Source organism: Dendrobates tinctorius, unplaced genomic scaffold (assembly GCF_039654945.1).
Source record: "Dendrobates tinctorius isolate UK_male_01 unplaced genomic scaffold, ASM3965494v1 ptg000211l, whole genome shotgun sequence".
Classification (NCBI taxonomy): Eukaryota; Metazoa; Chordata; class Amphibia; order Anura; family Dendrobatidae; genus Dendrobates; species Dendrobates tinctorius.
In genome coordinates, this window is record NW_027361878.1 from 4195675 (window position 1) to 4267763 (window position 72089).

The 72089-nt window shown below is 45.9% G+C and overlaps 1 long non-coding RNA gene across 1 annotated transcript; it reads right to left on the reverse strand.

Moving 5' to 3' along the window:
• Window positions 1-14352: 14352 nt before the first annotated feature.
• On the reverse strand, window positions 14353-59289 carry LOC141058205 (uncharacterized). The gene is made up of 2 exons (XR_012222123.1): window positions 59222-59289; window positions 14353-15180 (listed from the first exon to the last, which is right to left on the reverse strand). It is a non-coding gene; the product is annotated as an uncharacterized lncRNA (long non-coding RNA).
• Between the last annotated feature and the right edge of the window lie 12800 nt (window positions 59290-72089).

A 72089-nucleotide genomic window follows, 5' to 3' on the forward strand; every position in this document is an offset into this window, starting at 1 on the left:
TTTATTCCACAGCACGGTGAGCAGCACTCGGGAGCCTGCACAATTGGACCCTTCTGAGGCGATCCCTGAGGAGACCGTCACCGAGGGACACTTCGACCGCCCCGGTACATCTGCACCTTCCCAGCCTTCCCACACATTCGACCCATCTGTCCCATCCACCAGCACAGGAGCATCGTGGCCGCCTACATTACATGAAGCTGCTGGTGAGGAGATCGCTTTCCCTTTACCCCACCCTTCTGCCCCTGCCACCTCTAGTACACCTGCGGGTACTGGGCGGCAGCGGCAGAGGGGTCAGGAAAAGACTTATGCGCCAGAGTTCTTGCATCTGAATGCATCTTTCCAGAACTGTCTAAAAGTCTTGTCAGAGCAAATCTCCGCAGGCTTTCAGCAGATCAACTCCAGCATTCTGGAGGTGAAGACACTTCTGCAAACCATGCATTCAGAAGCAAGATCTTCGCCAAACCACACCTTTTTCAGGTCTGTTGTGGAGCGCATGGCAACACTATCTCCTACCCAGCAGATGCATGTAATGCATTCATGCCACGGTGCTCTACAGCAGGTTACCTCCCAACCTCCACCTCCCACCACTGTAGTTCCTCCACCTGCACCCCCTCCAGCCACTTTCCATCCTCCCCCTCCTATTACATCTGCACCCCCTCCAGCCACTTTCCATCCTCCCCCTCCTATTACATCTGCACCCCCTCCAGCCACTTTCCATCCTCCCCCTCCTATTACATACCAGCAACCTCCCCAGTACCAGCAACCTCCCCAGTACCAGACATCTCCCCACTTCCAGCAACCTGCCCCGTACCAAACTCCTTCCTCATACCAAACTCCTTCCCCATACCAAACTCCTTCCCCATACAACTTTCCATCAACATCATCTGCTCCTACAGTCCCTGCCCAACCCTCCACTCCACCGCCCACCACCTCTTCTGCCTCCCACATGTCCACCTATTCTGTAGCTTTTTCCACACCATCACCTCTAACTGTTCCTTCCCCACCACGATCCCAGTCCTCTCTCCACACTCCCAGTGTCGAAGTGTCCCACAGCCCCTCCAGCAGTATTTCCACCCCACACTACACAGATTTGTAATGTGTGTTTTGTAATAAAAATGCCCAGTTTTTTTTCAAACCTTTATTAAAAAAGTTTTTTTAACTTTAAAAACAGTTTACAAAAAAACAATATTTTAAATAAAAGTTAAATTATTGTTTACACTGGTTGTCTGTCATTTCTTTCTGCGGCGAAATATGTTTAAAAAAAAAGGTTAAATACAGGGTACTTAAAAGGTAAAAAGGTATTCAAAACCAGGTATATAACTGTGGGTAAATTTTAGCTTTTTGCCACAGTTGTGTTCCTGGTTGTGTTTGAAGCAAAGTATTTCACCTAAAAAGTTGTGTTTATTGTTGGTGATTTCCTAACAATGTACACAACTTTTGTTAAAAGGTGAAATACTTTGCATAAAACACAACCAGGTACACACCTGTGGCCTAAAGCTAAAAATAGAGACCATGACAAGATAGCCAACTTTGGTTGGCAAAGGTATATACTGTTGGTACAGAAGGTACACAAGTTTGGTTGGGCACAAATCTTTCACACTCTGTCATCCTGCCAGTGTACTCTGCCTTGAGGTGACATAAAGTATAGTGCAAAATTGTCCCTCATTACTGAAACCGACACAGAACTTCTAGTGGTAATGTCATGGTAATCTTGCAAGGTGGTTTCTTCAGAGGTGTCCTCAATGGAAATGGGTTCCTTGCAGATAACAAAATTGTGGAGTACCACGCAAGCTTTGATCACCTCGTCAACAGTTTCTGTCTTGAGGTTGATCGCAGTCAATAGGACCCGCCATTTGGCTGTCAGAATACCAAAGGTACATTCAACCATTCTTCTTGCTCTTGTGAGGCGGTAATTAAAAATGCGTTTTGGTCTTGTCAATCCTCTGCTAGAGTACGGTTTCAAAAGGTGTTCTGACAGCTGGAAGGCTTCATCCCCTACACAGACAAATGGCATAAGTGGACCAGATGTTTGCGGCAGCGGTCTAGGTGGTGGGAACTGGAAGGTGTTTCCATACAGTTTACGCCCCATGGCAGACAGTTTGAAAACTTGAGAGTCATTGGAGCGGCCATAGGCCCCAATATCAACAGCAATAAATTTGTATTCCGCGTCAGCGATGGCCATGAGGACAATTGAAAAATATTTCTTGTAATTGAAATATTCCGATCCCGATCTGGCTGGCTTTACAATGCGGATATGTTTCCCGTCCACAGCGCCCAAGCAGTTGGGAAACTGACATATCTGTTGAAACTTGTCAGCAATTTCAATCCACCTCTCTGTTGTGGGCTCTGGTAAAAACTCTTCAGCTAAGGAGTCCCACAGTGCACGGCATGTGTACTTCACAATTCCAGATATGGTGGAAATCCCGAGTCTGTACTGGAAATGCAGTGACGAAAGGGATTCTCCAGTTGCAAGAAATCTGTGGGGAATTAAAAAACAATAAATTAGTTTTAAATCACAGCATTACATACCAAAACTCAGCTATAACACTTGGAGATACAAACTACCACCAACAAGATTGCAGTGAAAGTGTGCTCTGATGCGAGCATATCCAATAAATGTGGCTTACCTTAAAGTCACCATCAGACGCTCTGCGGGTGAAACAGAGAAGCGGCAATAGGTGTCCGCTTTTCTTATGAGGTGTGCAATGCGCTCCACCAATTAATCAAAATTCTCCATTTTCATCCGAACATATCCAAAAAATTTATCCGGGTTTCGTCGAAGGTCCATGCAGAGTGTAGAATAGACCCCACGCGTCATTCTCTTGGCTGTGATGGGGTGGATCCACAAACGTCGTCTACGATGCCTGATGCGCTGCTGTCTCGCTCTCTCCTTCTCCAGAACAATCACCCTCAAACGATTCGCCTCCGCTATAAAATCCGCCAAATTCTTCAAAATATTTCCAATCACAACATCCATCTTCGCCAGTAACTTGCTCTTCTCTCCAACCTGCACTTTCTCCTCTCCAACCTGTCAAAGAAGGGCTGTAGGAACACGCTATATATAGTTTTCCAGTAGCCAATCCCGTTCGGAAGGCCACAAGGATCAATTTTAAAAACCGGATCCGGCGTAATCCGTCGAAAAACGGATAGAAAAACGGATGAACCGGATGAGACGGATCCGTTTTTTTCTGTCAAGAACAAGACGGATCCGGCAGAAAAACGGATCCGGCACATCAGGTTTTACAAAACATTTGCCGGATCCGGCGTTCCGGCACGACGCTGGATCGCGCCTGACGCCGAAAACCTGATGTGTGAAAGTAGCCTTAGGAGCCTCCTTCTCGGTATCCGAGTTCCAGCAACGTCTGCTGGTCCTTGGTAGTGCTTTCTGGCACAGTTACCTCCTGCTTAGTAACCGGGTTCCAGTACCATCAGCTGGTCCTCGGTAGTGCCATTGGCTCTTGTTCCTTCTGCTGCCCCTCCGGGTTCCAGCACCGTCAGCTCATCCTCGGTAGTTCCATTGGCTCTTCTAGCTTCTGCTACCCATCTGGGTTCCAGCACTGTCAGCTGGTTCTCGGCAGTGCCTTTGGCTTAGGTGCCTCCTTTTCGGTATCCGAGTTCCAGCAACGTCTGCTGGTCCATGGTAGTGATTTCTAGCACAGGTACCTCCTGCTTAGGCTAGTTTCATACTAGCGCTTTTGAGCGCAGCGACGGCCTGCACATTGCCGCCGCTAAGCCCCGCCCCCTGCCGCGCCTCCACCGGTAGCTCCGCCTACCGGCGCATGATGCTGCATGCGTCCTGCGTCCCCTATCTTTATCACTGGGGGCGCAGGCCGTGCGCAGTATGCGTTTGGCGGCGCATGCGTCCTTTTGACGGTGCGCCGACCTGCGCCAAACACAACCTGCTGCAGTTTGGTTGCGCTCGGCGCACCATCAAAAAGGCACATGCGCCGCCAAACGCATACTGCGCATGGCCTGCTCCCCCAGTGATAAAGATAGGGGACGCAGGACGCATGCAGCGTCATGCGCAAGTAGGCGGAGCTACCGGCGGAGGCGCGACAGGGGGCGGGGCTTAGCGGCGGCCGTGCGCAGGCCGTCGCTGCGCTCAAAAGCGCTAGTGTGAAACTAGCCTTAGTAACCCGGTTCCAGTACCATCAGCTCTTCCTCGGTAGTGACATTGGCTCTTGTTCCTTCTGCTACCCATCCGGGTTCCAGTACCGTCAGCTGGTTCTCGGCAGTTCCTCAGCCTTCTTGTACCTTCTGCTACATTTCCAAGTTCAAGCTTTTTGAAATGGTTTTTGGTAATCACTCTGGATCTTCCTGGTGACCACCCTGAAGACGACGACCCTGAAGACCACCCCGAAGAAGACGATGACCCCGAAGACAATGACCCTGAAGACGACCCTGAAGACCACCCCGAAGAAGACCAAAAACATGACCCTGAAGAAGATGACCAAGAGGACAAAGAACATGAAGACAACCACCAAGATACAGAACAACAAGAGACAGAAGACCAAGAAGCAGAAGAACAAAAAGCAGAAGAACAAAAAGCAGAAGAACATTAAGCATAAGACTAAAAATCAGAGCAAAAGATATTATCTAAATTATAAGCAGAAGAAGACTAAGCAGTGTATGGGGGTGAATCCGTTCCTCCTCGTCGTGCCCCTGGAAAATGCTTGCTGCAGCAGGCCAAACTGAACGCGGAGAAATCCTGTTGTAAATCTTTTGTGAAAGGCAGAATGGAAGGTGTAATCTTCAAACTTTTATAGATAACAACTACAGGAATGCCTGTCACAAATAAGAATATGATGAAGAATAATAGGAAGAAGATGAAGAAGTGGAATATGAAGAAGAATAATAGTTGAATAAGAAGAATATGAAGAATGTAAAAAAAAAGAATAATAGGATAATAGGAAGAAGGTGAAGAAGAAGAAGATGAATAAGGTGAAGAAGAAGTTGATGAAAAAGATGCTGCTCCTGCTGAGGAACATGAAGGAGAAAGTGTTGGAGAAGTAAAAAAAGAAGGTGAAGCGCACGGAAGTAGTGAAACATACATATCTGACAAAATCTAAAAAAGATTAACATAGTCAATATCTTTGTAACTCCGAACATCTTAAAAAAAAAATTACTTCCTGCTATTCCATTTGATTGGGCTAAACCTCTATGCCTTTAATGTCTCCTCCACCTCCCCCAATACATTCTACATTATTCTTAGTTGTTTTCCTTCATGTAGAATTAACCTACAGGGAAAGAAAGGGTTTATTTTAATTCTGATATTTCTGTCCCATTGACTTGCATTGGTTTCTGGTATCGGAATCAGCGATATCCTATACTTTTTGGGTATCGGTCCGATCCAATCCTATCCGACATTTCCCGATATCGGAAGGTATCGCTCAACACTAGTGGTCAGCCAGCCCCGGCTGGGGCTGTGCTGAATTTCCATCCTTATGTTACTGCTTGTGCCAGTTTGTTTTTGTCCCTTATTACATTGGCCACTTTTTGCTCTGCTTTCAGAATATGCCAGAGTGCTGATATAGTGGGCGAAGTCTAGTGACTTCAGTATTTTTCTATCAGATGTGTTGGACATTTTTTGCAGGGTTTTTCACGTGATTGCAGACAGTGTCTTTCCTTTCCTGTCCTGTCTAGCTAGTGTGGGCCCCATCATTTGCTAAGCCTATTTTCCTACCTGTGTTTGTATTTTCATCTTGTCTCACCGACAATATATGTTTGGGGGCTATCTATTCCTTTGGGGTCTGCTCTGGGGCAGTTTAGATTTCCCTTTTCTTGCTTTAGGCTTATTTAGTTCTCCGGCTGTGTCGAGGCACCTAGAATCATTGTAGGTATGCTCCACGGCTACTGCTAGTTGTGTGGTTAGGATCTGGGGTCTGCAATCCACTTAGTTACCAACCTCTCTGGTTTTCTGTGGCTTTGCTTGGTCTTGCTTTCCTCCTTGGTGACCCAATCATAACACCCTACCTTACTGTGGAGGTTTGCACCCTATAAGAATGATTTTATGGCGCCCCCACTCAACGTAGGCTGTCCCTTGCTCCCCTATTACACCCTACCATACAGGTGGGAAAACAACATATAATAGGGCAGAGATGAAGAGAGTCTTTAAACTAAAAAGGTATCTATTAGGTCATATAAAAAAAAACTGGTCCATGGTATTCACTCCTTTCACAATACTCCAATGTTAAAAAAAGCCCCAAAACTGACCTGATTATAGTCATAACACAATAAATAAAGAGGCAGGTGTATCCAATCAAGGCAATCAAATAACCAATCTCATACTGCAAAGAGACCTATAACAATAGCACAATATTGAATGTTGGTTATCCAAGATTTTTAAGGCACAAATTACTGTGGCTCAAATTCCCCCAACACTAGATACAGCTATACACCATGCCCACAAAGCAGTAAACCCATCACGGGTGCATAAATAGTCTCACAATAGTAACTGCAACACTACTCAGTTCATACAAAACAGACATTGTACTGAAATCAATGCCATATTAGTTCTCAAAAAATTCCCATGGAGTAACTTCATGTGCATCCCAACGCGTTTCCCTGTCAATAGCACTGTTCATCAGGAGGTTACACAGATGTAGATGCTGGATGCCATTATGGATGATGACATTCAATTGAAGTCTTCAAATAGAGGCTGGACAGACATCTGTCTGCGATGATTTAGTGAATCCAGCTTTGAGCAGGGAGTTGGACCAGATGACCCAGGAGGTCCCTTCCAACTCTACCATTCTATGATTCTATGAGACAGGTATGATATGAGGGATGAAAAGTCAGTTTGCTTTGCTGTAGTGAGCAACTCTACTCCCTTTCATTAGCAGCTGTACAGCAGTACACTTTGTAGATGAGGGCCAGAAAGAACATTTGCTCCAGTAGATGGCAAGCGCTGTATCAAGTGGCCTCTGCTCCTCTTCTTCCACCTTAACATCACACACAGTACAGATCTCAGTGGTGGCACCCCAATTACCCTTTTTTACCCATATCACAACTCTTCAAAAGCCTAACTGACTTGGGAACCATAAATCGCTGAGCTTGCAGATCTCTTCACACATTGTATGCCATGGGCATAGAAAGTGTACTCTAAAGATTCACAGAGTAAAGAGGAGGAAAAGATCTGCACTGATGGCTAAATTTTCAGTTTGATCCATGGCCAGACTAAGTTGGGTCTGAGTATAAACCAAACCCTCATCAACAAATGTTAACCCCATTGGGTGAAGGTGATCTATTCATGACGAGACTCAGATACTTGAGGTGCCTGCATACTATACTGTGCTGTCAAGGCAGGAAGAGGAGGAGGGTCACTCTCAGGGGGAGGCGTGTGGGAGAACAGAAAGGATGGTGATGAGGTAGTAGATCACACTTGGTGTAAACCCAGAGGCATGCAGCTGAGTAGCTCAGCAGAGGAGGAGGAAGATGAAGTTACATAGACAGAGTAATGCAACTACGACAACCTATGCATCCTGACCCTCAACTCTGGCAATGGACAGCAGCGTTCACGCTTCTGCCTTTGCCGATCTTGGGTCTTTTTTTCAGACCAGCAAAAACCTGAAAAATCACGTTAGCTGTTAACTTTTTTAAAAAAGACCTAGTAGAGTAAAAAAAATGAAAGAATTTCAGTACTACATGCATGAACTGGCACATGCGCAATCAAAATGCGTTAATTTGGGAATGTCGTTGTGCTAAAATGCAGACTAGCTGGCCTCGCCAACCACCGTCCACCCCATCAAACGCATCTTCTGATTCTTCCTCCTCCTTCACCGCTGCAAGTGTTGTCACACAGGTATCCGGCCGAAGAACCTCCACTTGTTTAAAGTCCAGATCAGGGGTGTTATCGTCTTTGTGTGTCTCAAGGTTGTGAGAGGCCACAATAATAGGCTAGAGATAGAAGCTGGGATGCAGTTGGGGAGGTGGTGCTGTTAAAGTCTCCCAGGACAAGGGTTGTCAATTCTGAGGACATGAAGTGTGGCAGCAATGCATAAAAGTGGTGAAGGAAGTGGGTGGGTGAGCCTGGGGGCGGTATATGACTGAGGGAGAGGGGATGGAACACCCAGATGGTGTGAACCTCAAAAGAAGAATGGCATCCAATCGGCTTGTATTTATTTATTGGGTTAAAAACAGGATTGCTGTTGGCAGCGAGGAGTGTAGGGTTATCGTGGAGTTAGCAGTGATCGTACGGCGGGATATACACATATTCCATGTGTTCTAATCTGGATATAGATAAGCCATATGCTCACTATTACTTTTCTGAGAACTAATTATTGTGAACAGCATGCGGCCTCCTCGGATGATTCGTCACCCAATCATGTCATTGTCTGGAGGATAGGGGCCAACTGAGAGCTATTTGCTACAAAGATCACAGCGCTTTTTTCTGTATGGCCTATGGCCAGTGATCTCTGTGATTATTGCATGGCCATTTCAATCTGTTGGCCACAGAAATGCAGCCTTTCCGCCTTGTGATACAGTTTCCAAAAGCTGATGGCCGTCGCAGTCCCCCAGTACCAGTTGCCCAGTCACCATTACATCTCTAAGAAAGATATGCCTGTGCTACAGCAACAAGTCACAGACAACATCAGCCGTTCCCTGAAAAATTTTATGTCTGCCAGGGTGCATTTCAACAATGACACCTGGACGAGCAAGCATGGACAGGGGAGTTACATCTCGATAACTGGGCACTGGATGACTCTGTGTAGTTGGGGAAGGGGCTGCTCCACAAGTCTTGCAATTTCCAAGGCTTGCACGGCGGTTGGGGATGGAGAAATAAACATAAGATGGATAACTAAACTACTAGACAACAGGGGTTGGAGAACTAAACTACTAAACAGCTAGGGTTGTAGAACTAAACCACAACACACAATACGATGGATAACTAAACTAATAAACTTCAGGGGTTGGAGAACTAAACTATTAAACAGCCATGATTGCAGAACAAAACAAATTAACACCAGAACATGGAGAACTAAACTAATAAACAACAGGCGTTGGATAACTAAACTGCTAAACATCTATGAATGCGGAAGGAAAGCAATACACACCAAATCATGGAGAACTAAATTAATAGATAACAGGGGGTGGAGAACTAAACTAATAAACAGCTTGGGTTGGAGAACTAAACTAGTACACACCAGGGGATGGAGAACTAAAGCAGTAGTGTCACTAGACACTAAGTCTTGGAATCCCCAGGGCTTATGGAACAAACCTCTGTATGTAACAGTTCCTGCAGTGCTTCTACCTCCTCCACCTCCTCTTGGGCCTCCATCTGTACCCTCATCCCCTGCCTTAATTAGACACACGTTCCAACACTGCAGAATGAATCACTCCCCCACCTCTGTACTGTGCAGCTGAGGCTCACCGTAATCAGGCAGTGTTTACATTAATATGCCTTGGAGATCGCAGTCATATAGATCAACAGTTGAGGACAGCTATCCATGCTGAGTTTGAGCAATGGCTGTCTACACTCAACCTGGAGCCATGGAAGGCCATGTGTGATAATGGTGCAAACTTGGTGGCGGCCCTACGCCGGGCCAACCTTACACATGTGCCGTGCATGGCTTGCATCCTTAACCTGATAGTATCGCAATTCCTCTGCCAATGTCCAAGCCTGGCTGAGCTGTTGCAGAAACCACTGTCATGCTGACTTCCACCATTCCACTTCAGTTGGTATAGAGATCTTTCGGACTACTGGTTAACTGGTTGATATACGATATGACCACACCATGGAATTAAACTCTGCACATGTTGCAGCGACTTTGGCAACAGCACAGAGACCTGGTGCAGTATGACACTTTTCATAGCCAGGCACAATGCAGTACAGACGTGGTGCAATTCACACTTGCGTAGTGGATACAGATGAAGGACCTCTGCACTCTTCTGCACATTTTCTTAATGGCTACCAAGATGGTTAGCAGAGATGATGCCGTCATCAGCACCCCTATTACTGTCATCTACATGCAGGAGCACACTTTAAATAGTGTGGGTGAAGAGGTGGTGGTAGTCCTTGGGGAAAGAGGAGGAAGCAGAGGAGGATACTTTTAGGGTTAACAATATCTATAAGTTCAGGTCTGTCATCTCACATACCATTGCCATGGGAGGAACAAATGGAGAAGGTCCATGAAAAGGATGAGAAGGAAAAGGTGATGGACGCACAACAGTTAGGAGATGAAGATGATAATGATTCCCTCTTTGTTGTCCGTGGTTGCGAGGAGGGGATGGAGGAAGAAAGCTTGTGTGTTATCCCACCACCAACACTTTGTGGAGTTAAACCTCATGAAAGAGATCAACTCATGAACGCCTTCCAGCAGCACTCTCTGCAACATTATTGTTACTTGTATAATTATGACTCCAAATAGTGCTGACTACTGGATTGCCAGTGTGTTCTATCCACATTAAAAAGTAAATTTTTCCAGTTGCTTCCTCCCTGGAAAGGAACGAACCCATGCTGCAATATCAAAACATGCTGGAAGACAATCTTGACAGTGGTTTTTCCCAAGGCAGCAGGAAGGCACACAGTTTGCATTGCAGAGATAGTCTTCCAACCACAGAAACATTCAGTTGTCAATGCAAAAACATTAGCACACTTACAGAGATTGTATGTTCTACCCGTGTTTGTGAGGGTTTACTCCCAGTAATTATTTTTCTACCCACGCTACAAAGACATACAGATAGTAAATTTAAATTGTGATCCCAATGGCGACAGTAATCTCTGTAAATGTCTGTAAAGCGAATGTTGAATTATTGGTGCTACATAAGTGATAAAACCCAAAATATAAATTGAACGTGATGCACAGCCACACTCAGGTGGGACACATATCAGTTTTGTAGATTACTATTGTCAGAAAAATGTAAGGATAGTAACACGGTAGTTGACTCGAAGACGCTGGAGGACTGCCGATATCGAGGCCTACTGCTACAGGCAACACACATGAAGGAGACCCAACGAGGAATTTACAAATTTACAAAAATTTATTTGCACACACCAACAAAGTTACATCAACTTCACCACAGTAGAAATAGTCTAATATGGACTGACAGGTCTTCCACTACACTCAACTCAGCAGAAGTAACGGATAGTAGGGATGGTTAGCACTCGACTACAAGGTGTGGATGTACGGTGCTAGTGAAAAGGGAACTGCTAGTCCCATCAGCATAAGTTCAATATAGAGTCACTGCACACGTAAATTTTTGATTGAAGTGAAATACTAATTTTATTTGACGGTGAAGAAGCGACAGCTTTTTGACGTTTCGGCCTCATAACGGCCTTTATCATATAGTCGCTGAAAAAATAAAAATAAAAAAGTTGTCTTTGGATAGGACGTCACATTAGTGGTTCACTAGTGCTTTCAGAAACATTAACACCTCCCCCACATACACCTCGAACACCAAGTCTAATCCCCCTACCACCACTATCTTGCTTTTTTCCAGACATGTTGCTTAGATATTGTGCTAGGAGCACACTATTAGCAACAAAAAATTGGATTTTTTAATCTGCTCAACCTCTGCACACAGCTGAATTCAGCAGCACAAATTTAGAATGTGAAATATGGCTTGATGAATCATGTTACTCACAGAAGAAAGAATTGTTTCTGTGTGGATGAAGCCTATATGACAAATAAGATCTGCTCCAAAAAATTTCAAAGTGAGATGTCCCTTACTGTATGTCATTAGTAACAGATTTTTTCTGTTTGCACACGAGATGTCCAATTACTGTATTACGTTAATAACAAAATATTTTTTAAGCCTGTTGATGAGGCCTATTTAACATAGACTAGATTCTCAAAACAATTTCAAACTGAGATCTCCCCTTCTGAATCACGTTAGTAAGCTAAAAAATATACTTTTAGTGTGGATGAGGTCTGTATAATCTAGAAGGTTGTCCGTGGCATCGGAATGCCCTCTTTCCTACAGTTTCTGCTGGTAAGGTGCAGGTTTGCTGCAGAAATATGGCCGACGTGTCGTTACATGAACTGATCAGTAAAAGGGCCATGACGACGGCAGGAATGGGATTAACAACAGGATCAATAACAGGGTGGCTATAGGAGGTACGAGATCCAGGATCCAGCCTACAACGTTAACTCATTTACCCAACACCAATTACCAGAGAGCGTGATGCTCATCAGAAGATAGGTGTAACAGATGCGCGTCTCAAGCTAAGCATAAAAGATGGCCATGAAAAATTAGATGCCAAAGATGCACATAATCTGGAAGATAGGTTCAAAACAATTTCAAACTGAGATCTCCCCTTCTGTATCACGCTATTAACATAAAACAATATATTTTTAGTGTGGACGAGAGCTGTATAATCTAGAAGATTGTCGGTGGCATTGGAACACCCTCTTTCTTACAGTTGCTGCTGGTAAGGTGCACGTTTGCTGTAGAAATATGGCTAACATGTTATATGTTATATGTACTGATCAGGAAAAGGGCCATGATGATGGCTGTATTGGGATCGGACAGCAAGATCAATAACAGGGTGGCTATAGGAGGTACGAGATCCGGGATCCAGCCTACAATGATTACTCATTTGACCAACACCAATTACCAGAGAGTGTTTGATGCTCTTCAGAAGATAGGTGTAACAGACGCGCATCTCTAGCTAGGCATAAAAGATTTAGCGTGTTACGTGTTCAGATAGGTTCATATCACCACCACAAAATGACAACGTGGGATACGGTGGGCTGTAGTACATTCAGCTACAAAAAAAATTATAATTTTTTTTATGTGCGTTAGGTCTGCAGGCAGCTTGATCCACCACAAAATGACAACGTGGGATGCGGCGGGCTGTATCACATTCAGCAACAGAATTTTTTTTTTAATGTGCATTTGGTCTGCAAACAGGTTCATATCACCACCACAAAATGAAACCTGGGATACAACGGGCTGTATGACATTTAGCAACAGAAAAAAATGATATTTTTTTTTAATGTTCATGAGCTATGTACACTGTTGTATTTCACCGCCACTAAATTACAAGGTGAGATATGTCATTGTGAATCATGCTAGCAACTGCCCCCAAAAAGTATTTCTTCATGCACAACAGTTCAAATCACAGAACAATGTCACCACAGCACTAAATGACAAAGTGGGATATGGCATGCTGTTTCACATTTAGCTAGTGAAAAAATAAGACTTAGAACACTATGCTTATGCAAGAAGGACAATAGAAGCAGTGCACAGCACACTTGTAGGACATGTGCCCTGCTGGCTTTGTTTGTGGACCTCAATAATGGCAAAAAAAATGCTGGAAGGTAAATTTAACAGCCACACTGGACACTAGCTAGCTACACTATCTGACTGATATACAACTGCCTAGCTTACTAGCTAAAATCTTGCTGCTAACAATGCCAACATCAGGAGCAGCCTCTCTGCGCCGTTATGGTGTCAAAATGGCGCTAAAACAAGATGTCCGCTATTTATATGGAGAGGGACATATGATTTCACCAGCTAATGACCCAAGCTGTTGTGTCAGGACATTGTGGATGTTTCCTGTGCCCTGATTGTCTAGCCGCAAAGTGCACACATAAAGTTAGGGAAAAAAAAAAAAATTACTGTTTACAAGAACACCGCACCGCTGAGCTCTGTGAACTCCCTCCCCTCATCAAACATGTGCCCAACACTCATGATACTCCACTATTATCATTGCTACAGTGCAGAAAATACTTTTGTGGCACTATATTTTCCCCGCACTTTTAACCGAATATTACCGATTTTTTCAGATTTTATAAATTTTTGCTTGTGTTTCCGTTCACAAATCCGAATGTGCCATATTCATGCCAAATTTATGTTTGATGATTGTTTTCCTAACATTCACTCATCGCTAATTATGTCAAGTGCCTCACATAGAATGTACATCATGCAGTTTAAAGACCTTTGCTGGCTGACATTTGTTGGGTACAGGCAAAATTGAAAAAACATCTCCGCTGTGTTGTCACTCAATTACAAGCTTCTAATATACTAAGACATTGCAGGGACGAAATTTATGGCACAAACTTTTAAACAGGAAATCTTATTGGATGTTTGTACTGAGAACATGTCATCCGGATGGTTTAAATATTAGACAAGAATTGTTGAATTCAAATTTTTTCTTTCTTTTTTATTATATTCATTTATCATACATAGCTGTTTGAATTAATTGATGAATTATCAGTTGAAATCCTCTAAAGTACCCGGTTAATAAATAGTTAATGCAAATTTTAATTGAGAACGTCAATTGTAATTGCTTTCTTTGATTGTGTTACTATTTCAATGATGTACATATGGGGACAAACTTGTTTATACCTTCTAGTAAAGTAAGAAAAATCGACAACGGTCACTGAAATAATGTGAAATGGATAAAAGTGATTTCCAATGCAAATTTACTGAATACTAACTTGAAAAATCAGACATGGATTTTGAATTGTGGTTCAACAGAGAATTAAAAAAATAAGAATAGTGTGGACAAAAATGATGGTTCCTAAACTTAAATATTTTTACACAGCCTTTTAAAACAATTACTGCAAATAAACGATTTCTTTAACTCTCAGTGAGATTTCTGTAATCTGTAGGTATTTTGGCCCACTCCTCATGAGCTGCTCCTTGTACCTTCTCAAAACTGCAGGTTTCAACTCCTTCCATAGGTGTTCCATAGGATTTAGATAAGGGCTCATAGAAGCTACTTCAGAATAATTCAATGCTTTGCTCTTAGCCATTCTTATCTGTGTTTTTGATCATTACCCTGTTGAAGTACCCATGACCTGTAACTCAGACCAAGTTTTCTGATACATGGCAGCACATTGGGCTCCAGAAAGGCTTGACAGTCTTAAGATTTCATTGTACCCTGCACATATTCAAGACATTTTTTGACAGATGTAGCAAAGCAGCACCAAAACATAATCAAGCTTCCTCCATGTTTCCCAGTAGGTAAAATGTTCTTTTCTATGTATGCTTCATTTTTGTGTCTATAAACATAGAGCTGATGTGTCTTGCCAAAAAGCTCCAATTTTGCCTGATCTGTTCATAGGACATTATCCCTGAAGGTTCGTGACGTGACTTGTCAGTATGAATTTTGGCAAATTTCAGGCTAGCTTTCTAATGATTTGCTTTCAACAGTGTTTTCCTCCTCAGTCATCTTCCATGAAGTTCACTTGTATTTTCAGCTATTCGTAAGATGACTAAGGCGAGACAGACCTGAAACACATAATAAGATGGCTTTTTGTCCTCTTCTGTCTTTTATGGCCCATGTTTTTTTAGAAGATTCAATAAAGCATCAAGTAATTTTTTTACATTTTGAATGCTGGTAAATTTTTTGTTTTTGGTGTAAGCATACCAGATTTACCACACTATTTTACTTCTTTCCGACATCCAGATGTACAGCAGATGTCATCTGCACGTGTGTGGAGTGGGCTCAGGACACCATGCCTGGTGCATACTGCTAGTGTAATACAGCTAGCTTAGATTGCTACTGTCAAACCACGTAAAGGCTGCTGTCAATCTCTGAAAGCAGAATTTACGTGGTTAAATTTGGGATAGGGGACTGTTTTGATGCCTATTGTCCCCCTATGATAAAATTGCAAGCTGCTCATGGGGTGCCGTGACAGCTGGGGGTCTTCTGAAGGACCTATTTGCAGCCATATTTGTAATCCTAAGAAACCACAAGGCAAGTCTGGAATTTCAGTACATAATGCAGTGCTGATGTTTTGCAGTATTAAGTACAAAAGATCAAATAATTTTAGGTTCTCGTTCCTTAGGGGAACTAACAAAGGTAAAAAGCAATAACAAAAGTTTTTTTAATAAAACATGGCACACTTCAAATAAAGCATGTGTTCAAATATCTTCTCCCCACACTTTTCCTAATACATAAATGAAGAAATAAAAAAATGAAAATGAATATACTGGTATGTCAAGGACCAACAAAAATGTGATCTATCATATTTGGTCCTCTCGCCTTTGTCAAAAATGTAAGAAAAAGGAGCTAAACATTGTGTGTACCCTCAAAGTTGGACCAATAAAAAAAATCAGATTTCAGAATATGACGACACAAACCAAAGTTTTTGAAGTTCTGAATTTATTTTTTAACCAACAAAATATATGAAAAAAATCACTACAGATTTGGTATTTAACTATTCATGGTGACCTGAAGAATTATGTAAGTCATTTTTATCATAACACTTAAATTATTACATTTATTTAACATTGGATGCAAAAAAGGCAAAAAAAAGTAACATAGTGTGGCTATATTTCAAGGTTGCGTTTCTCTTCATCCTGTTATATGATGACTAAAAGTCTTTGTATCAATTACTTGCTGTGATTGTACTGGAACTATAGCAAGCTGCTGAGCAAGTGATACATTGCTGGAATAAGGGTATCAGCACCTACATCATGTTTCTCTCAGATAAACAGCAAAAACCTGAAGACAGGTTCCCTTTAATTTGAAGCATTGCGTTATTACCACATGCAAACTTACTCAGGGTTGTTACAGCTGAAGGAAGTGTATGTTTGTAGATATTAACTTGTAATTATATTCCTTCCTCTTTACCCGTACCTTCATCTTTCACTGCTAAAGTGTTTCCTCTTCATTTCTACTTAATTAATCTTAGCACTAGTGCTGTCACTAAGATTATTGTGCTGTCCAGCTGAAGGATGAAGTACAAGGTGGAGGTTGTTTGAGAAGTTGCCTCATATTTCAAAAACCTTTGTTTAAGTGCTAATGTGAAACCAAAGAAATGAACTGGAGTATAAGTTGGTATACCTGCAGTGAATAGGAGCATGTTCACACTTTGGCCATTTATCAGGCAAAACCCAAGAAAAAAAAACAAAATGAGCATACATCCTGAATTAAGTAATAAGTACAATATTTTGCAGATTATACGATGCACCCCAAATTTTGGGGAGGAAAACTGGTGGCAGCGTATTTGCAGTTGAGATCTCTGGAGACAAGATCCCGGGAAACAAGACTTCGGCGCCAAGATCTCAATATATGCATACACCACCTCTGGCGGCCACTTTCCCGGAGTCCACCGCATTTGAAAAGCATGGAAAGTGCGGAGGCTCCGGGCTTTCACAAAATGTTGACAGAACATCAGTACTGCCGAACACCCTTTCCTACCAGCCTGGGACCTGCAGCATTACCCCACTCCTGCCACAGAAACTTCCTGCAGCAGCAACACTGGGACCCCAATCCACCTCAGCTGGTCAGCAACATTCGGATCATAAGATGCACCCCCAATGTCCCTTAAAATTTTGAGGAAAAAATGCATCTTAATATCTGAAAAATACAGTAAATCGTAATAGTACAAGTAATAACAGAGGGCACTTGGTTAACAGTAGTTTAAGTACAGAAGCGTTAAAGCCATCACACCACGACAAGGTGTACCCAATCAGGATAGTCTTATCTCTAGCATTAACACTTCACCTTGTGTCAACTAACCTCAATATAGATAATGGCAGTGCATAACAGGGGCCCAACTGTTCAGACATCAATCCATGGAAAGCTATATAGATGAAATGTCTAGCTCAGAAAGATGGAGGCACACCCAAGTTTGTACAAAGTACAAAAAACTACAGCAAAACCAAAGAAATTAGCCTGAGAATAAAATGAGCATAAGTAAAATGCAATTGTTCATATAATAGCATAGGGTACTTACAAGTGCTTCTGACTAAATTAGAATATCATCAAAATGTTAATTTATTCTAAAAAAAAAAGTGTCAAAGGGCTCACAGAAATTGCTTATTCCACTTCCACCACTGCTGCTGCTGCTAATGTTTTGGCATTGACGAATTGACTTGCTGGAGGTTAGAAGTCTAGAGATGCGATGCGAACTGTGTGCTTCACTGCTGTCTTGGGGAAGAGCTCTCTTAAGGTTGCGTAAAAGCATGTTTCAATAGTCCAGCATTTGGGGGTTCCCTTCCAGGGTGGGAAGCATCTGGAAAAATTTGGTTTTATAACGTTGTTCTAAGAGAGTAGCAACCCAGTAGTCAGCAATATTCCTAATCATAACTATACGGGGATCATGTTGCAGATAATGCAGCAAGAAGGCACTCACATTTTGGGATCTACCATGAGGTCCAAGCTCATGCTGTGTTGATGACTGGGTAACAATGAGGCTCGTTTCCTCTGTCCCCTCCCACCAACCACGAAGAAAAGAGAGGGAAGGATTATCCTCTTTATCTGACAGTTGCTTGCCCATCACCTTTTTTTCCCTCCATTTGTTCCACAGATCTTGCATTTTTGATAACAGTTTGTCTGTTATCACCAGCCCGCCTCGATCACAGTAATCCACCCTCCCTTGGCAACCACCTGTGTGACAACAGTCTTGAACTTACAGACAATGTTATCGCTTCCTCATCCTCCTCTTCTTCTGGGACCAACACCTCCTCCCGCCGGTTACTGAAAGTCTGCTCCAGCATATAGATGACTGGAATAGTGATGCTGATGATGGGGTCGTCAGCGATAACCATCTTAGTAGCCATTTCGATATTGTGCAGAAGGGTGCAGAGGTCCTTAATCTGTGCCCAATATGTAAACGTTATATGCCCCACGTCTATACTGCATTGGCCAAGGCAATACAACATGACATACAGCATCAGGGCTCATTGATGCTGCCACAGTAGCTGCAACATGAGCAGATTGGAATTCCACCATGTCGGCACATCGCATATCAATCTGTTAACCGACATGGACAAAGACCTCTGCAAATAGCAGAAATGAGCACGCAGCTTATGTGCTTTCTGGAGCAGCTCACCCAGGCCAGGAGAGTGGCAGAAAAAACACTGTACCACCAGGTTGAGGATGTGAGTCATGCAATGCACGTGTGTTAGCTTGCCTCGCCGTTGGGCCACCACCAGGCTCGCACCATTATCGAACACAGCCTTCCCTGAATGCAAGTTCAGTGAAGACACCCATTGATCAAACTCAACCTGGAGAGCTGTCCACAACTCTTCAGCTGTATGACTGCAATCTCCAAGGAATATTAACTTTAATACTGCCTCATTGCGGTGAGCCCTGGCTGCACAGTACGGACGTGGTGGGGATTCACTCTGCACAGTTGTAACGCGTGTCTTGTTAAGACAGAAATTGAGAGTGCAGATGGAGGCCCTAAATGAGCTATAGGAGGAGGCATAAGTGGTGAAGGATGTGTTAAATGTAGAGGTTTGTCCTGCAAGTCTTGGGGATTCCATTACAGCTGATGGCGGGCTCTCAGTCAGCATGACTGGAGCGGGTAAAGAACCCGAGGTTCTGCGGTTGAAGACTTTCATCCCAATAGTTGACACGGTAACAGAGGAGGAGGAAGAAGCAGCAGATGCGATTCATGGGGCAGCTGATGGTGGTTGAGGTCCACTGGTCCGCATTTTTGTGCAGTGGGATTCCCACAGTAAAGCATGTGAAGGTTCATACATGTAGTAGTCAAATTATTGCACTTTTTTACCTCGACTCAGTTTTTTTTGCAAAGTTGGCAGATTACTTGAGCTGACTCATCCTTTGCAGTGTCAAAAAAGGCCCAGGCTAGGCAACCCTCTCCACCCCTGCGAGCTTCAGACCCGCGGACGCTGCTGGTTACAGGCACAGTTGTGGCTGAGGATGCATTGCTCGTCGTGGCTGCATCACTACGTGTCTGCTGCGTATGGTGCAACGTAACATCCTCTTCTTCCTCCTCAGATGACCTACTCAGCTGTGTACCTCTATGTTCATGCCAACTGGGATCTAACACCACATCACAGACATTTCCTGTGTTATCACATTCCTTACCCTTGGTGTCACCCTCCTCCTATTCCTGCCTTCACAACACAGTACAGTCTGCGTGAGCCTCAAATATCTGAATCTCATCAGGATCACCTCCCCCATCTGATGATGAGGGTCAGGATGCTGTTTGGACCCTACTTCATCCTGCCCCAGATCCAAACTAACAAAAAATTTGGGTATCGGTGCAGATTTCCTCCTGTTGACTCTGTGAAGCTTTTGAGTTCACTTCTGATGATCATGACATAGAATGTGTGAACAGCTCTTCAGACTCCCCCATCTGTGGTTCCGTACAGTCAGTTGTATGGTTGGAGAGTTGGGACGAGGGGGAAAGCAAGGGGAATTTGGGTGCCACCTCTGTGGACTGTACTGGCTGTGATGTTGAGGTGGAGGAAGAGGAGGAGAGGCCACTTGAAGCTATGCTTGCCATCCAATCGAGCACATACTCTTTCTGGGCATCATCAACAAGGCTTACCGCTGTGCATCTGCCAAAGAAAGGTAGTGGAGCAGCCAGTCCAGTAGCAGAAGTTGTCAGGTATCTTTGCATAGGATGTGACGTTGGTTCACTAGTGTTTTCACAAACATTACCACCTATCCCACGTACACCTTGAACATCAAGCCTAATTCTGCTTCCACCACCGCCTCGCTTTTTCCCAGTCATGTTGCTCTGATAGTGTGGTGGGAGCACAATATTAGCAACATAAAATTAGATTTTAAACTGCACCACTTCTGCAAACAGCTGAATTTCAGCAACAGTTAATTCCAAGTTGATATATGGCATGTCGTATCGTCACAGAAAAAAGAATTGTTTGAGTGTGGATGAGGCCTGTATGACAAAGAAGATATGCTACAGAACAGAAGAGTTTTTTGTGGGTTCTGTATCAGGCCTCTAACACACTAGGAACAGAAGGATTTTCTGACGGCCTATGGATCAGTCCCACAAGCTCGCTGCCTCGGGATAATCCTTGACGCTGATCTCTCCTTCAAACCACATATCCAAGCCCTTTCCACTTCCTGCCGACTTCAACTCAAAAATATTTCAAGAATCCGTTCATTCCTCAACCAATAATCTGCAAAAACCCTAGTCCATGCCCTCATCATCTCTCGCCTTGACTACTGCAACCTCCTGCTCAGTGGCCTCCCCTCAAACACTCTCGCACCCCTCCAATCTATTCTAAACTCTGCTGCCCGACTAATCCACCTGTCCCCCCGCTATTCCCCAGCTTCTCCCCTCTGTTAATCCCTTCACTGGCTCCCCATTGCCCAGAGACTCCAGTACAAAACCCTAACCATGACATACAAAGCCATCCACAACCTGTCTCCTCCATACATCTGTGACCTCGTCTCCCTGTACTTTCCTGCACGCAACCTCCGATCCTCACAAGATCTCCTTCTCTACTCCCCTCTTATCTCCTCTTTCCAGAATCGCATGCAAGATTTCTCTCGCGCATCACCCCTACTCTGGAACTCTCTACTACAACATATCAGACTCTCACCTACCATCGAAACCTTCAAAAAGAGCCTGAAGACCCACCTCTTCCGACAAGCCTATAACCTGCAGTAACCACCGATCGACCAAACCGCTGCATGACCAGCTCTACCCTCGCTTACTGTATTCTCACCCATCTCTTGTAGATTGTGAGCCTTCACGGGCAGGGTCCTCTCTCCTCCTGTACCAGTTATGACTTGTATTGTTTAACATTATTGTACTTTATTTTATTATGTATACCCCTCCTTACATGTAAAGCGCCATGGAATAAATGGCGCTATAACAATAAATAATAATAATAATAATCAGGCCTCTATAACACACTAGATGCTACAAACTATCTGAAAGTCATGTCTCCTACTGTATGACACTAGGAACAGAAGAATTTTTTGTAGCCGCTGTATCAGGCCTCTATAACACACTAAATGCTACAAAGTATTTGAATGTGAAATGTCCCTTACTTTATGACACTAGGAACAGAAGGATCTATGGTTGCCTCTGTATCAGGCCTTTGTAACACACTAGATGCTACAAACTATTTGAAAGTCATATCCCCTATACTATGATACTAGGAACATAAGAATTTTTTGTGGCCTATGTATCAGGCCTCTATAACACACTAGATGAAACAAACTATTTGAATTTGAGATGTCCCCTACTGTATGACACTAGGAACAGAAGAATTTTTGTGGCCTCTGTATCAGGCCTCTATGATACACTAGATGCTACAAACTATTTGAAAGTCATATTCCCTACTGTATAACACTATGTACAGAAGTATTTTTGCGGCCCCTGTATCAGGCCTCTATAACAAAATATATGCCACAAACTATTTGAAAGTCAGGTCCCCCTACTGTATGACATTAAGAAAAGAAAATTTTTTTGTGGCCTATGGATTAGGTCTCTATAACACGCTAGATGCTGCAAACTATCTGAATGTGAGATGTCCCCTACTGTAGGACAATAGGAACAGAAGAATTTTTCTGGCCTCTGTATCAGGTCTCTATAACACACTAGATACTACAAACTATTTGAAAGTCATGTTATAAGAGGGTCAGGGCCGAGCCCTGTAGATATTGTTACTACTGTTTGCTTTTATGATTGACATGTTTATATGTACTGACCTGTGCTTTATATGTAAGTGTGTATATATGTTTACTGTTATAAGGTGTTATATAGGTAGACTTTGTAGAGAGAGTGTAGTTAGTGTAAATGGACACAAGATGGGGGCACTGAGCACATTCATATTGGAGCCCCTAGGAGGACACTACAGGGTTAACTAGGGGGACATTAGAGGAGTGGTTAACCAGGAATTAAGTGGAGATAAATTTCCTGGTTTGAGTAAGTTCAGAGGGGGGGGGAGCCTCTGGTACTAGTCTGAAGGCAGAGGTCCTGACAAGCCTAACTGACACACAAGGTGTGAAGCAGAGTCCCTCAGCCATCCTTAGTAGTGAAGAATAGTGCATTGCCTACAGCAGCAGCCAATGGGAGAGCCACTGGAGAGACGTCAGCCTGTGACTGGAAGCTGATGAGATAGTGAAGCCAGTGGACGAGTCACTGTGGAAAACAAGGTTGAACTGTTAAGTTTATTCCAGCCTCTGTCTCCAGTCCTTTGAACAACAGGAGGAGTGAGCTAAGTACCAGGAATGAAGCAGCCTCCAGCACAGTGAGTACTGGAGCAGCTGATGGGGTTACCCCCTGGCTACCGTGTTCTTACAAGTGGCGTAGTTGGCAGGATCTCGCTAACCCCTATGGTGGTGAAACTGCAGCGGAGATGAAGTACATGGGAAGAGTAAAATTGAATGTAGTGACCCGTAATGCACAGACTGAAGAATGTGACGGAAGATACTAAAAATTGGACATGGCTAAAGTACCGGATTTTACTAATACAGAACTGGAAAGTGACCCTGTGGACCCCAAGATGGCGACCGCCAAGACAGAGAACTGTGGTGCCAGGAAGGACTGTCCTTGTCAACAAGGAGCACTCTGTGGCCGTGACAACATCTGGACGGCACCAAACGAGAACTGCCAGCAATGTCAGGTGGACATGCGCCCCTTTCCTCTAAATGTTGAAAAATGGGTGGAGAGGCTGGCGAGAACCCTGTCCTGGAATGGGAGTGGCCCTGCAGAATGTGCTGAGTGCGGCTGTCTGGCATCAGTAGGACTCGGGACATCGGCAGCGACGAATCGGTGCGACTGCAAGGGTATCGGACATAAGGAGTGGCGGTGGCGACAGGAGGAAGAGGCCAGGCATGTCACCCGTAGTTAGGAGCAAATGCAGGAGCACCAAGCTCTCACTTGTACCGAAGACCCGCAGCAGGAAATGGGGCCCCCGACACCTGGACCTACTGCACCAGAGCCAGACCACAAATGGGAGATGCATCAACGCTCACCACAGGCCACGCCAGAAACAATGTGGGATAAAGAACCCGCCCTTCACCCTTAGGAACCAAAAGACCCGGAAGCTATTTCTGCCAGACAGCAGGAAGAAGGACCCCGGGGCCCCCCAGAAGTCAATCCTATCAGCGACATTGACATGGTGGAGTCCACCCACCAGGAGGAGGCCGCGGAGCCGGAAGAGGCCCTGGTCACCTGCTGGCATCAATTTCTGGAGGAGCTGAGGGCCTGACTGAGCAGAGCCACGAAACCAAAGGAGGTGAGTGCATCTCGATCTCAGCTGGTGGTGGACCACGTAACCTCAACGCTGTTCCACTGTGGGGACATGAGGCCCAAGGTCCGCATCACCGAGCACCCGTGCTCCCACCAGGCATCCTCTGAAACTGCGAAGCAACTGCGCTCGAGTCAGCCCTCCCCTGAAACCACTGGGCCCCTGCCGCCTGCGTACCCGTCCATCTGGATAACGGACATAATTGCCAAAAAGAAGGCCAAGGAGTGGGAGATATGGAAGCTCCTCTACCAGAAGGCAGAAGCTGCAATGTCCGCTTGACGTACCTACGGCCAGTTGGTATACACCAATGTTCAGTGGGGCTATGGCTTTATCCAGAAGGAGGGCACCCGCAATAAAATTTAAGTAAATGCCGCCTCTGTTAAGCACGGAAGGGCCCTGCAGGTGGCAGACTGAGTCTCCTTTTACATAGAATACTGCCCCCATGGCTACTATGCAGTAGTGGTCATCTTGTGCCCGAAGGAAGATGAGTGCTCCGGAAATGGACCGGATCCTCTTGCAGGAGCCATTGGAGGTGCTTCTGCCCCTGATGCATTTCCTCGGCTCGGTGACTCTGCGGCTGCAGTCCCCTATGGTCCCTGCTAGGACCCGGGCTGCAAGTGACGGTACCACGCCAGAGGCATACCGCTTAACTCCCTTGGCCCTTTTCCCTTAAGTTCCTGTTGCAGCAATTGGGACTGTTCCACGTCCCCTCAGGGTAAGGGAACCCTGCAACGCTCCCACAGAGAGCTGAATATGGTCCACTGGACCTGTTGAGTAAGCTGTTTTTGTTTTGTAGTTTTCTCTCTGCCCCTGGAGTAAAGCTGCTAGCACTCTGACTTGTTCCTGTCTTTGAAAAGTGTGGACTTACCAGTGCTTCCCTCATAGGAAGAGGGGAGGGCACCTTTTGTTTTCTTTTTGAAAAGAAGCTGTTTCATATGTGTGGACATTATTGTTTTTCTTGTGTGAAATGTCTTTGTAGATTAAAGAAAAATGTACAGTATATTTATCTTTGCTAGTAAAATGTTAATGCTGTTTTTACATTGCTGGGGACGGCAATGGTTTTAGGAAGGGGGTATGTAAGAGGGTCAGGGCCTAGCCCTGTAGACATTGTTGCTACTGTTTGCTTTTATGATTGACATGGTTATATGTACTGACCTGTGCATTAAATGTAAGTGTGTATATATGTTTACTGCCATAAGGTGTTATGTAGGAAGACTTTGTAGAGGCAGTGTAGTTAGTGTAAATGGACACAAGATGGGGGTACTGAGCACATTCATATTGGAGCCACTAGGAGGACACTAGAGGGTTAACTAGGGGGACAATAGAGGAGTGGTTAGCCAGGAATTAAGTGGAGATAGATTTCCTAGTTTGAGTTAGTTCAGTCGGGGGGGGGAGCTTCTGGTACTAGTCTGAAGGCAGAGGTCCTGACAAGCCTAGCTTCACATATATTACACACATCACTTATACACAGGATAAATACTGCATGTCCCACTCACACACTGGATATGTTCAACCTAAATCATTCACACATTGGCTATAATGGAACACACCATACACAGGCTACACACAGGGCTGGTTTTAGGCAATGTGAGGCCCTAGGCAAATTTTAAAATGGGGCCCCAAATTCGAACATATTGCATATCACACAAAAGCATTTTGGTTGTAGTTACATGCACTGAGTTCAGGCCGAGTGTGATCGACAATATTGAAATCATTCAACGCTTGTTTCCCGGCCTCTTTCCACCATCTGAGAAAGAATGATGGGGACAGAACAATCACTAATGGATCAATCTGTCCCCATACAGTATCATGTTACCAGCAGCACATCTACAGTTTACACAGGGTGATGTGCTGCTGAGAACAATGATTTTTGTTCCGCCATAAACAATCCAATCACTCGATGAATATGCAGCATTTTGCCTGTTTAGTATAATACACCCCATAGTCCACCATATATTATAATGTGCAACACAGTCCTCCATATTGTAAAATGCACACCCCATAGTCCTCCATATAATATAATGTTCCCCATTATTATTATTATTATTATTATTTATTTATAAAGCACCATTGGTTCCATGGTGCTGTACATGAGAAGGGGTTACATACAAATTACAGATATCACTTACAGTAAACAAGCTAACAATCACAGACTGATATAGAGTGGAGAGAAGACCCTGCCCTTTCGGGCTTACATGCTACAGGATCGTGGGGAAGGAGACAGTAGGTTGGGGGGTTGCAGCAGCTCCAGTGATTGTGAGGTGGTAGCTCCAGTAGTGGTGAGGAGGCAGCGGGGATCATTGCAGGCTGTAGGCTTTCCTGAAGAGGTGGGTTTTCAAGTTCCGTATGAAGGATCCGAGTGTGGTTGATAGCCGGACGTGTTGGGGCAGGGAATTCCAGAGGATGGGGGCTATTCGGGAGAAGTCTTGGAGGCGGTTGGGTGAGGAGCGAATAAGTGTGGAGGAGAAAAGGAGGTCTTGGGAGGACCGGAGATTACGTGAGGGAAGGTATCGGGAGATTAGTTCAGAGATGTATGGAGGAGACAGGTTGTAGATCGCCTTGTAGGTCAGTATTAGTAGTTTGAATTGGATATGCTGAGGGAATGGGAGCCAGTGAAGAGATTTGCAGAGGGGAGAAGCGGAAGAGTACCAAGGAGAGAGATGAATTAGTCGGGCGGCAGAGTTGAGGATGGACTGGAGAGGTGCAAGGGTGTAAGCAGGGAGGCCACAGAAAAGGATGTTGCAATAATCGAGGCGGGAGATGATGAGGGCATGCACAAGCATTTTAGTAGATTGAGGGTTGAGGAAGGGACGGATTCTGGAAATATTTTTGAGCTGGAGGCGACAGGAGGTGGAGAGAGCTTGGATGTGCGGTTTGAAGGACAGGGCAGAGTCAAGGGTTACTCCGAGGCAGCGGACCTCCAGTATGGGGGAAAACGTGATGTTGTCAATTGAAATCATTCAATTGTTATAGAAAGGTTGGGTAAGATCTGTGAGATGGGGGAAAGATGATCAGTTCATATTTGTCCACATTGAGTTTGAGGAAGCGAGAGGAGAAGAAGGAGGATATGGCTGATAGACACTCTGGGATTCTGGAGAACAGAGAGGTGATGTCTCGGCCAGAGAGGTAGATCTGAGTATCATCGGCATAAAGATGGTACTGGAATCCATAGGACTTTATGAGTCGCCCCAGGCCAAGTGTGTAGATTGAGAAGAGTAGGGGTCCTAGAACAGAGCCTTGGGGGACTCCAACAGAGAGAGGGTGAGATGAGGAGGTAGTGTGGGAGTGGTAGATGCTGAATGTGTGGTTGGAAAGGTATGAGGAGATCCAGGATAGGGAGAGGTCTTTGATGCCAAAGGAGGAGAGGATCTGTAGTAGGAGGCAGTGGTCAACTGTGTCGAAAGCAGAGGACAGGTCTAGAAGCAGGAGTATAGAGTATTGTCCGCTAGCTTTGGCTGTATGTAGGTCGTTGGTAATTTTGGTCAGGGCTGTCTCAGTGGAATGATGGGGGAGGAAGCCAGATTGTAGATTGTCAAAGAGCAAGTTAGATGAGAGGTGGGAGGAAAGTTCAGTGTGGACATGCTGCTCCAGGAGTTTAGAAGGGAATGGGAGCAGCGATATTGGGCAATAGCTGGACGTGGATGTTGGATCAAGGGTTGGCTTTTTAAGGATAGGCGTGATTGTGGCATGTTTGAAAGCAGAAGGGAAGGTACCAGAAGTTAGTGATAGGTTGAAGAGGTGAGTTAGGCATGGGATAAGAGTGGTGGTGATGTTGGGGAGGAGGTGGGATGGGGTAGGGTTAAGTGCACAAGTGGTGAGGTGTGATTTGGAGATAAGATGAGCAAGCTCACCTTCAGTGATGTTAGATAAGGAGGTTATGGGGTTTGGGCATTGGTCTGGTATACAAAGGGGTTGTGGTGGTTGAGCAAGAAAGACTTGCCGTGTTTGGTCTATCTTGTTTTTGAAGTGTGCGACAAAGTCCTCGGCAGAGATTAGGGAAGCCCCATAGACCTCCATATAGTATAATACACTCCTCATAGTCCTCCATATATTAAAATACACTGCTCAGTCCTCCATATAGTGTAATACACTCCTCATAGTGCTCCATATAGTATAATGCACCGCCATAGTCATCCATGTAGTACAATTCACTTCCCATAGTATAATGCACCCCATAGTTCTTCATATAATGTATTCCCCATAGTCCTCGATACAGTATAATGCAGACCATATATAGTATAATGCAACCACCCCACAGAGTATAATGTAGCCCCCATAGAATATAATGTAGCCCCCTCATATAGTATAATGTAGCCCCCTGATAGAGTATGATGCAATCACACCTCATAGAATATAATAAAAATAATACAGCCTCCTATAGAATATAATGTAGCCCTGGACAGAACATAATACAGCCCACCTCACTATAGAATATAATGTAGCCCCCCATAGAATATAATGTAGCCCCCCATAGTATATAATGCAGCCACAGTATATAACACAGACAGCCTCCCCCATAGAATATAATATACTCCCCATAGTATGTAACACAGCCTCCTCCACAGAATATAATATACCCCCAATAGTATATAACACAGCCTACATAGTATATAACACAGCCACATAGTGTATAACACAGCCACATAGTATATAGGACAGCCACATAGTATATAGCACAGCCACATAGTATATAACACAGCCCTCATAGTATATAACGCAGACACATAGTATATAGCACAGCCACGTAGTATATAGCACAGCCCACATAGTATATAACACAGGCACAAAGTATATAACACAGCCCACATAGTAGTAGTATATTGCACAGTCTCCACTGTATATAGCACAACCCTCATAGTATATAACACAGCCCACATATAGTATATAGCACAGCCACATAGTATATAACACAGCCCACATATAGTATATAGCACAGCCCTCATAGTATATTGCACAGCCTCTATAGAATATAGCACAGCCCTCATATTATATAACACAGCCCACATATAGTATATAGCACAGCCCTCATAGTATATAGCACAGCCCACATAGTATATAGCAGAGCCCACATAGTATATTGCACAGCCTCCATAGTATATAGCACAGCCCACATATAGTATATATCATAGCCCTCATAATATATAGCACAGGCTCCATAGTATATAACACAGCCCACATAGTATATAGCACAGCCCATATAGTGTATATCACATCCCACATAGTATATAGCACAGCCACATAGTATATAGCACAGCCCTCATAGTATATAGCACAGCCCTCATAGTATATAACACAGCCCACATAGTATATAGCACAGCCTCACAGTATATAGCACAGCCCTCATAGTATATAGCACAGCCTCCATAGTATATAGCACAGCCCTCATAGTATATAACACAGCCCATATATAGTATATAGCACAGCCCTCATAGTATATTGCACAGCCTCCATAGTATATAGCACAGTCCTCATTGTATATAACACAGCCCACATATAGTACATAGCACAGTCCTCATAGTACATTGCACAGGCTCCATAGTATATAGCACAGCCCTCATAGTATATAACACAACCCACATATAGTATATAGCACAGCCCACATAGTATATAGCACAGCCCTCATAGTATATAACACAGCCCATATCTCCCTCCCCCCCCCCCCCGAGTATGGCCCCACCGTCCAGTACTCACTGTTATATTAAAAATAAAAACCACACTCCTCACCTCTCCTTGTGCCTGCGCTGCTCCCGGCTCCTGTCTCAGCGGCTGCACTGTCTGGCACACAGTGAGTGCGCGATGATGTCATCGTGCACCCGCGTGTCAGAGGCAGAGCGGGGAATGATGGGAGAGGGAGCGTCAGCTGATGCTCTCTCCTCCATCATTGCTTTGAACTGAACCGGCAGATGCCGGTATAGTTCAATGATGCGGTGGCGGGTGTAGTCAACGCTGGGGGCAGGCGGGCCCCCCTGCCTCACGGGCCCCATAGTGGCTGCGTGATGTGCCGCTAGCTGGGGGCCCCTGGGGGGAGCGGGGGCCCTTAGCAGCTGCCTGGTCTGCCTGCCCCTAACACCAGCCCTGGCTACACAAACTGTATACTGCTCACACCACTCACTCCCACTGCTCACACACTGGATGCACACACTTCTCCTACAACTGACAAATTGGACATATACTGTATACACAACTCATACATTAGACAAATAGCATACCCGCCAAATAACACACTATTATTATTATTTATTATCATTATAGCGCCATTTAATCCATGGCACTTTACATATGAAAATAGCTATACATAATAAGAAAAAAAAACAAGTACAATAATCTTGAACAAAGCAAGTCACTGACTGGTACAGGAGGAGAGAGGACCCTGCCCATGAGGGCTCACAATCTATATGGGATGGGTGAGGATACAGCTGGTTGTGAAGCGATATGTTGGATGGAGGGTTGCTGAAAGTTGAACTCTTGTTGGAAGAGTTGTTTAGGTTCCTTTTTAAAGTTTCCATGGTAGGGGAAAGTCTGATATGTTGCGGTAGAGAGTTCTAGGGTAGGGAGGATGCACAGAAAAAGTCTTGTATGCAATTGTAGGAAGAGGAGATAATAGGGGAGTAGAGAAGGAGATCTCGTGAGGATCGGAGACTGCATGCAAGTAAGTACCCGGATAGAGACTGAATGCAAGTAAGTACCCAGATAGGGCAGCACGGTGGCTCAGTTGATAGCACTGCAGCCTTGCAGTGCTGGGGTCCTGGGTTCAAATCCCACCAAAGACAACATCTGCAAGGAGCTTGTATGTTCTCCCCTTGTATGTGTGGGGTTTCTCCCACACTCCATAAACATACTGATAGGGAATCTAGATTGTGAGCCCCATCGGGGACAGTGATGATAATGTGTGTAAAGTGTTGCAGAATATGCTAGTGCTATATAAAGATTATTGTTATGTCACCAATGTATGGAGGAAATAGCTTGTAGATGGCTTTGTATGCCATGGTTAGGGTTTTGAACTGGAGTCTCTGCGCAAAGGGGAGCCAGAGATGGAATTGACAGAGAGAAGAGGCCAGGGAATATCGGGGAGACAGGTGGATTAGTCAGGCAGCAGAGTTTAGGATATATTGGGGAGTGCGAGAGTGTTAGAGGGGAGGCCACAAAGAAGGAGGTTGCAGTAATCAAGGAAGAAGATGATAAGGGTATGCACTAGTGTTTTTGCAGATTCTTTAGATTAGATTAGATTAGATTAGATAAACTTTATTGATCCCGGAGGAAATTACAGTATTACAGCAGCAGAACAAAGATCAAGAACATTACAAGAACAATACACACTTTACAAAATAAGTCTATATGGACAGCAGATGCGGATAGACTGGTACTTGTAACTCACCAATTCCCCCCCATACACTTTGAACTTCATTTAGTCTTGGGATGCTTTACACTTATACATTTGTTAAACATCCCCACAGCTGTCGGAACAAACGATTTTCTATATCTTTCCTTTTTACACATTAGTTGGAGTAGACGCTTGCTGAATGTGCTCTTTTGCTTCGCAAACAGTTCATAGAGCGGGTGTGTATTGTTGCTCATTATAGCCTTGCATTTCTTAGTAATTCTATCCTCTAATACCTCCTCGAAAGTCCTGAGTTGTAGACCCACCGCCGCACTAGCCTTCTTGATAAGTTTATTCAGCTTATTCGCGTCAGCTGTGCGCACACTACTACCCCAGCATATAATTGCATCAAAGATTGCACTCGCCACAATGGATTGGTAGAACATTTCAAGCATTTTGCTACACACATTAAACGACCTTAACTTCCTTAGGAAGTAAAGTCTACTCATCCCTTTCTTGCAAACCTTCTCCATATGGCACCTCCAATCAAGCTTGCTGTCCAGGTGAACCCCCAAATATTTGAAATTCTCCACCATCTCCACATCCTGACCATCAATAGTGATAGGTAAGCAATCCTTCATGCACCTTCCATAACTCAACACCAGCTCCCTGGTTTTCTTTACGTTGAGTTCTAAATGGTTAGCCTGGCACCAGTCAACAAAGTCCAAAACCACCCTTCTGTATTCCTCCTCCCCCCGGTCTCTCTCAATACCTCCGACTATCACTGAGTCATCAGAGTACTTCTGAAGGTGACAAAGGTCTGATTTATACTGAAAATCAGCTGTGTATAACGTAAAAAGGAATGGCGACAGCACCGTTCCCTGAGGGGCTCCAACACTACTCCGCACACTATCCGATACGGCCGCCCCCAACCTCACAAACTGTGGCCTGTCCGACAGATAATCAATGATCCAATTCACTAGTCCCTCATCAACCGCCATTTCAACCAGCTTTTTACGTAATAATAGTGGCTGTAAGGTGTTGAATGCACTGGAGAAATCGAAGAACATGGCACGCACAGTGGTTCTATCATTGTCCAAAAAGGAATGTACTGTTTGTAGTAGATACGCTACAGCATCGTCCACCCCCAGACTCTGCCGATACGCAAACTGAAGGGGGTCCGTAAAAGCAGACACCCTCGGACACAAGTAGGCAAGTACAATTCTCTCCAAGGACTTCATCACATGCGATGTTAAGGCCACCGGTCTATAGTCATTATGGGAGCTCGGGAAGGTAGTCTTGGGAACCGGCACCAGGCAAGAAGTCTTCCATAGAACTGGTACTCTCTGTGATTGTAAGCTCCAGTTAAACAGGTGCTGGAAGACAGTGCACAACTGATTCGCACACACTCTGAGGACACGTGGACAGATACCATCAGGCCCTGCTGCTTTACCCATGACCAGCTTACTAAACTGTTCCCTCACATCATTTTCGGAGATCAAGAAAGACTCCGACTTCCTCCCCCCAGTTGATATTGCTCGTCTCTCCCCGGCCCTCTCCTCTGTTGACATGGCACATTTATTGTTGAATCTGTTGAAAAAAACATTCATTTCATTAGCCATGATCAGCCCCCCACCCCCCTGATCTGACCTTGCCTTAAACCCAGTCAAAAGCTTCATTCCAGCCCACACTTCTCTGGAGTTGTTATGTGACAATTTATTTTCCAATTTAATTCTGAATGCTTCACGGGCAATCCTAATTTTCCCCTTTAAGTCTCTCTGAACAATTTTCATTTCCTCCTTGTCCTTCCTTTCAAAAGCTTTTTTTTTCCTGTTTAGTAGATGTTTCAATTCTTTTGTAATCCAAGGCTTATTGTTTGCAAAACACCGAACCTCATGAATAGGTACAATATTGTCAGTACAAAAGTTGATGTAATCAGTAACTCTCCTGGTAACCTCATTAACATCATCATTAGGTTCCCTGGCACATAACACCTCCCAGTCTGTGCATTCAAAGCAGTCTTGTAAAGTCTTTTCAGCTGCCGGAGACCATTTCCTTATCCGTTTAATTGTCGCTGGTTGTTTGCAGACAACTGGTTGATAAGCTGGAGACAATAGTATGAGATTGTGGTCAGATTTCCCCAGGGGGGGCAATGCAGATGATGAGTAAGCATCCTTAACACTGGCATAGAGGAGATCCAATATATAATTGTCCCTTGTAGAACATTTGACATATTGATAGAATTTAGGTAATGAGATCTTGGCTCTATTAAAATCCCCAGAAATGACAGTTAGAGAGTTAGGGTGTTTCGTCTGAAGCCGGGCAATCACCCCAGACAGTACATCCCCAGCTGCCTCTGGATTTGCAGATGGTGGTATATACGACACCACTGCAATAACAAGAGAGAATTCTCTAGGCAGATAGTAAGGCCTGAGGCCCACTGCTAATAGTTCAATGTTTGGGCAACAATGTCTCTCCTTTACTGTTACATGCCCCTGATTACACCATCTGTTGTTAATGTACAGTATCACTCCTCCACCCTTCTTCTTACCGCACTTCACTCTGTCCCTGTCAGCCCGAACCATTTGAAACCCCGGTACCGATATACTTGAATCCGGGACGTCCTCATGCAACCAGGTTTCTGTAAAGCACATGAGACTGCATTCCCTGAACTCCTTCTGGGTCTTACTCAGAGCCAGCAGTTCATCCGACTTGTTACCAAGCGATCGTACATTACCCATGATGATGGATGGGACTGCAGGTTTAAACCTTCTCCTCCAGGACTTGGTCTTCTTGCCTGCTCTGCAACCTCTGAAAGGTCTCCTCATTTCCCGTGGAACATGTGGTATTGCAACTGCTGGAGAAGACTTTATTGAGGAATGTGTGAACCAGGGAGATATTTTTGAGTTGTAGGTGGCAGGAAGTGGAAAAAGCTTGGATTTGTGGTTTGAGAGATCAGAATCCTGTCACTGTCGGCAGTCTCCCATTCCTCTCCAGCTGCAGTGGAGCCTGCTCAGCAGACTCGTCAATCCCAGCGCTCTGCTCACACCAGCATTGTAGGTTTGGTTGCTGCTGCCACCTCTGGTCCAGCTATAGCAATGCATGTTGGTCAGCAGCGAACTACTCCAGGGATTAAGTCCTCCTGTCAGTCCACTGAGCATGCCCGTGGGATGATCTCTCATTGGAGATCGGAGGTCACATGCTCAGGTCCTTCTTCAGCTTGGATTGGACCATCAGGAAGGTTCCGGAAGGACGCTGCTATAAAAGGTTTGCATGGCCAATCGGCCATGCGCTAAGATAGACTTTTGTTGAGACTTGTGTGAGTGATGATGGATGCATGTAACTGGTGACTGACTCATTAAATAACCCCTTCCTTTGATACATATGTGTTAGGGTTAGTTCAGCCTGAGTTAGCGCCTCATGGTGGCAAAGCATGTGCCACAGTGCTCCAGTCCAGCACAAAGGTTAGCGAAATAGTGTCGCCATATGTCTCGTGCCTCTGGGCTGTGCGAGTCTATCCGCTGCACCCTGTGACAGCTAACAGGGCACAGCATTTTCATAGCATCACTCTCTAGTGTTGCTACTCTCTGCAGCGGCTCTGTGCGCAAGTGGGTCTAGAAGGACTCTGACTCCATGCCTCTGGGCAGAGTTCTGTGACCACATCGCTTGCGCTCACATTATATTAGTGCGACCTTGTGAAGCAACAGGGTTCGCCTCGCACACTCTGGGTGAGGTAACCCGAGCATGCTACTATCTGCCGTTGTCTAGCAGCAGTTTCCATCGCTGCACGGTGGACCCCAGGCTTTGAACGCACCTCGTTAACATCTTTATTATTTGGTGCTTTCCACCAGCCTAACATTATCTTAGCGCCAGGGTCTGGCTAGCAATGATGGATGAGCATTGTCTGCAGAGATATGTTCAGCACCTGGAGGGCAGGTTGTCAGCTCTCGAGTGGTCAGCCTCAGCTGCAGATGTCACTACGGTCGCTGTTCAGGCAGCTGTCGAAGCTGTCTCCCGCGCCTCCACGTCCATACCTGCCCCGACTTTGTCCCGTCTCCCGCTGCCCAACAAGTTTTCTGGTGACCGCGCCTCCTGCAGAGGTTTCGTAAGCCAGTGCTCTATCCAGCTTGAGCTGTTGGCCACATGATTCCCCTCAGAAAGGGCTAAGGTGGGATTCATCATCTCCCTCCTGTTTGGCAGGGCTCTGGAATGGGCCACCCCACTGTGAGAGCGTGGTGACCCAGTGGTACAGAGTGCTTCCCAGTTCCTGGTCTCCCTGAAACAGGTTTTTCTGGGGCCACAGGTCACACATGACACCGCGCTGCTGTTGTTAGCATTGACACAGGGTTCCTTTTCGGTCAGCCACTACGCCGTCCAGTTCCGGACACTGGCTTCCGAACTGGAATGGCCTGACAAGGTGCTCATTCCGGTGTTCTGGAGGTGTCTTGCATGGGCTCCAAGTCCCGCTCGGTGCATACTTCCATCCTCTGCTTCCAGTTTCGACAGCCTGGTCACCTGGCCAAAAGGTGACCACAGCGGTCGGGAAACGCCCACGTCTAGTGGTAATTGGAGGAGGCCTACTAGACACTGGAGCTTTCTCCTCCAAGCTGTCCTTTAAAGGGATGCTAGAGAGTGGAGCGTCCACCTTGGAGGTAGAGGTCTGCATGGACTCCGGGGCGGAAGGCAATTTTATGTTTTCTGCCTTCACCCAAAGCCACGCAGTTCCTTTGGTGCTACTACCTCATCCTGTTACCATCAGGGTGGTAAACGGCTCGACTCTGCCCTCCCAAATTACACACCAGACTGCTCCCCTTAGGCTATCACTGTCGCCGTCTCACTACGAGACCTTGTCCCTCCTCATTATGCCCGAGGGCATCGATCAGGTTCTCCTAGGAGTTCCCTGGTTATGTTGCCATTCTCCTCACATAGAGTGGTCCTCGGGGAGAATACTTGGGTGGAACAAGTCCTGCGAGGGTAGATGCATGAGGGAATGCATTCAGGTAGCCTCTACTGAGGTCCCCGCGAATCTTTCCACGCTTCCAAGGCACTACCAACAGTACGCGGACGTATTCTCTGAAAAGGCGGCAAAGACCCTTCCGCCCCATCGCCCCTATGACTTTCCTATAGATCTGTTGCAAGGTGCGGAGCCTCCTCGAGGTCGCGTGTATCCCCTGTCTCTCCCGGAGATGAAGGCGAACCTGGCAAGAGGGTTTATTAGGAAGTCGGTGTCACCAGCGGGGGCGGGATTCTTCTTTATGCAGAAGAAGAGTGGAGAGCTGAATCCTTGTATCGATTACAGGGGTCTTAACGCTATAACCGTTAAGAACAAATACCCTCTGCCCCTAATACCTGAGTTGTTCGACAGGTTGCGTGGGGCGAGGATCTTCTCCAAGCTAGATCTACATGGGGCTTACAACCTGATACGTATTCGTGAAGGATACAAATGGAAGACGGCCTTTAACACCAGAGATGGCCACTATGAATATTTGGTCATGCCCTTCGGCCTCTGTAATGCCCCAGCCATCTTCCAAGAGTTTGTGAATGATGTCTTCCGGGACATGCTCTCCACCTCAGTGGTGGTCTATCTGGATGACAGTCTTATCTTTTCTCCAGCTTTGGCCTCCCACCAGAGAAACATTTGCAAGGTCTTCGACCGCCTGCGAGCGAACACTCTCTACGTCAAGTTGGAGAAGTGTCAGTTTGAGCAGGAATCCCTGCCATTCCTGGGCTATCTCATCTCGGCCCAGGGTTTGGCTATGGATCCTGCCAAATTGCAGGCGGTAATGGACTGGCAAGAACCCCACTCCCTTAAGGCGGTGCAGCGCTTTTTGGGTTCGTTATATACTACCACCAGTTCCTCCCCCACTTCTCCACCTTGGTGGTTCCCTTGGTCGCCCTCACCAAAAAGGGAGCCAATCCCAAGGTATGGTCGGAACAAGTCTCCAAGGCCTTCTCCGCCATCTAGACCCACTTTGTTGGTGCTCCTATCCTCCACCGTCCCGATGTGGATAAACCCTTAATCCTAGAGGTAGATGCCTCGTCTGTCGGTGCTGGAGCAGTCCTTTTTCAGAAGGATGCTCAAGGTCGGAAGCATCCCTGCTTCTTCTTCTCCAGGACCTTTTCACCGGCGGAGAGAAACTACTCCATCAGGGACAGGGAGCTGCTGGCAATGAAGTTGGCCTTCTCTGTGGAGACATCTCCTGGAGGGAGCTCGGATCCCCTTTCAGGTGTACACCGACCATAAAAATCTGGTGTACTTGCAAACGGCCTAGCGCCTGAACTCTCGCCTGGACAGATGGTCACTTTTCTTCTCCCATTTCCGTTTCACCCTGCATTTTCTGTCCGGCGAGAAGAACATCCGGGCAGATGCCCTCTCTCGCTCCGTGGTGTCAGCGGAGGAGGGGGAGGCCGAGCCTCGGCTAATTTTCCCCTCTGAGAGTCTGAGGACCATGGCTCCAGTTGCTCTCGAGTCAGTGCTGCCGGGCAAGACTTTTTTCCCTCCCCGCCTGCGGCAAGAGGTCCTTTCGTGGGCTCACGTCTCTAGGGTGGGAGGTCACTTTGGGATGAAGCGGACCACGGAACTCCTGGCAAGGACATATTGGTGGCCGCATATGGCTTGGGATGTGGGAAGGTACATTCGGGCATGCGTCTCCTGCGCCCAGAACAGGTCCTCTAGGCAGAGACCGGCCCGACTACTTTACCCCCAACCGGTGGCGGACAGACCTTGGGAGATGGTTGGCATGGTTTTCGTGGTCGATCTGCCCAAGTCCAGTGGCAGCACGGTCATCTGAGTGGTCACTGATCATTTTTCTAAAATGATGCACCAGGTGCCACTCTCGCGGCTGCCTTCTGCCCGAGGTCTGGCGGCGTTGTTCATAAAACATGTGTTTTGCTTGCACGGTATGCCAGACAAGATAGTTAGTGACCGGGATCCCCAGTTTGCATCCTTGTTTTGGAGGGAGCTCTGCAGTCTGCTCAGTATTGAGCTAAATTTGTCTTCTGCCTATCACCCCGAGACGAACGGGATGGTTGAGAGAGCTTACCAAACCTTGGTCACATACCTGCGACATTTTTTATCAGCCAGGCAGGATGACTGGGCATCCTTACTACTGTGGGCAGAATTTGCCCTGAACAACGCTGTAGCCGATTCCACTGGCCAGACCCCGTTCCTCCTTAACTGCGGCCAGCATCCGCGTGTCCCTGTCCCGATGCCAGTGTTGTCCACTGATTCCAGGGTGGCAGACTGGGCAGTGGAGGCTCGGGACATTTGGGACTGCACTCACGATTCCATCCAGGCCTCTAAGGAGAGAATGAGGGCATCCGCCAACACGCATCTGCCTCCCGCTCTGACTTTTGCCCCTGGCAACTTAGTGTGGCTCTCTGCCCATAATATCAGGCTGCGGGTCGTGTCCACTAAGTTTGCGCCACGCTACATTGGCCCCTTCAAGGTCTTTGAGCAGATCAATCCAGTGGTCTACCGCCTGGCCCTTCCACCACACTTGGCTACCTCCTCCTATCAGTCCATTGAGCATGCACTTGGGACGATCTCTCATTGGAGATCGGAGGTCACATGCTCAGGTCCTTCTCCTGCTCAGATCGGACCATCAGGAAGGTCAGGAATGTCCCAGAAGGACGCTGCTATATAAGGTTCGCATGGCCGCTCGGCCATACTCTAAGTTGGACTTTTGTTGAGACTTGTGTTAGCGCCATACTGCCGCTATATCTCCCGTGCCTCTGGGCAGTACGAGTGTTTCCGCTGTGCCCTGTGACAGCTAACAGGACACAGCACTTTGCTAGCGTCACTCTCTAGCGCCGCTGCAGCGGCTCTGTGCGCAAGTGGGTCTAGAAGGACTCTGACTCCATGTCTCTGGGCAGAGTTCTGTGACCACATCGCTTGCGCTCACATTATATTAGTGTGACCTTGTGAAGTAACAGGGTTCGCCTCGCACACTCCAGGTGAGGTAACCCGAGCTTGCTACTATTCGCCATGGTCTAGCAGCAGTTTCCATCACTGCACGGTGGACCCCAGGCTGCGAACGCACCTCGTTAACATCTATGTTATTTGTTGCATTCTGCCAGCCTAACAATGAGCTTGCGGGACTGGGGAGAGTGGGAAGCCATTGACTTTGATGAATAGGTCTGTTGGGGAAAATTGAGTGAGATGATTGAAAGATGATGAATTCTGTTTTATCCATGTTAAGTTTTAGAAATCTAGCAGAGAAGAAAGATGAAATAGCAGGCAGACATTGTGGGATTTTGGTTAGTAAGGAAATTATATCGGGTCCAGAGAGGTAAATGTGTGTGTCTTCAGCAAAGACATGATACTAAAAGCCATGGGACTATATGAGTTTTAGGCCAAAGATGTAAATGAAGAAGAGCGGGGGTCTTAGAACTGAACACTTTGGGAGACACCGACCATATCCATTCACTCAAAAGATCATTCAAGGAGTCTCATGTGTAACATAAAATATATATTTATGGCATTTTAGTTCTATAATTTTTTAAAAGAAAGACAAATGAAAACAGCACATTTAACAGGAAACAAAATTCAACAAAGTACATAAGACAAAACAAAATACCGGCAAAAATTAATCTTATTTTCAGTTATCTTATTTTGGGTTAATCCAGCGGATTCCTCAATCCCAGAGGGTCTTTCACCTTCACCATCCAGATAAGTTTAACATGCAAACAGAGTTTTTTTTATTTCAGTAGCCCTCTCAAATTGGCTGGGAATCCATGCTATGGAATTTTTACAAGAACTAACAAACTTCAATTACATCTAAGGAGCTTCGCAACTTGCAGGAGCTTACAACCCCAATTGTGTTTGACAACTTCCAACTTATTGGAGTCTATAAACTCCAATTGCAAATGTTCACAATTACAGTCTCCAAATCAATTCCTAGAATACCATTAATACTAGATTAACAAAGTAACCAAATAGAATAAAAATGATTATAATTAAATTGTCTTACCCGTATTCAGATATTCACTACCGTTCAAAAGTTTGGGGTCACCCAGACAATATTGTGTTTTCCATGAAAACTCATACTTATATTAATCAAATGAGTTGCGAAATGAATTTAAAATGTAGTCCAGACATTGACAAGGTTCGAAAAAAGATTTTTATTTGAAATAATAATTTTCTCCTTCAAACTTTGCTTTCATCAAAGAATGCTCCCTTTGCATCAATTACAGCATTGTAGACCTTTGGCATTCTAGCAGTTAATTTTCTGAGGTAATCTGGAGAAATTTCACCCCATGCTTCCAGAAGCCCCTCCCACAATTTGGTTTGGCTTGATGGGCACTTTTTGCATACCATATGGTCAAGCTGCTCCCACACAAGCTCAATGGGGTTGAGATCTGGTGACTGTGCTGACCACTCCATTACAGATAGAATGCCTGTTGCCTACTTCTTCCCTAAATAGTTTTTCCATAATTTGGAGGTGTGCTTTGGGTCATTGTCCTGTTGTAGGATGAAATTGGCTCCAATCAAGTGCTGTCCACAGGGTATGGCATGGCGTTGGAAAATGGCGTGATAGCTTTCCTTATTCAAAATCCCTTTTACCTTGTACAAATCTCCCACTTTACCAGCACCAAAGCAACTCCAGACCATCACATTACCTCCACCATGCTTGACAGATGACATCAGGCACTCTTTCCAGCATCTTTTTAGGTGTTCTGCTTTTTCTTTGCCACTCTGCCCTGAAGGCCAGCATCCCAGAGCTGCCTCTTCACTGTAGATGTTGACACTAGTGTTTTGCATGTGCTATTTAATGAAGCTGCCAATTGAGGACCTGTGAGGAGTCGATTTCTCAAACTACAGACTCTAATGTACTTGTCTTGTTGCTCAGTTGTGCATCGGGGCTTCCCACTTCTCTTTCTACTCTGGTTAGAGCCTGTTTGTGCTCTCCTCTGAAGGGAGTAGTACACACCGTTGTAGGAAATCTTCAGTTTCTTGGCTGATTCTCGCATGGAATAGCCTTCAATTCTAAGAACAAGAATAGACTGTCGAGTTTCACATGAAAGTTCTTTGTTTTCTGGCCATTTTGAGAGTTTAATGGAACCAACAAATGTAATGCTCCAGATTCTCAACTAGCTCAAAGGAAATTCAGGTTTATAGTGTGATGGTTACATGTGACTGGACACACCGCCTCCAGCAGGGCGAATTTCTCTGACACACGTGACCCTGGATACACCGCCTCCAACAGGCGAATTTCAGTATTACACATGAATCTGGATACCCCGCCTCCAGCAGGGCGAATTTAAATAATAAAGGGAAACACCAGGGAAACCAATACAATGGAGGGCCCTGCGATAGGGAACAGGGACGTGGAGACCTCCTGCATGCCCCTGAGTCAGTGTCTCTACACTCCTGACAGTCCCTATGCAGGTTCCGCACCTGGCACCGAGCAGGATTCCTAAAAGCCCTGGCTTGCCCTGCACCTAGCCCTTTCTAGTGAAATGGACGGTGCAGAAACTAATCCCACCACTGCACTGAAACACACAAAAGGAAAGGTACAAACAGGGATAACACCACTTAGCTTTGCTCTGTTGCTCTTGCTCCAAGCAACAGAGTCCAGCACCAGAATGCAGCTTTCCTTCTGAATAGCTGCTACTTCACCAAGCTTTGTCAGAGCTGCAAGGAACTCCTCTCTCTGGCTCCTTCCACACCAGTACTCTGACTAAGCTGCAAGGAACACTCTCTAGATCCTTCCTCCACCAAGGATGGTTGAAATGACCAATATCACCAACAGTGAGTGAGACCATCTGACACTCCTTTATAGACAAGAGCCAGAGTAATCACACCTGCTAGTGATTCCCGTGTAATAATGCTAACCACCACCAGGGGCAAACTAGAACAAAAGACACCACTGTGTAATGACTAATGGTCACCGAGGGCAAAACTAACTTTAAGCAACCAGCTTAAAGAAAAAAAGGTTACAAGTGCTTTTATCTGTCACAATCCAGCATGGATCATGACATATAGCTTCTTAAATCAGCCAAACTGTTTTCAGCTGGGCTAACATACTTGCACAAGGGTATTCTAACCATTCATTAGCCTTCTTCCACAGTTAGCAAACACAAAGTACCATAAGAGCACTGGAGTGATGGTTGTTGGAAATGGGCCTCTATACACCTATGAAGATATTACATTACAAACCAGACGTTTGCAGCTTGAATAGACATTTACCACATTAATAATGTATATAGTGTATTTCTGAATCATTTAATGTTAGCATCATTGGAAAAAACTGTGGTTTTCTTTCAAAAATAAGGAAATTTCTAAGTGGATAAATGAAATAACAATCGGCGCTGCGTTTTATACCACCTAAAGCAGCAAGCTTTTTTCCCTTTTGGTAAATTTCTAAGTGGCCCTAAACTTTTGAACGGTAGTGTAGATGACCAGACTGAAAGATCGATGTACTATATGTGAATCCTTCACTCTCCCTTAGTCCAGGATAATTGATAATGCCTCTGTTGACACCTACTTTTATGATGGAGGACTTACTTAAGGAGTTCCAGACTCCTCTGTTTACTGTTTGCAGTCATCTCCGGTGAGGGAAAGAAGTTGGATTTACTGACCAATGCACCAAATGTCAGTGAAGTTTAGTCTTTTTCCAATCGTCCAGACCTGAATTTGTAAGATAATTTGTTATTTATTGATCATGCTAGCATGGAGACAGAATGACAGTTGACCGATGATGTCTGCACAATCTCCTGTCTGCCCCAATACAACTTTTTCAAGTATAAATAAATAAAGGTATAGGTGTGTCTTAACTATACCTTTAGCTTGGAAAGTACAGAGGTGCAAAAATAGTAATGTAATAGCACATATGTTGGTCATACAGCTTGATCATAAGCATTCTGTTATCTATGAGGCTAGTTTCACACTTGCTTTTTTTTGCAGCGCGTTTTTCCCGCAAAAAAACGCATTGGAAAAACGCATACAAAAGCATACAACTGCTGCGTTTTTTTCAAGCATTTTTATGAGCATGCATGAAAAAAACGCAGCGTTTTTAAGCGTTTGTATGCGTTTTTAGTGCGTTTTTACCGCGTTTGCGTTTTTTTCCAACATTTTTAGGTGGCCCCTCACACTACCCAAACCATGACTTTACTAACCCTAACCCTGACCCTAACCCTAACCCTAACCCTGACCCTAACCCTTAACCAAATCATACTTAACCCTAACCCAAACCCTAAACCCTAACTAACCCTAACCCTAACCCTGACCCTAACCCTAACCCTAACCCTGACCCTAACCCTGACCCTAACCCTAACCCTAACCCTGACCCTAACCCTTAACAAAACCATACTTAACCCTAATCCTGACCCTAACCCTGACCCTAACCCTTAACAAAACCATACTTAACCCTAACCCTGACCCTAACCCTAACCCTGACCCTAACCCTGACCCTAACCCTAACCCTAACCCTGACCCTAACCCTTAACAAAACCATACTTAACCCTAATCCTGACCCTAACCCTGACCCTAACCCTTAACAAAACCATACTTAACCCTAACCCTGACCCTAACCCTAACCCTGACCCTAACCCTAACCCTAACCCTGACCCTAACCCTAACCCTTAACCAAACCATACTTAACCCTAATCCTGACCCTAACCCTGACCCTAATCCTTAACAAAACCATACTTAACCCTAACCCTGACCCTAACCCTAACCCTGACCCTGACCCTAACCCTAACCCTGACCCTAACCCTAACCCTAACCCTGACCCTAACCCTTAACAAAACCATACTTAACCCTAATCCTGACCCTAACCCTGACCCTAACCCTTAACCAAACCATACTTAACCCTAACCCTGACCCAAAACCCAACCCTAACCCTGACCCTGACCCTAACCCTAACCCTAAACCCCTTTAACTAACCCTAACTCTAACCCAAACCCCTAAATTCCATGGTTTAAAAAAAAAAACGCTTATGCAAAAAAACGCATACATGAGCATGCCAGTGCGCACATATGCGCATCCATAGGCTATAATGGCCATTTTTAGCGCAAAACGTGCGCATATGTGCGCATGCGCTTTTTTGCAGGGCCAAAAAATGCAACATGCTGCGTCTGGAAAATCCAATCGCACACCCCAAAAAAACGCAGCGCATGAAAATCGCATACATGCGCTTACAAGCGCGCAGGTATGCGCACCCATGTTAAATATAGGGGAAAAAACGCATGCGCACATGTGCGTTTTTTTCCAGCGCTAAAAAACGCAAATGTGAAACCAGCCTGATACCAAGAAAGTCAAAACAAAGTCACCTTTGTTTGTACATTAGGTAAGGGAAGCTAGCTAAAAACCACAAAAGTTAACACACATATCTGGTTTACACAATATTTCAACTGAATATTGTTCTAAGTCTAGGAGGTTAAATGGCATACTATACTTAATACATGCAATATCATATATGAGAGAAAGGACATTATTACAATTATTATGACATACTCGATGGTATCCAGCGTATCTATTATTAAATTTGGGTTGTTTCCCTCATATTAAGTATTGGGTGTACTGTAGTTGTCATACAATTCCACTTTAGCAGCTACTGAGGGAGCTGAGTGCAGAAGACCTCTTGATTATGCCAGCGCACTCAGTGCTGGGCTCCTACAGCAACTAATAAGATAATATGTTATGAAAACTACTGCAAGACATGTAGTTAATGACCAAGTGTTAAAATCAGGGTCTCTCTGTCAATTTTATACTGCACACAGATCAAGTGACATTATCCTAAGAAAAGATAATATATTTTAATTTGATATTAGTGAGTGTTTGCTTTTTGAATCCCTATACAGTGTGAGTCATATGAACAAGGAAATGCTGAAGAAGTTTATAGCTGCAATCTGACAAAGTTAAAATCTTTCCAAGACTGCCCTGTAGTGGAAACTTCATGTATTGCTAATGATACCATATATTGAGCATATCACTACAAATATTTAAAATCTCATCCTTTAAGATAGACCTTGGCAAAGTGTGGCTAAAGGGTTGAAACAGTGGCCCACAGGCTGCACAGTGCTCTCCCCCGCCCGTCATCCATCCACCGCTGTTCGCTGTCACCGTTCTGCACATCCTTTGGATTCTAACATCTTGCACCAATCAGCGTGGCTCCATCTTCCACCAGTCAGCGTGTGAGCCAGCAGTCGTGATGACGTCATTTAATTTACATTGTGACATGCCTTCAGATATTTGTAGACAGCTATTAAGTCTCTTTTTAGCCTTGTTTTTTGCAAGCTAAACATCTCTAGATCCTTTAACCGTTCCTCATAGGACACACTTTGCAGTCCGCTTAGCATCCTGTTAGCTCTACTCTGAACTTGCTGCAGTTTTTCAATGTCTTTTTTTAAAATGTGGTATCCAGAACTGGACACAGTATTCCTTTTTAGGCCTGACCAAGAAGGAATACAGGGGGATAATTACTTCACGTGATTTAGACTTTATATGCTTTTCTTAATACATCCTAGAACTGTCTTTGCCTTTTTTGCTGCTGCATCACACAGTTGACTCATATGCAGTCTGTGATCTATTAGTATACCCAAGTCTTTTTCATATGTGCTGTTGCTTAGTTCTATTCCTCCCAATTCTATAGATGTAATTTTAATTTTTCTTGTCCAGATGTAGACTCTTGCATTTCTCCCTGTTAAATATCATTCTATTAGTTTCTGACCATTGTTCATGCTTATTTAGATCTTTCTGAATCATTTCTCTGTCTTCCCTAGTTCTGCTATCCCTCCTAGCTTTTCAGTGTCTGAAAATTTGATTAGTTTACCTTCAGTTTCCATATCTAGATCATTTATAAAAATGTTGAACAATGGGACCAGGACAGAGTCTTATGGTACCCCACTTGAAACACTTCTCCAATTGGATGTGCAACTATTTATTATCACTCTTTGAGTACGATCACTGAGCCAGTTATGAATCCACCTAACATAGCGTTGTGAATACCATACTCTGTCATTTTTTCAATAAGGATAGTATGAGATGCTTTATAAAATACTTTGTTGAAGTAGATATACTCTCTTTGTTGAAGTAGATATACTCTATCTACCGCATTTCCCTGATCCACCCAGTCAGTGATTCCATCATAGAAAGAAATTAGATTAGTCTGACATGATGCATTCCTGCACTCACCGCTCTAACCATCCAGGTAACCTTCCCTACACAGTCATTCATTGCATGTGCCTGCATATCTATGTGCCTGCAACTTTGCTCCCATCTGTGTTACCGTATTTTCATTGAGCTCCACAGGCAGCCATTTCAAACAAGCAATTCTCATTCCTGTATCTTTTCTGCACTTTACCCAAGTGCAGTGTGTGTCTGATTCTACTGTACTGTATTTTACCACCTGTGGGCACCATCACACCGCTATTTCTTATACTATATACTATTTAAACTTCATATTACCTGTTTAATTATTGTCTGATAGCTGATTACCCCATGTGCCCATGGCCCTGTTATCCCCACTACCCATCCCAAACCCCTCCTCTTTTCCACACTGCACTTCCATTCTAACTGCAGTTTCATCAACATTAGATAATTATTTTTATATATGCACACTCTGTACATTAACCTTTGATGGACTATTGATTTTGCCTCTCAGCCATATACATATATACCTTGGACATGTACATATACACACCTCAATCTGACATATCTATGTACTCTGACTGTGTTTTATATGTATATGTACAGTGGGGAAAAAAACATATTTAGTTAGCCCCCAATTGTGCAAATTCTCCCGCTTAAAAATATGAGAGAGGCCTATAATTGAAATTGACCACAACTATGAGAGTCAAAATGAGAAAACAAATCCAGAAAATCACCTTGTCTGATTTGGCAAGGTTTATTTTCCAAATGATGGTGAAAAATTAGTATTTGGTCATTAACCAAAGTTTATCTCAATATTTTGCTATATATCCTTTGTTGGCAATGACAGAGGTCAAACATTTTCTGTAAGTCTTCACAAGGTTGGCACACACTGTTGGTGGTATGTTGGCCCATTCCTCCATGCAGATCTCCTCTAGAGCAGTGATGTTTTGAGCCTGTCGCTGGGCAACACAGATTTTCAAATCCCTCCAAAGATTTTCTATGGGGTTGAGATCTGGAGACTGGCTAGACCACTCCTGGACCTTCATATGCTTCTTATGAAGCCACTCCTTCGTTGCCCTGGTGGTGTGCTTGGGATCATTATCATGCTGAAAGACCCATCCACATTTCATCTTCAATGCCCTTGCTGATGGAAGGAAGTTTGCACTCAAAATCTCATGATACATGGCCCCATTCTTTCTTTCATATACATGGATCAGATGTCCTCGGCCCTTTTCAGAGAAACAGCCCCAAAGCATGATGTTGCCACCCCCATGCTTCACAGTAGGTATGGTGTTCTTTGGATGCAAACAGGTAGCTTCACCAGCGACAGGAGGGTAACAAGTGACGCATGTCGCTTAGTTACCCACTGTGTACCTTAGTTACCAGTGCGCTGGTGCAGGGAACTGGTAACCAAGGTACACATCAGGTTTCTAAGCGGCGCACGGTACATAGAAATCTGATGTGTACCTTGGTTACCAGCTCCCTGCACCAGCGTGCTGGTAACTAAGGTACACATTGGGTTTCTAAGCGCTGCGCGCCGCTTAGAAACCTGACGTTTACCTTAGTTACCAGCTCCTGATCGCTGGTCTCCCGCCTGTCATACGCAGCGATGCGTGCTGGCCAGCGGGAGACCAGTGATCAAAAAAATATCCTGGCCATTCCAGGACGATCAGCGTTAACCGGCAGGGGCCCGGTCGCTGGTCAGTGTCACACACAGTGAACTTGCTGGTGAGATCGCTGTTGCATCACAAAACTTGTGACTCAGCAGCGATCTAGCTCGCTATATCGCTGTGTGACGGGGGCTTAACTGCCAGGTAATCCAGGAGACATCTCCTAACGTCTAGGGTGTGTAGTTTCCTTTCCTTTTAGTTCACAGGATTAGGGAGGAAGGATCGAAGGACTATTTCCTGCGTTCTATGGAAGCTGGAAGCTACCTTAGGCAAGTATGCTGGATCAGGTGTAAGTATTACCCTATCATCCCTGAATTTTAAGTAAGGAGGAAGTCTAGATAACGCTTGGATGTCACTTACTCTACGGGCTGACATCAGTGCTACCAGAAAAGCCACTTTAAGAGACAGATTTTTTGTAGAGGCTGATGAAATAGGTTCAAATGGGGCCTTTGTCATGGCCGTGAGGACTAGGTTTAGATCCCACAGCATAAACCTATCTTTCACTACCGGTCTGGACCTGCCTGCTGCTTTAATAAATCTACTGATCCAGTAGTTACCGGCGATGTTGCAGTTAAAAAGCGCCCCTAAGGCTGACACTTGTACTTTAAGGGTACTGGTGGAAAGCCCCATGTCCAGACCTCTTTGTAAGAACTCTAGGATCTGCGCTATCGGTGTTCACTGTCCAGTTACTACCCCTGAGTTCTGAAGGAATATTTTTCAGATTCTAATGTAGATTTTGGTTGTGATCGGCTTTCTGCTCTTAAGCAGGGTGTTAATCAAGGCTGGGGAGAAACCTTTCTCTTTTAGCAGTGACCGTTTAAAATCCACGCCATCAGATGTAGGCCAGCAAACTGGGCCCTGGGATAGGAGATCCGGGATGTTCGGTAGGACCCATGGGTCGGACAATGACATGGTCCTGAGGAATGAAAACCATGCCCTCCTGGGCCAAAACGGGGCAATCACTATAATCTTTGCCTTGTCCTTCCTGACTTTCCTCATCACCAGGGGTACTAGAGACAGGAGAGGGAAGGCGTATGCTAGCCTGAAGTCCCACTTTATCAGAAGAGCATCTACCGCCATAGGGCCTTCTCTGGGATTTAAAGAGCAAAACTGAGGCACTTTCCTGTTCTCCCTGGTGGCGAAAAGGTCCACTTCTGGCTGCCCCCATTTTTGTACAATCAGGTAGAAGATGGAGGTTTTTAAGGACCATTCCCCTTATTTTATAAGGTTGTGGTATAAGAAGTCTGCCGTGGTGTTTTCTCTTCCTTTTATATGCATATATATGTTAAAGACAGAAAATGCTGCTCTGCCAATTGGAACAGACGCTCTGCTGCAGGGGTCTGGAACGAGTCCCACCTTGGTTATTGATATAAGCCATGGTGACCTGATTGTCGGAGAATATTCGAACATGATGACCCTGTAGATACACAAGGAGACTTTTAACCGCCTGCTGTACTGCTGTTAGTGCTTTCAGGTTAGAGGACATTTCTACCTGATGATGCTCCCATAGGCCCTGGACTAAGACCTCCCCCATGTGAGCCCCCCAGCCGGTAGGGCTTGCGTCCGTGGTGACTACACGGGTTATGTAACATTCCTAAGGCACCCCTCTGGCTAGATTGTTTTCCTCTAGCCAACAACCAGGGGATTTTATAGTATTTTGGGACAAAGTCAACTGGCCTTCTAGGTAACCCCCAAGGATTTTTTGATGTAGTAAAACCTTGCCCTGTAGTACCCTTGTGTGGAATTGGTCCCACCGGACTGTGGGTATGCAGGACGAGAGGGAAGCTAGGAGAGACATGACTTTCCTGAGGGACATGGTGGGGTTATTGGAGGAGTTCAGGACCTGATGACTTAGGTGAATCAATTTTTCGGGCAGTAGACGGCACTCCTGATTCTGCAAATCTAGGATTAAGCCCAAAAACTGCTGAATTCTCATGGGCTGTAGTCGGGATTTTTTAATGTTTAGCAGCCACCTTAACTGTTCCAGGGCCGACTTTGCTTTTTGGAATTGATCCAGACAATGGTCTGCTGTTTTGCCTACAATAAGGAAGTCATCCAGGTAGGCGCCCCCCTCCTCCAAACATAAACCCGGTACCTTTCCTTCTCTTATCTTCCCATCTGCTCGATCTCTGGACGACCTTCTACGGAAAAATCTCTTCCCAGTGAAGGGACATCTATAGAAAGGAGTCAGCAGACAAGGGAATTTCTTTTTATCATCCCCAGCTTTCTCCAAAAGTTCATCTAGAACTGGACCGCAGAGATATTCCCCCTCACACGGGATAGAGCAAAGATGGGATCTGGCCTGGATATCCCCGGGCCAGCACTTCAACCATATAGCCCTTTGAGCTGCATTTGATAGGCCTGCGTCCTTGCCGAATCTGCCAAAGCATCGGCTAAAAAGGTGGCAGCATTTTGGATTATAGGAAGGGTCTTCAGGATAGACTCTCTCGAGGCTCCATCTTCTAACTGTGACTCAAGCTGGTCCAGCCAGAACATCATAGATCTGGCTGTGCAAGTAGCTGATACCGCCGGTCTTAGGGCGCCAGCTGACATTTCCCATGTCACTTTTAGAAAGGAATCTGCCTTTTTGTCCAGTGGATCTTTCAAGGAGGCCATGTCATCAAAGAGAATAGCAGATTATTTGGATGCTTTAGCCACCACTGTGTCGAGTTTTGGGGCTTTATCCCATCTGTTCACCAAGGGGTCCTCAAAGGGATATCGTCGCTTAAAGGCCGGTGGTAGGGAGCCGTTTTTTTCTGGTTTCTTCCATTCCCTATTGATCAGGTTCTGGACCTTGTCGTTCAATGGGAAAGATTTGCGTTTCCTGGGGTCTAAGCCGCCGAACATCAGGTCTTGTGCTGACCATTCTGGTTTTGTGTCTGCTACCCCCATGGTGGCCCTTACTGTCTTGACTAACTTGTCCACTTGTTCTAGGCTTAAGCAGAAACGATTGGAGTCTTCATCTGAAGAGGATGTAGAACAAGAGGTTGAGGGCTCTGAGGAATCTTCATTTCCCTGTCATGCTCGCCATGTCTGTCATGTCCGCCATGTCTGTTTTGCCTCATGACCCCTGGAGAGGTGTGCACGAGCATCTAATGTCTGCTATCCTGCATGTTCCCTAGAGCAGTGTGCACACTCACCTCATGACTAGTGTTGAGCATTCCGATACCGCAAGTATCGGGTATCGGCCGATACTTGCTGTATCGGAATTCCGATACCGACTTCCGATATTTTTTCAATATCGGAAGTCGGCATCGGAATCGGAAGTTCAACGTTGATTGACAGCCTGACGTCATCATGATGCGCGGTGTGTGCGCATCATGATGCGCCGTCATTTCGGGCCTTCCGGGGGTCTCTGCCGGCCTGCTGGGGGGCTGTGTGGACTGCCCGGGGTCTGTACCGGCCTGCCGGGGGGCTGTGCCGGCCTGCCGGTGGTCTGTGCACCCTGTGAGGGTCTGTACCGGCCTGCCGGGGGGCTGTGCCGGCCTGCCGGTGGTCTGTGCACCCTGTGGGGGTCTGTACCGGCCTGCCGGGGGGCTGTGCCGGCCTGCCGGGGGGCTGTGCTGATGTCCGGGGGTCTGTGCAAGCATCGTCCGATGGGACTACAAGTCCCATCTGGCGATGCCTGCTACCATGACAGTGATTGACACATTAGCCAATGATGGGACAGTAGTAGTCCCATCATCCGGCTAATGTGTTAAATGTTAAAAAAAAAAAAAAAAAAAAAAATACTACATACATACTACATACATACTACATGCATGCTACATACATACTACATGCTACATACATACTACATACATACCACATACATACCACATACATACTACATACATACTACATACATACCACATACATACTACATACATACTACATACATACTACATGCATGCTACATACATACTACATGCTACATACATACTACATATATACTACATACATACTACATACATACTACATGCATACTACATGCTACATACATACTACATATATACTACATGCATGCTACATACATACTACATGCTACATACATACCACATATATACTACATACATACTACATACATACCACATACATACCACATACATAACACATACATACTACATACATACTACATGCATGCTACATACATACTACATGCTACATACATACTACATATATACTACATACATACTACATACATACTACATGCATGCTACATGCATACTACATGCTACATACATACTACATATATACTACATGCATGCTACATACATACTACATGCTACATACATACCACATATATACTACATACATACTACATGCATGCTACATACATACTACATACATACCACATACATAACACATACATACTACATACATACTACATACATAACACATATATACTACATGCATGCTACATACATACTACATGCTACATACATACTACATGCTACATACATACTACATATATACTACATGCATGCTACATATATACTACATGCATGCTACATACATACTACATACATACTACATATATACTACATGCATGCTACATACATACTACATGCTACATACATACTACATATATACTACATACATACTACATGCATGCTACATACATACTACATGCTACATACATACCACATACATACTACATACATACTACATACAATACATTCATACAATACATACATAGACATACAGTACATATAACATAGAGTAACATACTTACCAATACTTGTCACATTGTTCCCCGAAGCCATTGTCTTTTACGGAATAAATATTAACATAACAAACCACAAAAATACTCACCCACGATCCGAAGCAGTCCATGAGTGTGTCCCACGACGATCTTGGGTAGAGAACTGCAGCATCAGCTGTTGCTGCCGTTCTCTACGGGCTGCAGGAATCCAATGACGGAAGGTAGGCATCCTTCCACACTGTATTCCTCCGCCACTTAAAAAAAAAAAAAGTCCCTAGTCTCACTTTATGCCATTGCTGTGTGGGAATTTCCCACGCAGCAATGGCATAAAGTGAGACTAGGGACTTTTTTTTTTTTAAGTGGCGGAGGAATACAGTGCGAAAGGATACCTACCTTCCGTCATTGGATTCCTGCAGCCCGTAGAGAACGGCAGCAACAGCTGATGCTGCAGTTCTCTACCCAAGATCGTCGTGGGACACACTGGTGGACTACTTCGGATCGTGGGTGAGTATTTTTGTGGTTTGTTATGTTAATATTTATTCCGTAAAAGACAATGGCTTCGGGGAACAATGTGACAAGTATTGGTAAGTATGTTACTCTATGTTATATGTACTGTATGTCTATGTATGTATTGTATGAATGTATTGTATGTAGTATGTATGTAGTATATATGTGGTATGTATGTAGCATGTAGTATGTATGTAGTATGAATGTAGCATGCATGTAGCATGCAGTATGTATGTAGCATGCATGTAGTATATATGTAGTATGTATGTAGCATGTAGTATGTATGTAGTATGTATGTGATATGTATGTAGCATGTAGTATGTATGTAGCATGCATGTAGTATGTATGTAGTATGTATGTAGTATATATGTAGTATGTATGTAGCATGTAGTATGTATGTAGCATGCATGTAGTATATATGTAGTATGTATGTAGTATGTATGTAGCATGCATGTAGTATATATGTAGTATGTATGTAGCATGTAGTATGTATGTAGCATGTAGTATGTATGTAGCATGCATGTAGTATGTATGTAGTATGTATGTAGTATGTATGTAGCATGTAGTATGTATGTAGCATGCATGTAGTATATATGTGTTATGTATGTAGTATGTATGTAGTATGTATGTGTTATGTATGTGGTATGTAGTATGTATGTAGCATGCATGTAGTATATATGTAGTATGTATGTAGTATGTATGTAGCATGCATGTAGTATATATGTAGTATGTATGTATCATGTAGTATGTATGTATCATGTAGTATGTATGTAGCATGTAGTATGTATGTAGCATGCATGTAGTATGTATGTAGCATGCATGTAGTATATATGTAGTATGTATGTAGCATGTAGTATATATGTAGTATGCATGTTGCATGCATGTAGTATATATGTAGTATGTATGTAGCATGCATGTAGTATGTATGTAGTATGTATGTAGCATGCATGTAGTATATATGTAGTATGTATGTAGCATGTAGTATGTATGTAGCATGCATGTAGTATATATGTAGTATGTATGTAGCATGCATGTAGTATGTATGTAGTATGTATGTGGTATGTATGTAGCATGTAGCATGCATGTAGTATGTATGTAGTATATATGTGGTATGTATGTAGCATGTAGTATGTATGTAGTATGCATGTTGCATGCATGTAGTATATATGTAGTATGCATGTTGCATGTAGTATACAGTGGGGCAAAAAAGTATTTAGTCAGTCAGCAATAGTGCAAGTTCCACCACTTAAAAAGATGAGAGGCGTCTGTAATTTACATCATAGGTAGACCTCAACTATGGGAGACAAACTGAGAAAAAAAAATCCAGAAAATCACATTGTCTGTTTTTTTTTCATTTTATTTGCATATTATGGTGGAAAATAAGTATTTGGTCAGAAACAAGCAATCAAGATTTCTGGCTCTCACAGACCTGTAACTTCTTCTTTAAGAGTCTCCTCTTTCCTCCACTCATTACCTGTAGTAATGGCACCTGTTTAAACTTGTTATCAGTATAAAAAGACACCTGTGCACACCCTCAAACAGTCTGACTCCAAACTCCACTATGGTGAAGACCAAAGAGCTGTCAAAGGACACCAGAAACAAAATTGTAGCCCTGCACCAGGCTGGGAAGACTGAATCTGCAATAGCGAACCAGCTTGGAGTGAAGAAATCAACTGTGGGAGCAATAATTAGAAAATGGAAGACATACAAGACCACTGATAATCTCCCTCGATCTGGTGCTCCACGCAAAATCCCACCCCGTGGGGTCAGAATGATCACAAGAACGGTGAGCAAAAATCCCAGAACCACGTGGGGGGACCTAGTGAATGAACTGCAGAGAGCTGGGACCAATGTAACAAGGCCTACCATAAGTAACACACTACGCCACCATGGACTCAGATCCTGCAGTGCCAGACGTGTCCCACTGCTTAAGCCTGTACATGTCCGGGCCCGTCTGAAGTTTGCTAGAGAGCATTTGGATGATCCAGAGGAGTTTTGGGAGAATGTCCTATGGTCTGATGAAACCAAACTGGAACTGTTTGGTAGAAACACAACTTGTCATGTTTGGAGGAAAAAGAATACTGAGTTGCATCCATCAAACACCATACCTACTGTAAAGCATGGTGGTGGAAACATCATGCTTTGGGGCTGTTTCTCTGCAAAGGGGCCAGGACGACTGATCCGGGTACATGAAAGAATGAATGGGGCCATGTATCGTGAGATTTTGAGTGCAAACCTCCTTCCATCAGCAAGGGCATTGAATATGAAACGTGGCTGGGTCTTTCAACATGACAATGATCCAAAGCACACTGCCAGGGCAACGAAGGAGTGGCTTCGTAAGAAGCATTTCAAGGTCCTGGAGTGGCCTAGCCAGTCTCCAGATCTCAACCCTATAGAAAACCTTTGGAGGGAGTTGAAAGTCCGTGTTGCCAAGCGAAAAGCCAAAAACATCACTGCTCTAGATGAGATCTGCATGGAGGAATGGGCCAACATACCAACAACAGTGTGTGGCAACCTTGTGAAGACTTACAGAAAACGTTTGACCTCTGTCATTGCCAACAAAGGATATATCACAAAGTATTGAGATGAAATTTTGTTTCTGACCAAATACTTATTTTCCACCATAATATGCAAATAAAGTGAAAAAAAAACAGACAATGTGATTTTCTGGATTTTTTTTTCTCAGTTTGTCTCCCATAGTTGAGGTGTACCTATGATGTAAATTACAGACGCCTCTCATCTTTTTAAGTGGTGGAACTTGCACTATTGCTGACTGACTAAATACTTTTTTGCCCCACTGTATATGTAGTATGTATGTTGCATGTAGTATATATGTAGTATGCATGTTGCATGCATGTAGTATATATGTAGTATGTATGTTGCATGTAGTATATATGTAGTATGAATGTAGCATGTATGTAGTATGCATGTTGTATGTATGTAGCATGTATGTAGCAATTTTTTTTTTTTTTTTTTACATTCAACACATTAGCCGGATGATGGGACTACTACTGTCCCATCATTGGCTAATGTGTCAATCACTGTCATGGTAGCAGGCATCGCCCGATGGGACTTGTAGTCCCATCGGACGATGCCTGCACAGACCCCCGAAGCCTGCACAGCCCCCCGGCAGGCCGGCACAGCCCCCCGGAGCCTGCACAGCCCCCCCGGCAGGCCGGCACAGCCCCCCGGCAGGCCGGCACAGCCCACCGGAGCCTGCACAGCCCCCCGGCAGGCTGGCACAGACCACCGGAGCCTGCACAGACCCCCTGGCAGGCCGGCACAGCCCCCCGAAAGGCCCGTACAGACCCCAGAGAGGCTGTACAAGGGAAAAACAGGATTTTTCTTATTCCGATACCGGAAGTCCCATAGACTTGAATGGGACTTCCGGTATCGGAATCGGCGATACCGATACTTTTTTTTAAGATCGGCCGATACATTCCGATCCGATACTTTGAAGTATCGGACGGTATCGCTCAACTCTACTCATGACTGTTGAGCTGCGGGATGCCTGCGTTTCTGCTCTGCCTTCTGTGATCGTCTCATCATGTGTAGAACCCCCGACCATGTGTCCTTCCTATGTTCCAACAGAGGCTGGTTCTGCATTCATCTCTGCATGTCTGGAACTCTGATCATGTGACCTGCCTAGGTTTCAGCACTGGTTCTGCTATCATCTCTGCATGTCTGGAACTCTGATCATGTGACATGCCTAGGTTTCAGCACTGGTTCTGCTATCATCTCTGCATGTCTGGAATTCTGATCATGTGACCTGCCTAGGTTTCAGCGCTTGGTTCTGCAATCATCCCTGCATGTCTGGAATCCTGATCATGTGACTGCTCCCTGTGATCCTGGAAGTTCTTCCCTGGTCCTGACCCGGAAATGGAGGTGCTATGCCCTATATCAGACCGCCCCTTCCTATGCTCAGGGCCTGAGTATTATGTTGCTTCCCTGTAAGGCTGCTTGGTCTGCTGGGTCGGTCCCTCTATTCTGTGCCCTTGCACTTTGCTCTGTCGTGCGTCTCTGCACACGCTCCGTGCTCGTATTCTGTCTCTTGTCTCATGCTTTGTCTCGTGTTGTCCTTCGTGCTTTGTTTGTCCTTGCTTTGCTTCCTTGTTATGCTATGTTCTGTACCCTGTCCCTGACGTGTCTCTCTACACGTGCAGGCCTCTGCTCTGTACCCTGTCCCTGACGTGTCTCTCAACACGTGCAGGCCTCCGCTCTGTACCCGGTCCCTGACGTGTCTCTCTACACGTGCAGGTCTCCGCTCTGTACCCTGTCCCTGACATGTCTCTATACACATGCAGGCCTCCGTTCTGTACCCTGTCCCTGGCGTGCCTCTGTACAAGTGCAGGCCTCCGCTCTGTACTCTGTCTAGTCCCAAGGCTCTCCCTTGGCCCGCCTCTGGGCTTCGGCCTATGCTCCGCTGCTAGACTCTGTCTCTGGCGTGTCTCTCCACACGCGCAGGCCTCGTCTTGTACTTTGCCCCTGGCATGCCCTCTGCATGCGCAGGACTCTGCCTCTTACCCTATGCCTTGTCTTTGAAGTTTTGTGCGCCCTTGCACTTTTCGTACTTGGCTTTGCCGTGCTGTTTCGCACTTGTCTCTGTCCTGTACCTTTGCCTAGCCCTGCCTTGTGGCTCGGTGCCCTCGTGCACACGCCTGGTCGCCCTGTGCCTGCCTGTTTTGCCTCAGCCGTGCCGCCTCTAGTCGTGCTCGCCTGTGTGCCTCCGCCGTGCCCGCCGTCCAGTGCTATAGTGGTTACCGGCTGTGTGAGCCGCAGCTGTGCCGCCTCTAAGTCGTGCCTGCCTGCTTATGCCACTGTCGGTACCGCCTGCCGGTGCCCCAGCCATGGTTTCCGTGCTCCCTTGCACGCATGCTGGTTTTCGCACTGTGCCTTTTCGTGCTACTCTTGCACAAAGTCTTTTGCTTACTTTGCTCTGCTCTGAACCCTGTCTTGCCTGCCGGATTCCGTAAACTGAAAACCGCTGCCTGAGGTCCGGACCTAGATGACTACGGCCTGATGTCCCGAGCTGACCCGGTCGTGTTCATTGACACGCATCCTGTTTCTAACTTTGTCTTGTCTCCTTGCATGGAACCCTGGTTTGCTTACCGGATGTCCGGAACCTGCAGATCACCTTCAGAGCTACAGAACCTGATGTCCCGGTTGATCGTTGCCTGCTGTCCGGAGTCCGATGTCCTCGTACCTCTGTCTTCCATCTGCACGTACCATGCTTTGGACCTCGGCGTGGTCTTGCACGCACCTTGCTCTATGTACTCTGTGTGTTCACGTTTTGCACGTGTTATACCCTGAAGTGTTCCTCATGCCTTGGACCTCGGCGTGCCCTTGCACGCATCTTGCTTTATGTGCTTTGTGTGTTCACGTTTTGCACCTGTTGTACCCAGAAATGTTCCTTAATGAAGTTTCCGTGAACTAACGTCTTGTCTCGCCTTGTCTTGTTTCCCTGTGCAGGCCGTCTGGTCCAGCTGCTGTGGTGGCTCACCCCCTTGGTCTTGCCCCTGACACTCCCTGTATAGGGGGTGGATTCTCACTAGGTCAGCTCACCCTAGGTGGGTGGGTGCCACGGCCCAGAGGGTCCACTCATTCAAAAGGAAAGCGACTCAGCGTAAGCTAAAGCTCGTCACATTCCCCTAGTGGCAGCTGAGGAGTCCGACCCTGAGAAACTCTTTCCCCTTTTCCTCTTAGAGGATTCCTCTTGGGGTAGAGACTTTAGAGAATCCTTAACTTCCATCCTGATAATTTCCCTTAGACTTGTAGTGAAGTCAGGGGTCTCTTCCGTCACCTGCAGAAGCGAGGAAAGTCTAAGGAGCTATGTATGGTAAATAGGGACTACCGCTCCCAAGCCTCTCTTTTTTTTTTTTTAAACCCCTACTGTCTGCTGTATACATGGCTGACACAGCTTTTTAGGGTAGGCATCTGGCAAGGGGCAACTGAAAAGTGCGCACTCCCTGTTTTTCGCTTTACCAGAGCACTTCTTTCCCTATAGGAGAGAAAATATAAGGGGAACACTGCATCAGAGCACATTCTCGAAGATCTCTTACCCAAGCAGCAGGAGTAGGTACCGGATCACGGGGGGGCAAGCTGGATTCTTCAGCCTGGAGGAACTCACACACAGCACGCATAAATGATACTAGCGCAGCGGCGTGTTCCTCAGAGAGCCTTTTATATGCTAGGCTCCACCCCAAACGTTCACGCCCACCCAGCTGTGACATCACCTGCAGGCCAATCCAAAGCTGCCACATCACCTGAGCAGGTGACGTCCGACCACCAATTTGAAGAAGCCACATCATGGACATGCTCAGTAAGGTGATCTCTGGACTTAGACTTCAGAGCGCAGAACTGCACCTGCATATCACTGGCTACCATAGACTTAGCTGAAGAGCCAGCAGCAACCAAGCGTGTAGCACCAGCCTGTGCAAGGTGCTGGGACCAACGTCTGTGCTGAGCAGCAATCTGAGTGGCTGGACACGAATGGGGGACTGCAGAGGCAGATAAGGCATGGGATCTATCCTGTGCAGCGGGAGGATCCTGACACCTGGCATTACCCCTTGCTAGCATCCTCTCCCCGGCCACACTTGAAAGCTGCCAGAAACTGGGGGGCATGGAGGTGGTATTGCTCATCGGCCGAAGCTTTCCTTTGCTCCAAATGCTCAGTGGTTCTTTTAGTACAGGGGGAACCATCCCATTTGAAAATATTGGTAAAAAGGACCCATAAGGTACCCGAAAGGACATCGGCTTAGGGAGCTTCACCAATGGAATTGCGTGCCATTGAGCAAAGATAGCAGACCTAAATTTGCCCTCAGCCTCGGAGTCCACACAAGCCTCAGCATTGAGCGTAATCGTCGCAAACATTAAAGAGACCCCAAAGGCCAATTTGGAAGCCACATCTACTGAAACTAGTGAGCATCTCCCTAAAGCCATTAGACGCTGAGACTCCTTCTGATGCTTTGGGCATTTATTGGCAAAATAGCCGGTCTGCCTGCAGGCAAAACAAAGTACAGAAAGCAGGTGGTAGACTCCGCTCGGGAGACATCCATGGGCTCCACAGGATGAACTGCCTGAGTTGGTGGATTCATGGCATTGGCGAAGTTCGCAGCCAACCAAATCTCAGATCTACTCTGAGCTCGCTCCAATCCCAGCTCAGCGTGCCGAAGATCAATGCGAGTGGACACGGATATCAACTCCTCCAGAGTAGTGGGAATTTCCCTAGTGGACAAAGCATCTCTGACATGATCTGCCAAACCCCTCCAAAAGATAGCTATCAGGACCTTATCATGCCACTCCAACTCAGTAGCCAGAGTACAAAATTGGATGGCAAATTGACTAACCATGACTGAACCCTGAGTAAATGCCAGCAGTTGGAGTGAGGTATCATGGGTTACTTGTGGCCCCAAAATGACCTCTTTCAGAGCACCCAAAAAATGAGAGGTGTTGCGAATAGAGTTGAGCGAAACGGGTCGAAAAAATTCAAAAGTCGCCGACTTTTGGCAAAGTCGGGTTTCATGAAACGAAACCCGACCCTATGATGAGGTCGGCCACGAGGTCGGCGACTTACGCGCCAAAGTCGCGTTTCAAAAGTTTGTTTTGCGCTCTTTTTCAGCCAATCAGGATCCACGGACACTGTGGGCAACGTGATGACCTAGGCACTGGTCATCACCATCTTTCAGAAGGGCATGCAAGTGATTGGCTTGCTTTGGTGGGCGTCACAGGGGGTATAAAAGGGCGTGCACGCCGACCGCCATCTTACTTCTGCCGATCTTAGTATAGGGAGAGGTTGCTGCTGAATCTGTAGGGAGAGCGTTAGGCAGGGAAGAAGACAAAAGAACTGCTTCTGCTGCTAGTGATTTGGCCTGCACAACACACAAGTCACTGTGTGTGCAGTGCAAGGGGAGGCTATATTGTGGTGTATCAGTGGTGTTGGTTGTTGGGCTGCCTTTTAAGGCTTCCTGACACGCTGGCATTGCTGTTTACCCACTGCTCCGCAAACTGCTTTTTTAAAAGCAATCCAATCTCCCTTATCCTCTAGTCACTTTTGTCACAGCTGTGGCATCGAGCGTGTCACATAGCGCTCAGATATCAGTGGGCCTCACACAATCCACAAGTGTCCAGTGTCCAAAAGTGTACGCAGAGATTCAAAATCTCCATTATCCTCTCGTCACTTTGGTCACAGGCAGCTGTGCCATCGAGCGTGTCACATAGCGCTCAGATATCAGTGGGCCTCACACAATCCACAAGTGTCCAGTGTCCAAAAGTGTACGCAGAGATTCAAAATCTCCATTATCCTCTCGTCACTTTGGTCACAGGCAGCTGTGCCATCGAGCGTGTCACATAGCGCTCAGATATCAGTGGGCCTCAGACAATCTACAAGTGTCCAGTGTCCAAAAGTGTACGCAGAGATTCAAAATCTCCATTATCCTCTCGTCACTTTGGTCACAGGCAGCTGTGCCATCGAGCGTGTCACATAGCGCTCAGATATCAGTGGGCCTCACACAATCCACAAGTGTCCAGTGTCCAAAAGTGTACGCAGAGATTCAAAATCTCCATTATCCTCTCGTCACTTTGGTCACAGGCAGCTGTGCCATCGAGCGTGTCACATAGCGCTCAGATATCAGTGGGCCTCACACAATCCACAAGTGTCCAGTGTCCAAAAGTGTACGCAGAGATTCAAAATCTCCATTATCCTCTCGTCACTTTGGTCACAGGCAGCTGTGCCATCGAGCGTGTCACATAGCGCTCAGATATCAGTGGGCCTCACACAATCTACAAGTGTCCAGTGTACAAAAGTGTACGCAGAGATTCAAAATCTCCATTATCCTCTCGTCACTTTGGTCACAGGCAGCTGTGCCATCGAGCGTGTCACATAGCGCTCAGATATCAGTGGGCCTCACACAATCTACAAGTGTCCAGTGTCCAAAAGTGTACGCAGAGATTCAAAATCTCCATTATCCTCTCGTCACTTTGGTCACAGGCAGCTGTGCCATCGAGCGTGTCACATAGCGCTCAGATATCAGTGGGCCTCACACAATCTACAAGTGTCCAGTGTCCAAAAGTGTACGCAGAGATTCAAAATCTCCATTATCCTCTCGTCACTTTGGTCACAGGCAGCTGTGCCATCGAGCGTGTCACATAGCGCTCAGATATCAGTGGGCCTCACACAATCTACAAGTGTCCAGTGTCCAAAAGTGTACGCAGAGATTCAAAATCTCCATTATCCTCTCGTCACTTTGGTCACAGGCAGCTGTGCCATCGAGCGTGTCACATAGCGCTCAGATATCAGTGGGCCTCACACAATCTACAAGTGTCCAGTGTCCAAAAGTGTACGCAGAGATTCAAAATCTCCATTATCCTCTCATCACTTTGGTCACAGGCAGCTGTGCCATCGAGCGTGTAACATAGCGCTCAGATATCAGTGGGCCTCACACAATCCACAAGTGTCCAGTGTCCAAAAGTGTACGCAGAGATTCAAAATCTCCATTATCCTCTCGTCACTTTGGTCACAGGCAGCTGTGCCATCGAGCGTGTCACATAGCGCTCAGATATCAGTGGGCCTCACACAATCCACAAGTGTCCAGTGTCCAAAAGTGTACGCAGAGATTCAAAATCTCCATTATCCTCTCGTCACTTTGCTCACAGGCAGCTGTGCCATCGAGCGTGTCACATAGCGCTCAGATATCAGTGGGCCTCACACAATCTACAAGTGTCCAGTGTCCAAAAGTGTACGCAGAGATTCAAAATCTCCATTATCCTCTTGTCACTTTGGTCACAGGCAGCTGTGCCATCGAGCGTGTCACATAGCGCTCAGATATCAGTGGGCCTCAGACAATCTACAAGTGTCCAGTGTCCAAAAGTGTACGCAGAGATTCAAAATCTCCATTATCCTCTCGTCACTTTGCTCACAGGCAGCTGTGCCATCGAGCGTGTCACATAGCACTCAGATATCAGTGGGCCTCACACAATCCACAAGTGTCCAGTGTCCAAAAGTGTACACAGAGATTCAAAATCTCCATTATCCTCTCGTCACTTTGGTCACAGGCAGCTGTGCCATCGAGCGTGTCACATAGCGCTCAGATATCAGTGGGCCTCACACAATCTACAAGTGTCCAGTGTCCAAAAGTGTACGCAGAGATTCAAAATCTCCATTATCCTCTCGTCACTTTGGTCACAGGCAGCTGTGCCATCGAGCGTGTCACATAGCGCTCAGATATCAGTGGGCCTCACACAATCCACAAGTGTCCAGTGTCCAAAAGTGTACGCAGAGATTCAAAATCTCCATTATCCTCTCGTCACTTTGGTCACAGGCAGCTGTGCCATCGAGCGTGTCACATAGCGCTCAGATACCAGTGGGCCTCACACAATCCACAAGTGTCCAGTGTCCAAAAGTGTACGCAGAGATTCAAAATCTCCATTATCCTCTCGTCACTTTGGTCACAGGCAGCTGTGCCATCGAGCGTGTCACATAGCGCTCAGATATCAGTGGGCCTCACACAATCTACAAGTGTCCAGTGTCCAAAAGTGTACGCAGAGATTCAAAATCTCCATTATCCTCTCGTCACTTTGGTCACAGGCAGCTGTGCCATCGAGCGTGTCACATAGCGCTCAGATATCAGTGGGCCTCACACAATCTACAAGTGTCCAGTGTCCAAAAGTGTACGCAGAGATTCAAAATCTCCATTATCCTCTTGTCACTTTGGTCACAGGCAGCTGTGCCATCGAGCGTGTCACATAGCGCTCAGATATCAGTGGGCCTCACACAATCTACAAGTGTCCAGTGTCCAAAAGTGTACGCAGAGATTCAAAATCTCCATTATCCTCTCGTCACTTTGGTCACAGGCAGCTGTGCCATCGAGCGTGTCACATAGCGCTCAGATATCAGTGGGCCTCACACAATCTACAAGTGTCCAGTGTCCAAAAGTGTACGCAGAGATTCAAAATCTCCATTATCCTCTCGTCACTTTGGTCACAGGCAGCTGTGCCATCGAGCGTGTCACATAGCGCTCAGATATCAGTGGGCCTCACACAATCTACAAGTGTCCAGTGTCCAAAAGTGTACGCAGAGATTCAAAATCTCCATTATCCTCTCGTCACTTTGGTCACAGGCAGCTGTGCCATCGAGCGTGTCACATAGCGCTCAGATATCAGTGGGCCTCACACAATCTACAAGTGTCCAGTGTCCAAAAGTGTACGCAGAGATTCAAAATCTCCATTATCCTCTCGTCACTTTGGTCACAGGCAGCTGTGCCATCGAGCGTGTCACATAGCGCTCAGATATCAGTGGGCCTCACACAATCCACAAGTGTCCAGTGTCCAAAAGTGTACGCAGAGATTCAAAATCTCCATTATCCTCTCGTCACTTTGGTCACAGGCAGCTGTGCCATCGAGCGTGTCACATAGCGCTCAGATATCAGTGGGCCTCAGACAATCTACAAGTGTCCAGTGTCCAAAAGTGTACGCAGAGATTCAAAATCTCCATTATCCTCTCGTCACTTTGCTCACAGGCAGCTGTGCCATCGAGCGTGTCACATAGCACTCAGATATCAGTGGGCCTCACACAATCCACAAGTGTCCAGTGTCCAAAAGTGTACACAGAGATTCAAAATCTCCATTATCCTCTCGTCACTTTGGTCACAGGCAGCTGTGCCATCGAGCGTGTCACATAGCGCTCAGATATCAGTGGGCCTCACACAATCTACAAGTGTCCAGTGTCCAAAAGTGTACGCAGAGATTCAAAATCTCCATTATCCTCTCGTCACTTTGGTCACAGGCAGCTGTGCCATCGAGCGTGTCACATAGCGCTCAGATATCAGTGGGCCTCACACAATCCACAAGTGTCCAGTGTCCAAAAGTGTACGCAGAGATTCAAAATCTCCATTATCCTCTCGTCACTTTGGTCACAGGCAGCTGTGCCATCGAGCGTGTCACATAGCGCTCAGATACCAGTGGGCCTCACACAATCCACAAGTGTCCAGTGTCCAAAAGTGTACGCAGAGATTCAAAATCTCCATTATCCTCTCGTCACTTTGGTCACAGGCAGCTGTGCCATCGAGCGTGTCACATAGCGCTCAGATATCAGTGGGCCTCACACAATCTACAAGTGTCCAGTGTCCAAAAGTGTACGCAGAGATTCAAAATCTCCATTATCCTCTCGTCACTTTGGTCACAGGCAGCTGTGCCATCGAGCGTGTCACATAGCGCTCAGATATCAGTGGGCCTCACACAATCTACAAGTGTCCAGTGTCCAAAAGTGTACGCAGAGATTCAAAATCTCCATTATCCTCTTGTCACTTTGGTCACAGGCAGCTGTGCCATCGAGCGTGTCACATAGCGCTCAGATATCAGTGGGCCTCACACAATCTACAAGTGTCCAGTGTCCAAAAGTGTACGCAGAGATTCAAAATCTCCATTATCCTCTCGTCACTTTGGTCACAGGCAGCTGTGCCATCGAGCGTGTCACATAGCGCTCAGATATCAGTGGGCCTCACACAATCTACAAGTGTCCAGTGTCCAAAAGTGTACGCAGAGATTCAAAATCTCCATTATCCTCTCGTCACTTTGGTCACAGGCAGCTGTGCCATCGAGCGTGTCACATAGCGCTCAGATATCAGTGGGCCTCACACAATCTACAAGTGTCCAGTGTCCAAAAGTGTACGCAGAGATTCAAAATCTCCATTATCCTCTCGTCACTTTGGTCACAGGCAGCTGTGCCATCGAGCGTGTCACATAGCGCTCAGATATCAGTGGGCCTCACACAATCTACAAGTGTCCAGTGTCCAAAAGTGTACGCAGAGATTCAAAATCTCCATTATCCTCTCGTCACTTTGGTCACAGGCAGCTGTGCCATCGAGCGTGTCACATAGCGCTCAGATATCAGTGGGCCTCACACAATCCACAAGTGTCCAGTGTCCAAAAGTGTACGCAGAGATTCAAAATCTCCATTATCCTCTCGTCACTTTGGTCACAGGCAGCTGTGCCATCGAGCGTGTCACATAGCGCTCAGATATCAGTGGGCCTCACACAATCCACAAGTGTCCAGTGTCCAAAAGTGTACGTAGAGATTCAAAATCTCCATTATCCTCTTGTCACTTTGGTCACAGGCAGCTGTGCCATCGAGCGTGTCACATAGCGCTCAGATATCAGTGGGCCTCACACAATCTACAAGTGTCCAGTGTCCAAAAGTGTACTCAGAGATTCAAAATCTCCATTATCCTCTCGTCACTTTGGTCACAGGCAGCTGTGCCATCGAGCGTGTCACATAGCGCTCAGATATCAGTGGGCCTCACACAATCTACAAGTGTCCAGTGTCCAAAAGTGTACGCAGAGATTCAAAATCTCCATTATCCTCTCGTCACTTTGGTCACAGGCAGCTGTGCCATCGAGCGTGTCACATAGCGCTCAGATATCAGTGGGCCTCACACAATCTACAAGTGTCCAGTGTCCAAAAGTGTACGCAGAGATTCAAAATCTCCATTATCCTCTCGTCACTTTGGTCACAGGCAGCTGTGCCATCGAGCGTGTCACATAGCGCTCAAATATCAGTGGGCCTCACACAATCTACAAGTGTCCAGTGTCCAAAAGTGTACGCAGAGATTCAAAATCTCCATTATCCTCTCGTCACTTTGGTCACAGGCAGCTGTGCCATCGAGCGTGTCACATAGCGCTCAGATATCAGTGGGCCTCACACAATCTACAAGTGTCCAGTGTCCAAAAGTGTACGCAGAGATTCAAAATCTCCATTATCCTCTCATCACTTTGGTCACAGGCAGCTGTGCCATCGAGCGTGTCACATAGCGCTCAGATATCAGTGGGCCTCACACAATCTACAAGTGTCCAGTGTCCAAAAGTGTACGCAGAGATTCAAAATCTCCATTATCCTCTCGTCACTTTGGTCACAGGCAGCTGTGCCATCGAGCGTGTCACATAGTGCTCAGATATCAGTGGGCCTCACACAATCTACAAGTGTCCAGTGTCCAAAAGTGTACGCAGAGATTCAAAATCTCCATTATCCTCTTGTCACTTTGGTCACAGGCAGCTGTGCCATCGAGCGTGTCACATAGCGCTCAGATATCAGTGGGCCTCACACAATCCACAAGTGTCCAGTGTCCAAAAGTGTACGCAGAGATTCAAAATCTCCATTATCCTCTCGTCACTTTGGTCACAGGCAGCTGTGCCATCGAGCGTGTCACATAGCGCTCAGATATCAGTGGGCCTCACACAATCCACAAGTGTCCAGTGTCCAAAAGTGTACGCAGAGATTCAAAATCTCCATTATCCTCTCGTCACTTTGGTCACAGGCAGCTGTGCCATCGAGCGTGTCACATAGCGCTCAGATATCAGTGGGCCTCACACAATCTACAAGTGTCCAGTATCCAAAAGTGTACGCAGAGATTCAAAATCTCCATTATCCTCTCGTCACTTTGGTCACAGGCAGCTGTGCCATCGAGCGTGTCACATAGCGCTCAGATATCAGTGGGCCTCACACAATCTACAAGTGTCCAGTGTCCAAAAGTGTACGCAGAGATTCAAAATCTCCATTATCCTCTCGTCACTTTGGTCACAGGCAGCTGTGCCATCGAGCGTGTCACATAGCGCTCAGATATCAGTGGGCCTCACACAATCCACAAGTGTCCAGTGTCCAAAAGTGTACACAGAGATTCAAAATCTCCATTATCCTCTCGTCACTTTGGTCACAGGCAGCTGTGCCATCGAGCGTGTCACATAGCGCTCAGATATCAGTGGGCCTCTCACAATCTACAAGTGTCCAGTGTCCAAAAGTGTACGCAGAGATTCAAAATCTCCATTATCCTCTCGTCACTTTGGTCACAGGCAGCTGTGCCATCGAGCGTGTCACATAGCGCTCAGATATCAGTGGGCCTCACACAATCCACAAGTGTCCAGTGTCCAAAAGTGTACACAGAGATTCAAAATCTCCATTATCCTCTCGTCACTTTGGTCACAGGCAGCTGTGCCATCGAGCGTGTCACATAGTGCTCAGATATCAGTGGGCCTCACACAATCTACAAGTGTCCAGTGTCCAAAAGTGTACGCAGAGATTCAAAATCTCCATTATCCTCTCGTCACTTTGGTCACAGGCAGCTGTGCCATCGAGCGTGTCACATAGCGCTCAGATATCAGTGGGCCTCACACAATCCAAAAGTGTCCACTGTCCACAAGTGTGTGCAGAAATTCTCAATCTCCCCTGTCCTATAGACACCTTGTACCTTGTTTTACATTACTATATAGTTTGTTGGATTTTGTCTACATTTCTACCAAAAATGAGGAAGGCTGGTGGAAGAGGCCGTGGAATTGGGCGGGGGTTGGCAGCTGGTAATGATGGTGTTGGTGGTGGATCTGATGGTAGTGGCAAGAGCAAAATAGGACCGAATGCAGGAGGTGCTGACCCTGCGTCATCGTCTGGCTACATAAGGCCTCGAACGCTTAGTTTTCTAGGAGTTGGCAAACCGCTTTTAAAGCCAGAGCATCAGGAAAAAGTTTTGTCTTACATTGCTGACTCAGCCTCCAGCTCTATCGCCTCCTCTTCTTCAGTTGTAAAAAAATAAAAGCACTGAGTCGTCATTGGAGGCTCATGTTCATGAACCACACTTTTCCTTGTGTGCTTCACCCCAACCAAGATTGAAGGATGACGCAGGCCATACTACTGATTACTCCATGGAGCTGTTTTCACATACCATGCCTGGATTATCAAGTCAAATGGTGAATTACCCAGGCCAAGATGAATCTGACATGGAGTGCACTGATGCACAGCCGCTGATGGATGATTCTGCTGGTACATTCACTCAGAGCACTACATTGTCCTCGCAGTGTACAGAGCCAGATTTTGACCCTGATGAGACTCAGGTGCCCCTTCCCGCACACTATACCACCATACACGGTGACACAGAGAAAGGTGCACATGACATAGAAGAGGAGGTGATGGATGACCCAGTTGTTGACCCAGATTGGCATCCATTGGGGGAAGAGGGTGCTGCTTCCAATAGCTCAGATGAGGAGCATCCACAGCAGACATCGACATCGCAACAGCTGTTATCTGGCAGGCCCGGAGCACTCCAAAGACAGGTTCCAAACATCAAAAGAGTTGCTGGACAGCTTGTCCAGAGGGTCAAAAGATCACAGCGTGCTAGGCCGCAAAATGTCTGCCAAAGTAGGAAGAGTGCAGTGTGGCACTTTTTTGAACAAAATCCTCATGATCAGGCCAAGGTTATCTGTAAGAAGTGCGCAAAGACCTTTAGCCGAGGGAAAAATCTGAAAAATTTGAATACCAGTTGCATGCTTAGACATTTAACCAGCATGCACTTGCAAGCGTGGACACAACACCAAACCTCAAGTGCCACATGTGCAACTGATCACAACGAAGGTAGTCAGCAACGCTACATTGTTTCCCCCACTGTAAGCCCACCGGTTAGCAAAGCAGCAAATGTTGAGGTGTCATTGCAAGGCCACAGCAGTCAGGGAATCCCACTGTTATATCAACGAAAGACTGATTCTAGGCCATCAGAAAGAACACCAACTCCATCACCATCATCAACCCTCTCTCAGTCCGCCCTGTCCACCGCTACTTCCACGATATGCAGCTCTCAAGTCCAGCTCACCCTCCCAGACACTATGAGTAGGTCAAGAAAGTACTCAGTCTCTCATCCGCGTACACTGGGTTTGAACGCCCACATTGCCAAACTAATCTCGTTTGAGATGATGCCCTTTCGGTTGGTGGAAAGCACAGCTTTCCGCGAACTCATGGCCTATGCAGTACCACGCTATGACCTACCCAGTCGCCACTTCTTCTCTCGCAAAGCCATCCCAGCCCTCCACCATCATGTGAAAGACCGCATTGTCCATGCACTCAAGCAGTCAGTGAGCGGAAAGGTGCACCTCACAACTGATGCATGGTCCAGTCGGCATGGCCAGGGCCGTTACGTGTCCATCACTGCGCACTGGGTTAATGTGGTGGATGCAGGGTCCACAGGGGACAGCGGTGGTGGGACAGTGCTGCCTAGCCCACGGTATAGGAAACAGTTGGCTGTAGGCATTCGACCCTCCTCCTCCTCCTCCTCCAGAAGCGAAAGCTCGTCCACAGAGCGCAGTCGTACGAGCACTCCATCTGCAGCTGCCACTGTTGCACACGATGTGTCCCCCTATCGAGCAGCTAGTGGAAAGCGTCAGCAGGCTGTGTTGCAGATGATGTGTTTGGGCGACAGACACACCGCCGAGGTGCTGGCCGAGTACTTGAAGCGACAAACTGAGTCATGGCTGGGCAGTGTACATCTTGAGGCAGGCAAGGTAGTTAGTGATAACGGCCGTAATTTTGTGGCAGCCATAGCCCTTTCAAAACTCAGCCACATACCTTGCTTGGCTCACACATTGAACCTGGTGGTGCAGTGCTTCCTCAAAAATTATCCGGAGTTAACAGCCCTGCTCCAGAAGGTGCGAAGACTGTGCGCGCACATTCGCCGGTCGCCTGTACACTCCGTTCGTATGCAGAAGCTGCAGCGATTGCTCCACCTTCCCAACCACCGCCTCATTATCGACATTGCAACAAGGTGGAACTCCACCCTGCACATGGTGGAGCGGCTGTGCGAGCAGAGGCAGGCCATAATGCATTTGTGGGAGGATACACGGCCAGGCACTTTAAGAGCAGACATGGAGTTGACAGGCGTGCAGTGGTCGAAGCTGAAAGACCTTTGTAAAGTCCTTCAGTGTTTTGAGGAATGCACACGGCTGGTAAGCGCAGACGACGCCATCCTAAGCATGAGCATCCCACTTATGCGTCTGCTCATGCAAACTTTGACGCACCTTAAGGAGCAGGCGTCTGCAGCCAATGTTGATGAGGAGGAAGAGGAGGGAATCCTTGATGACATTCAGCCATTGTCTGCTCAGGGACCTCTCCTGGACGAGGTGGAGGAAGAAGAGGAGGAGGAGGAGGAGGAGGATGATGGGGATGATTACTTAGGGGAGGAGGATGCATCTCGTGGGGCAAGTGAAAATGTTGGCGTGGCAAGGTCTGGTACAGGGTTTGTGCGTGACTGGAGGGATGTGGATTTGCCAGAAAGTGCTCCTCCACCCAGCACTCGCAGTGCATCATTGACACCGGGAACATTGGCCCACATGTCAGATTATGCCTTGCGGATCCTAAAAAGGGACCCCCGCATTGCCAAAATGATGAATGATGACGACTACTGGTTGGCCAGCATCCTGGATCCACGCTATAAAGGCAAATTACAAAACACCATGCCACAGGAGAACCTTGACTTAATATTGGCTAATAAACAAGCAACTCTGGTAAATCGGTTGCTTGAGGCATTCCCAGCACACAGCAGCGGTGATGGTTCTCACACGAGCCGTACGGGCCGGGGGCAGCTTGGCAGAGGTGTTCGTGGTGCACACAGCAGAAGTGGCGTTGGAGACAGGGGTTTCATGACAATGTTGTGGACTGATTTTTCAAATACCGCTCACACAACTGGTAATACTGCATCGATGGAAAGTGACAGGAGACAGCAGTTGTCAACTATGGTTACAAACTACTTTTCCTCCCACCCATATCGATGTTCTCCCACACAGGTCATTCCCCTTTGACTATTGGGCCGCTAAACTGGACACCTGGCCTGAATTGGCCCAATATGCCTTACAGGAGCTCGCTTGCCCAGCTGCAAGTGTGCTATCGGAAAGAGTCTTCAGTGCAGCTGGATCAATCCTGACAGAAAAAAGGACCCGTCTGTCAACCCAAAATGTGGATGATCTAACCTTCATTAAAATGAACCACGCATGGGTTTCCAAGGATTTTGTCCCACCTTCCCCTGATGACACATAGGGTGACAGAAAAATGGCTTGCTTTGGTCCACCTCTTCCTGGTACTTCACCTATTTCGCCTTTTGCATCAGCTGAATGTCCAACATCAACATA